Source organism: Gymnodraco acuticeps, unplaced genomic scaffold (genome assembly GCF_902827175.1).
Source record: "Gymnodraco acuticeps unplaced genomic scaffold, fGymAcu1.1, whole genome shotgun sequence".
Taxonomy (NCBI): domain Eukaryota; kingdom Metazoa; phylum Chordata; class Actinopteri; order Perciformes; family Bathydraconidae; genus Gymnodraco; species Gymnodraco acuticeps.
In genome coordinates, this window is record NW_022991189.1 from 5,461 (window position 1) to 77,549 (window position 72,089).

Below are 72,089 nucleotides of genomic sequence, written 5' to 3' on the forward strand. Positions count from 1 at the left end.
CGGGGACAGGCAGGGTCCGAACCGGGTAGGCAATCTAGTAACAAACGTGTGAAAGACTAGCATGAAGGCAAAGTACTATCAGGCAACGGGTGTGTGTCTGGTGAGGGTTTAAATACTGGCAGTGAAGCTAATGGGTGCAGAAGAGAAAGACAGTGAGCAAAAACGTGGGTGTGGTTAACAGGTGAGACAGGTGAATGGAAAACTACTGGTGAATGATGGAACAGACAAAATAAAGTTAACATTGAAAAATAAAACATTTCAGGCTTTTCACCTACTGTACAATATTAATGAACAAATCCACAATCTAATGTCAGACATGGAAAACATCATGAACATCTGTGACTACTTTAATCTGTAATTGAAAATATATTTAACATCTTAATTAAGAATATAACAATTTAAAACTATGGACAGGTGATTATTAATTATTACTTCAGTTGCCCAAAATCTTTAGCAAAACTTTTTTCTGGATTTTTGTTTCTTTTGTACAAAATTCAGCTTTCATTTAGCCGATTCCAAATCACTGGCTGGGCTGGATTTTCCCCCCACATGCCGTTTGTAAGCGGACTACTTCTACTGTGGTAGTAGTTCAAACTACAAGCCTTACCTCCCCAAATCCTGGTACCTCTGGTAAAAGTTACACAAATTCACCTCTAGCCTCTTTAGTTTGTGAGGATACACAAAACACAATACCACGGGGTATTTTCTTTGGGTATTCGTGCAGCAGTCATTCCGAGGCACTGCGTGTGAAACCATCTCCCACAAGTTTCACACTGAATCTACATGGGGACAAATACAACAAAGATATTAAGAAAATGTAAGGAATATTCATTTTATAGAGATTATACTTTTTTTTGTATATACATATATATAAATACTTCTTGTTATTCAGGTTTATCTGTACTGTGCTAAAACTTTAACAAATTATAAGAAAAACAAAAAGGAAACCTGTAATGCATACAAATATACAAAATGTCATTACTTTTATGTTATTCCTGAAATCTAACTCCAGATGATCTATATATTATCTATTATTCAGATTATCTTCTGGAGTTTCAAAACAATTCATCATTTAGTCTCACCCAAACAGCATGAACAGCAGTTGTGGGCAGGTCCTCAATTCCACAGAAGGAACAGAAGTCATCCTTTGAAACTGAAAAAATAACCGGTGTATTACTGTTCAATTTACAGGAAGCCATCCATATATTCATTTCATATTTTTGGCTAATACCTGATCCTCTGAGAATTTCTTCTGCCATGTCTCTTCGTAGATGAAGACATTGTTGTGATGACTTGATGTGAAACGTCTTTGGAATTTTGGGAAATTCCTTCACTGTCATCTTGGCCATCTGGACAGATGGTAAAATAACAAGACGTTATGACGTGTGTTTGAATTTCCCTTTAAAATAAAATGCTTTATTATCAATGAACACAACATGTTGCATTAAATCACCTGCATGACAAAGGCTCCACAACTGGTGGCATCTTTCTGAAAGGTGTGGGTTATCTTTCCAGGCTGCCATTTGATGCTAACCCAGTCCTCTTTTCCCAGTCTATTCCGGCGCATCTTGAAATACTCTCTCGAACAATAGGGAAAAAAAATGTAATTGGCGTTTACCAAATGTGCGTTTAACCAATGTATTTCCTGTAATATATTTTATATTACCCAAATTTGTAACCAGCCTTTCTGGAGTCCTCAACTTCATTTGACCCTTGCAGAGGATCAACCACATAAATGTGGTTTGAAAGGGCATGGAGGTACTGTTTTAAAAAGTAGCATACGGTATAATTAAACCAAACCTTTTTCAATATGTCAGCAGCAACAATAATGTATCAGCTTTTCTTCAAAAATGAAAACCACAGTTAACTAATAAATTCACATTATATAATCACTTCAATTGTTAAACAAAAGCTATTAAAAGTAATTCTAAAATAATAACTTCTCATTTTAAATGGGTATAATTAAGACTTAAAAGTATTGAAATAATTAAAGATGTCAGATCAGATGAAAGAAAGTTGCACAATTTGGGGTCAGAAGACACAAATGTGTAGTGGAGCAGTAGCGACCACCAATGAGAAATGTTTGAATGAGTACTTATTTTGGACTACATTTGATATTGTTTCCCTATGATATAGATGAAGAACATGAAGACATTAAAAGTAAAAGAAGAATTTTTAAATCAATCCTGAGGCAAAGATGCATTTACAAAATGGGGCTGCATGAGATACATTACATTACATTGAGTTTCAACAGTCACATTAAAACTGTTACTAAATCAGCCTACTATCACCTAACGAACATATCTAGGATTAAAAGACTAATGTCACAGCAGGATTTGGAAAAACTTGTCCATGCTTTTATCTTCAGTAGACTGGACTACTGCAATGGTGTCTTTGCAGGTCTCACTAAAAAATCTATTAGGAAGCTGCAGCTGATTCAGAACGCTGCTGCTCGAGTCCTCACTAACACTAAGAAAGTGGATCACATCACTCCTGTTCTGAAGTCTTTACACTGGCTTCCTGTGTGTCAAAGAATAGATTTCTAAATACTGCTGCTGGTTTATAAAGCACTGAATGGTTTAGGCCAAAAATACATTACTGACCTACTGCTAAATGATGAACCATCCAGATCTCTCAGGTCTTCAGGGACTGGTCAGCTTTCTGTCCCCAGAGTCAGAACTAAACATGGAGAAGCAGCGTTCAGTTATTATGCTCCAAATATCTGGAACTCCCAGAAACCTGCAGGTCCGCTGCAACTCTGACTACTTTCAAAGAAGACTGTCAGAAGACTTTCTGAAGACTTTTCTTTTTGTCGCTGCTTTTAATTGAACTATTCATATCTTAGACTGCACTGTAACTTTTATCCATGTATTTTTTCTTTTAATGTTTATTTTATTAGCTTTTCTTTTTAATGACTGATTTTAAATGCCATTTTCTTAATGTTTTTCATTTTTTGTAAAGCACTTTGAATTGCCTTGTGTTGAAAAGTGCTATATAAATAAACTTGCCTTGCATTGCATTTAGCTGACGCTTTTATCCAAAGCGACTTACAATAAGTGCGTTCGACCAACAAAATACAAACTTGAAGAAAACAGAATCATAAAGTACATCAGGTTTCATAGAGCAAAAACATTTCAAGTGCTACTCAACTGGCTTTAGATAAGTGCGGACTGGTGCGGATCCAGAAGGTTGTTCTGATGGAGATAACAGGAGAGTTGTTTAAAGACAGCGCGTTCAAGTGATTTAGACAGGAACGGGAGGAGAGAGACAGGCCTGTAGTTTATAACATCAGACGGGTTGAGAGTGGGTTTCTTTAGGAGAGGGTTTACTCTTGCCTCCTTGAGACTGTTTGGAAAGTGACCAGAAGTTAGAGAAGTGTTGATGAAATGGGTGAGAAACGGTAGAATATCAGGAGCGATAGTCTGAAGGAGGTTTGAAGGGATAGGGTCCAGAGGACAGGTGGTAGGGCGGGCAGAGGTAATGAGGGTGAGAACCTCACTTGGAGAGAGAGGGGAAAAGGAGGTTAGTGTGTGGGTGAAAGGAGGGTCTGGTGACCCAGCGGTGAGTAAAGGTGAGTCAGAAAAAGAAGAGCGAATATCATCAACCTTTTTTTCAAAGTAGTTAACAAAGTCGCTTGACAGAAGGGAGGAGGAGGGAGGGGCTTTGGGAGGGTCCAAGAGGGTGGAGAAGATGGAAAATAGTTGTTTGGGATTGGAATATGAAGATATTATATATATATATATATGGATCTTATCTTGAAAGAAAGTGCTTTTTGCCTGAGAGATCGAAGCAGAGAAAGAGGAGAGGAGAGCCTGATAGGTTAGGAGGTCGTCAGAGTGTTTGGATTTCCACCGTTTCCGCTCAGCTGCCCGAAGGACGGTTCTATTAGCACGCAGTGCGTCATTTAGCCAGGGAGCAGGAGGGGACTGACGAGCCTGCCGAGATGTGAGAGGACAGAGAGAGTCCAGAGAGGATGAGAGAGTAGAGAGGAGAGTTTCTGCAGCAGAGTTTGGAGGTAGGAGTTGGAACGAGGAAGGGAGGAAGGGAGGGCTGAGAGCACCGACGAGGCAAAGCTAGAGGGGGAGAGGGAGCGAAGGTTACGGCGGAGAGGTGCAGGATGAGAAGAGATTAGTTTGTTATGTTTGGAAAAGGATAGAGAGAATGAAATGAAGAAGTGATCGGATGTGTGGAGCGGGTTTACAGAGAGGTTAGAAGTAGTGCAGTTCCTTGAGAATATGAGATCAAGGACATTGCCAGCTTTATGAGTTGGTGGGGATGGAGACAGTGAGAAAGCAAAGGCGGTTAACAGAGATGTTAGTTCGTCTATCTTCCCTGTCTGGAGGTTGAAGTCTCCGAGAAGTACAGCGGGAGGGCCAGTTTCAGGGATGAGTGAGAGGAGATTATCTAATTCCTCCAAGAAGTCCCCCAAGGCGCCTGGTGGACGGTAGAGAACAACAATGGTTAACTGTATAGGATGGGTTACTGTGACGGCATGGAACTCAAAGGTGGAAGGAGTGAAGTTAGGTAGCTTGAAGAGGGAAAAGCTCCATTTGGGAGAGAGCAGGGGACCAGTGCCACCTCCTCTGCCAGTGGGTCTGGGTGTATGGGAGAAGGAATATCCAGTGGAGAGAGCTGCTGGGGTGGATGTGTTGGATGGAGTAATCCAGGTCTCAGTGAGAGCAAGGAAATCCAGAGACTGCAGGGAGGCGTAGCCAGAGATGAAGTCAGCCTTAGGAACAGCTGACTGGCAGTTCCACAGGCCACCTGAAACTAGATGTTGGATCTCAGTGGAGCATGTAGGATAGATGAGAGCAGGCCGGTTATAGCGATTACGAGATACACAGGGCCAGTGATAATTGCGAGAAGACACATGAACAGGAATGGAGAAAATACACATGATTATAGCATGAGGGGCTAAACAACCAAATAAAATAAAACACCAGCGATACTTAGCTCAATCAAAGTCCAGCAGGACTCTATTTTCTTCGTCTGTCTGACGTTCCAGGAAAGTGCTACCTAAAATGGACACCTGATTGCTGAGTTCTCACAGCTGTGGGGCCACGTCCCTTTAATTAGTTAACTCTCTGCAGCTGGTGGCCCTCAAAAGGAAATCTAGACTGGCTTCCTCCTGAGTTGTTATTGTGTCTTTTCAGTGGCCCAATGGTTTTACATGTACATTAAACCCTAAGTTATAAAGTTATGAGTTTAACCCTTAATACAGTTACACCTACTCAATGAAGCTCTTAGTATTCTACAAATGTTTAAATCAAAGTTAACCCTAGCAGTCAGTTAGTTCAGTTTTAAGGTTTCAGTCAAATTACTTGTCCCAAGTTTCTGCCTGACAGATACTGTAGCGGTTTTGAGATTTAAAATCACAATTTCAGTCAGATCAACTACAGAACATTTATACAGAGTACACACACTGAAACAGAGAAGTCTAAAAACAGAATGTTATTCACACAATTCTAGAAGTCACCAGTTGTTATCCTGTCAAAATCGAGTTGCACATTTTAGTCTTAAATCTGTCACAGTATATGAGTAATGTATTGCAATATGTTTTAATAGCAATGTATATTTAGTTGTATGCATTTGAATAAATGTAATCATACATCTTCAAAGTAATAGTTGATGAACTTGAAATGTGCAAACCCTAAAAGCAGCTACAGTATGACTACACGAGTAGCTGTATACTCACCACAAACTTACAGTGCACATTTCTTATATTGAAGATTTTACACTATAAATATTCACCAAAATTATTCAAAAGCACATTCTTCCAAACTCTCTGCTGTAGTCCGACCACCAGGAGACTATTGATGTGTGTAGTGAGTTTGGTAGAAATATACTGTATAATAGTGACGCTATTGAATATTTTTGAATATTATTGTATTCTCTTTTTTCGGAGTTGCACTTTGCAGACGGTCCCTGAGCACTCGTTTCTTTTCCGGCTGCAGATAGAGACTAATGTAATGTGTCCAGTTTGGAGGACGGCACGTATTGGCTTTTTTTGATCAAAATGTGATTGTAGTTCGTTGTCAACCTTACCACTGTACTTAGGAGACGTACTTTGTGTCTGCACAACGTTTTGTTCATGAGTTATTGATCCGTGAAATCTGAATCTGCCAATATCGTTCCAACTTTACTGAACTGGATCGCGGCGAAATTCTCTCTGCAGACCCATTCTCACAGCGTTTATCAACCTTTTTCTTACTCAATATCAAGCCACACTTATTGTTTTTACTTCGGCTGTGACTTTGTGTGTGCTCAGGATGAGTTTCGCTGTGTATCGCTAAACAAGGAAACCACACCTCCACGGCGCTCAGCGCGATTCACAACGTCCCGACCAATCAGAGCACACTGTGCTCACAGGGAGGGTGGGGGCTGGAGCTATTGGAGCTACAACGAGCCGTTAAAGGCAGAGAGTGAAATTCAGTGAATACACGTTGTTTACAGAGATGCTCTGAGAAACCAATGTGAGTTTGGAAAATTGCACAATATAAATCTATTCTAGTAGACCTCAACAATGGAATTATAATCAGTGGAAATGGCCATGACATGGGACCTTTAAAACCAAAATACATTACATTATATAGTAATACATGTCTTAAGTTCAATATTAAAAGTACTCAGGCTGCTTTAAATACCGTTTTCCCTCTAATAACAATATAAGCAGCTATGTCATATGAGCAGTGTAGCCGTATTATAATATTGATTAATGTGTAATGTGACGGTCATGGAGGGATCATTGGGTTGTAATGGTTTTCCATTTTACTTTATTATGATTTTACATATTAAAGTGCTGATATAAACAATGAACAGAGGCCTTTAGATTTAATGACTGCAACAATATAAAATATTAGTTTATCGTTGTTTTAGGAAATATTTATATTTTTTTCAAATAACTAACAAGCAGCTAAATGCTACAGCTAGAACAGTGACTGGCAGCAGGCAGTGAGAGGCAGCCTCAATCAATTATGTAAATACAATAAAACCCTTTGCATAAATAATCTAAGTAGTTTGCCAACTCCTTGACTCTCCGTATCCGCCCGTCTCCAGCTGAGCTAAATGAAACGTTTTCAGACCTTAACATGTTACACTGCAGACCAGTCGGACTTGTTCCCCAACATGTTTTTATAGGGCGATGCAGTTAAATGCTGGTTACCATAGTGACAAACGCTCGTTGGCTCCAACAAAAGAGACACACACTGAGCAATGATAAACTGAATTTGATTAAAGTTAGTTACAAATTAAAAGTACAATGATGTATGGAGGATGGCAATAGTGAAAACTATGAGGATACATTTACATCAATACCTCAGACATCAGTATTTACTAGCAGGGTAAGAAGTACTCTGATCATTTATTGAAGTACAATACCACAATGTGGACATTTACAAGGAAAGATAACAAATACAATCTTTTAAAAAAGTTAAATATATTATAAAATTGGATTATAATTAGTGATGGATCAATGTGTAGAACATGTTATTATACTGCTTGGTAAATTACCCTGAGGTTTATTAAATCATAATTTAGTTTATTATTTTATTTTTGTAATATCTGTAAAGTAACAAACTAACTATCAACAATTAATGTATTGGATTGAAAGTGAATTAGGTCCAGCTGTAGTTTTGGTGTAGAGGTATAAATACAAAATATAAAAGAAACTCAAGTACAGTACCTAAATACATGCACCTTTTTCCTCTCCCTCTGTCATGGTCCTGTTTTGTGTTTTCTTTCAATACATATGCTGAATTAATGTGTGTAAGTTAATCATTGTTAATGTATTAATAATCACATTTAGGTTCAACAATATAATATCATATTGTTTTCATTTATTATTGTTGTGAAAAAGATCTCTAAGTTGTCGCCTATTTTCTTGGCTTGGTGATTTCCAATAAATAACACTGAACTGCACATCGGGTTCTTCTTCACTCAGTTTCTATTTGTATGGAATTCAGGACGATTCATAGTTTGATTATTTTTAAACAAACAATTTAAACTTTATTTAATGTTTTTTCCAACATACAAGACCTGATCTGATCTGCTGTCAACACTTTCATCTCTGAGATGGCTGCTCAGTTCAGACAGTCACCAGTAGAAGTACCCTGTGACGTCTGCACTGGAACCAGACTGAAGGCCCTGAAGTCCTGCATGGTGTGTCTGGAGTCCTACTGTGAGACTCACCTGGAGCCTCACCTGACAAGAGCAGGCCTGAAGAAACATGAGCTGATCGACCCTGAGGAGAACCTGGAAAGCAGGATGTGTGTGAAGCACGATAAACTGCTGGAGCTGTTCTGTAAGACCGACCAGGTGTGTGTCTGCATGCTCTGCACTGTTTCAGACCACAAGACACATGATGTTGTTCCTCTAAAAGAAGGATATGAAGGAAAGAAGGCTGAGCTGGGGAAGACAGAGGCTGAAATTCAGCAGATGATCCAGAAGAGACGACTGAAGATTCAGGAGATGAATCGCTCAGTGGAGCTCAGTAAGGAAGGAGCAGACAGAGAGATAGCAGATGGTGTTCAGGTCTTCACCGCTCTGAAGGACTCTGTTGAGAGAAGCCAGGCCGAGCTCATGGACACCATCAAAGAGAAGCAGAGAGAGACAGAGGAACAGGCTGAAGGCTTCATCAAAGAGCTGGAACAGGAAGTCTCTGAGCTGAAGAAGAGAAGCTCTGAGGTGGAGCAGCTCTCACGCTCTGAAGACCAGCTCCACCTCCTCCAAAGCTTCACGTCCCTGAACGCTGCTCCACCCACCAAGAACTGGACAGAAGTCAGGGTCCGTCCACCTTCAGAGGGGACTGTGAGGAGAGCTGTGACTCAGCTGGAGGAGACGCTCAGGAAACAGATGAAGAAGCTGCTTGAGGTGGAGCTGAAGAGGGTCCAGCAGTCTGAGGTGGAGGTGACTCTTGATCCTGATACAGCACATCCTGCCCTCATCCTGTCTGATGATGGAAAACAAGTGAAAGACAGTGATGTGATGAAGAATCTCCCAGACAATCCAGAGAGATTTGATATTTGTGTCAATGTCTTAGCAAAGCAGAGTTTCTCTTCAGGAAGATTTTATTACGAGGTTCAGGTTAAAGGGAAGACTGACTGGACTCTAGGAGTGGCCAGAGAGTCGATCAACAGGAAAGGAAAGATCACACTGTCTCCTCAGAAAGGTTACTGGACGATATGGTTGAGGAATGAAAATGAGTACTCAGCATGTGCTAGTCCTCCAGTCTGTCTCTCTCTGAAGTCTCAGCCTCAGAAGGTGGGGGTGTTTGTGGATTATGAGGAGGGTGTGGTCTCCTTTTATGATGTTGATGCTGCAGCTCTGATCTACTCCTTCACTGGCTGCTGCTTCAAAGAGAAACTCTACCCATACTTTTGTCCCTATCTTAATGATGGTGGTAAAAACTCTGCCTCTCTGATCATCTCTGCTGTCAATCACACTGAGTAGAACAACCATTTGATTTTCAACAGAAATATTTACTATCACCAAATGTAATATAATAATAATAATCCATTTTATTTATATAGCGCTTTTCACAACTCATAGACGCTTTACAGTATGAGGGTAGACAAACAAGGACAGGCAAACAAGTAAGTAAAAAATAAAAAGGCAGTCAAGAGGAAGTTGATTGAGAGGGGGGGGGCTTATGGGTAGACAGAGTTGAAAAGATGTGTTTTGAGGCGGGACTGAAAGACTGTGAGGAACTAAGAGTCACGGAGATCTTGGGGGAGGGAATTCCAGAGCCTAGGAGCTGACACTGAGAAGGCTCTGTCCCCAAAGCTGCAGAGTGTGGATGTGGGAATGGATAGGAGTCCGGCTGCGGTGGATCTGAGGGACCGTGGAGGTTGATAAGGAGTGAGAAGGTTTGTGAGATAAGGGGGGGCCAGATGGTGGAGTGCTTTGTAGGTGAGGACCAGCATTTTGTAGTTGATGCGATGGGAGACAGGAAGCCAGTGGAGGTCTTTGAGGACTGGGGTGATGTGATGCCATGATTTGGTATGCGTGAGGAGACGTGCAGCTGCATTTTGAACCCGTTGGAGTCTGTTGAGGGATGTAGTGCTGATGCCGTAAAGAAGTGAGTTGCAGTAGTCAAGGCAGGAGGAAATGAAGGCATGGATTAGTCGTTCGGCTGCGGGGCGGGTGAGAGAGGGTAGGATTTTTGCAATATTACGGAGGTGGAAAAATGAGGTTTTGACTGTTTGGCGGATGTGAGGTTCGAGGGTGAGGGTGGGGTCAAAGATTACGCCAAGGTTGCGGGCCTGATTGGAGGGGGAAACAATGGTGCCATCGATGGTGAGAGTTATGTTAGTGACCTTGCTGAGGGTGGATTTGGAGCCGATTAGGAGGAGTTCTGTTTTGTTGCTGTTCAGTTTGAGGAGGTTATGTTGCATCCAAGTTTTAATAGCTGTTAGACAGGAATCGATGTGGGTAAGGGGTGGGTCATGGAGGGATTTGGTGCTGAGGTAGATCTGAGTGTCATCAGCATAGCAGTGGAAGTCGAGGTTGAAGTGGCGGAGTATCTGACCGAGGGGGAGGATGTAAATGATGAAAAGGAGGGGGCCAAGTACTGATCCTTGAGGAACGCCTTGGGTGACTGAAGCTGTGGTAGAGGAATGGTTTGGGAGGGAGATGAAGTGGGATCGTTCAGTGAGGTAGGACTGGAGCCATCTGAGTGCAATACCTTCAATACCAATGTCCCTGAGTCGGGTGAGCAGGATGTTGTGGCTCACGGTATCGAAGGCTGCACTCAGGTCGAGGAGGATGAGAATATTGAGGGAACCAGTGTCAGCAGAGGTGAGGAGGTCATTGAGGACTTTGACGAGTGCAGTTTCTGTACTGTGGTGAGGACGAAATCCAGACTGAAGGGGTTCATAAAGCTGGTTGGTTTGGAGATGGCAGTGAATTTGTTTGGCTACAATGCGTTCAAGAGTTTTTGAGAGGAATGGTAGGTTGGAGATAGGGCGGTAATTAGTGAGGGAGGAGGGATCAAGACCAGGTTTTTTGAGGATTGGAGTAACGGCAGCAGTTTTGAAGGCAGAGGGGACGGTTCCATGGGACAGCGAGGAGTTGAAAAGGTTAGCAAGATAGGGGCAGAGGACGGGGAGGCAGGACTTCAGAAGAGGAGTGGGTAGAGGGTCAAGGGAGCAGGTTGTGGGATTTGAGGAACCGATCAGATGGAGTATTTCAAGTGGGGTCACCAGGTTGAACTGGGAGAGGCGGCGCTGGGGAGGAGTCAGGAGGTCGAGGGAGATGGGGGGAGAAATGGTAGTGGTGGAGGTTGCGGGAGATGCTTGTATATCAGATGGAGCTGAGAAGGAGTGGTTAATGGCGTTCATTTTGTCTGCGAAAAACTGGAGGAATGAGCTGCAAGTAGCGGAAGTAGAAGTAGGGAGGTTATCAGCACGGAGTTTGAAAAGCTTGTTAACTGTGGAGAAGAGGGTCCTGGGGTTACGGGAGGGGTCAATGAAGATGTTGGAGAGGTAGGCAGATTTAGCGGCAATAAGAGCATCAATATACTGCATGTATATCATTGGGGAAGTGAATTGTATATATTTTTGATGTTTTAGCTTCTGATTCTGTAATTTTGAACCAGAATAATTAACTTAGTCCTTGAATGTATGGGTGTTAATCTCCAAACTTTGTAATAGCACCTAATCATAAATAGGAAGTGTTTCATAATGGCACAATTTACTGGGAAAACACATGCGCCCTTTACTCATTAAAAACGCCAACAATATGTTTTTTAAACAAAAGGATTATTAGTTTTAAATACTGTAATTTAGGGGAACCTGTAAGAGATTGTTATCTGGTCTATGTCATGGCAAATTTAAGAATTTTTTTTCTTGATTTATATTGGTACCCTTTTTTTGGAACAATCTGATTGTATAATATTCAGCTGCAGTGGTTTTCTGGTCTCAATCTGTTATGTTATTTTCATTTCATGTTGTCCAACTCTCTCCAGACTATTTGTATAGTTTAAACAAATCCTCAATTAAATAAAAAGCTAATTAAATTCTGTCTTCATTGTTTTGTTTAGCTCTCAAGTAATTTAAAAATACCTCAAATCAATAAAGAAAGGTGAAAACGTGAAGGAACTTTAGTCAATTTTAAATATGGGTAAAGCTAATAACATTCAAAGCTGGAAAAACTTGTAAAGAAGTCTTCAGTACAGGCAGTTTAACCCTTTAATTACTTTTTTCTAAAGTTTCTAGGTTGAAATTACCAATATATTGCCCATTTATATATTATCAAACCGATATTTCATCTATACCACCCCCATATAACACTGTTATTACACCATTAGTTCACCCACATTACATACATATAACATCAATATTACACAGCCTGTCGAATGACTGTATCCCACAAGATACAGGAACCAACCAAGAGGCCTTATTATTATATTGCATGTGCCATCCGACCTCTGCAGCTCATCCAGAATGCAGCGGCTCGTCTGGTTTTCAACCTTCCTAAATTCTCCCACACCACTCCGCTCCTCCGCTCCCTTCACTGGCTTCCGGTAACTGCTAGAATCCACTTCAAGACACTGGTACTTGCTTACCATGCTGCGAATGGATCTGGCCCTTCCTACATCCAGGACATGGTTAAACCGTACACCCCAGCGCGTGCACTACGCTCTGCATCAGCCAAACGACTCGGCGAAAACACGTGGGTTTGCTATCCTGGCTCCAAGATGGTGGAATGAGCTCCCCATTGACATCAGGACGGCAGATAGCTTGCACATCTTCCGGCGCAAACTGAAAACTCATCTCTTTCGACTCCACTTCGAGCGTTAGAACGATTAACGAAGCACTTTTATACCAATAAAGGACTGGATTACCTAAAGCCAGTTGAGTAGCACTTGAAATGTTTGGCTCTATGAAACCTGATGTACTTATATGATTCTGTTTTCTTCAAGGTTGTGTCTTCCTGGTTGAATGTACTTATTGTAAGTCGCTTTGGACAAAAGTGTCAGCTAAATGCAATGTAATGTAATGTAATGTATTATGCTTTTTGGACTTTTCCCTTTCCTGTAGTGTGTTATATCATTTGTAGTGCATGTAATAGGTCTGCAAAGTCTAAAATCCCTGTTTTCCCTCCAGAGGGAGTTTCTCTCCCACAAACTCCCCCTCATCTGAAACACCTCAATTGGACTCCTTTGATTACTTTCAGAACATAGTTACATCACTATGACATCAGGAATGACTCAAATAAAGGTCTTGCCATGATTTATCTCTGAACCCCAGATTCAAAACTGTGTTGTGCTCGGTCAAAGACCACAAAAGAGTTGGGGTTTTCTCACCTCAGACACGCTCTGCCTCGTCCTTCTTCTAGATAAATCACTGGTCCAAACTTTTGATGTCGCATCCATCTTCCTCCGGCCAGTGGACTCTGTGGTCGATCTCTGCTGATAACGCAGAATCACAGAAGGTCTTAATAAGCACAGGCGGTGATGGAGACAGCTGCTGAGTCTTCTATAGATGGACAAGACGGCAGAGAATGAGGGCTGGACACAGTTAGTTATCTTTAATACAGCATTAACAGTTTGTCATTATTACAGATAATGAAAGTTGCTGTGACAAATGAAGGACGTCCTGTAACACCTGAACCACCTCCACAACCAATCTGTTGTTTGCAGAGGTGGAAAGTTAGGGTTAGGGTTAGTACAATGTTTGAGGTTCCTGTAGTTTACTTCAGATAATACAACATGTAATCAACAAACAGTTTGTCATGTAATATTTAAGGAATAGCTCACGACAGGCCGTGGTATATGCTCATTATATCACAGCTAAGAGGCGTGGTTCGGCCCGACGCGAAGCGGAGGGTCGACAACCCCCTTAGCTGTTATATAATGAGCATATATCACGGCCTGAAGTGAGCTATTGCTTTTATAAAACGGTTACCAAGTGTGGCAATATGAAAGAAAAGTACACACTCTAATTTAAATAATTTGTATTAGTAAATAATGATGTTCAAAATAAAATAGTCCCTCCGTTGCCTTCTGCACGAAACATAGTGCGAAGTGGTTGCTATGCAACAACAGCTAGCGAACATATTAGACAGAGAGCGTTGATCCATTATTTGGCTATTTATTTACATTCATGTGTTTGTTGCCGTTTATTGTGCAGCCACTGAAAACCTGTCCAGTATCAGTAGCATGCTTACGTGGTTACTTGTAGGTTGAGGTTGTTCTAGGCTGCTGCTTGGCGTGGTCAGAATATTGCTCCACTTTCTCCGGTCCCCGAGATTGGGCTTCCACTAGCTCTGGAGAGAGCTTTCGCACCTGTGGCCACGAACGGTCATCATTTCTCTGCTTTGTTTCAAGACCCGCATCAGAAAGCTTTTGAATGGTGGCACTTCTCCAGTTGGTCTACCTGCTCTTCACGTAGCTCTGCATGTCGTCGTTTAGGTGCTTTTTTTTTTCTGGAGATAAGCACTGCTCAATCCACTCCTCCACAGTAAGACCCCCCCGGAGGTCGAAGTTAATCTTAAATGTTTCCATCTTATGCTTTGTAAGTTTGTTTCGTAACGGAAGAAATGGAAATATATAAAACTGACAAGTCAAATCAAGCAATCTGATTGGTCGATAGTGTTTTTGCGGACCTCTTTGATTACAGATTTGAAAACATCGCTGCTTGCTTTAAAAGTAGCACAATTCATTATGTCAAACCTTGGAAAGTATCTAGATATCCCTGCCCTAATGCCAAAGGAACTGCACACTGAATATGTTTTGCTGTTTGATGTCTATGTCTGGACCACTGCGTAAAAAGGAGGGTTTCTTCCCCGTTACTTCTCCGCTGCTTTCTTGTTCCAGTTTGAAAAGCAAACTGCTTGAAATGATATCCTCCCTTTATAAAGTAGAAGTCAACTGTTAAGTGACCTGGTGATATCCTTAAGGTAAATTATTATTTTCGATATATAACAACCTTGATATGTGGAAGGTTGAGTAGGAGGGATTCATCACAAAATTATAACATTTGTAAAATTATTTAAAAGATGGTCACAAAAAAAAGTATTATTATTGTTACTACTTTTCTGTTTACTGGGATAAAAAAGCATGTTGCTGTTTACTGTACCTCACAGATGTCTTGATCTGGTTCTCCTTAATTGTATGAACTAAACTGCATTGTCAATTACGATATAAGGGACAAATATTTTTTTGATTTTGACATATCACAAATGTTTCTAATCAGTCCGTGGAAACCAAAAGCGTTGTTGTCTTTTCCATACAGCCACAACTTATTATATAATGTGATTATTAAAAGCCATATTGTTTCTAAACATTAAGTAGTGTTTCAGTGTTTTCAACAGTTACCTTGTGTTTAAAACTGGAACTCTAACACGGGAGAACAGTTTACTTTAAAAAGGAATTGCAGTTTAGTTTAATAGGAAACATAATTGTACGGAAGAGAAAGGAAGCTAAAGTGAAGGAAGTAGAATATGAAATTGTTGCCCTAAAATATCTTAAATCAAAATCAAAATCAAGTTAATAATGTTTGCTTTTCTCTTTTTCTGTGAACTGTAGTATTTCAGCACCAAAACACACAACCACTAAGTCATTTAAACTCTCTGAGATTTATGGTATTTGTAGTGTTTGCAGCAGAAAGGATTATGGGAGTTGAAGTGTTGGTGGTGTCTCAACCGTTGGAGAAAGAAAGGCCTTGTTGCTCTTGTAGTTCCTCCTCCACTCCCTCTTGGTGACGGGCCACTGAGAGGTGGAGCTACACTGAAATACGAGAGCTTCAATTTCCCAGAAATGAAAGTGAAAGTTTGTCTGAGCGACACAACAGCTGCACGTGTCTCTGCTTCTCTCTAAAGAAACACTCGACTGAATTCAGCAGATTTTCTCAACAACACAGCAGAATCTCTGCCAAACACTGGTGAGTAAACTACAGAGACAATCACTAACTAAATATTTGAACACGGTTTAGTTTGATCAGAATCTGAGGCTGGTACGTCTGTTCAGACATATGAAGAATATATGCCTCCCTCAGACACTATAGTACCAAAATACATTACATTGTATAGCAAGTATACTTTGGCTGCTTTAAATAGTTTCTCTTTAATAACAATATAAGCAGTCATATGAGCAGGGTAGCCATATTATAATATTGATTAATGTGTAATGCGACAGTCATGAAGGGATCATTTCGTTTTGTAATGGTTTTCCATTGAACTTTAGTATGATTTTAAATTTGCCAATGTTGATATTAACATTCTGGCTTTGGATGAAATCACTGCAATAATACAAAAATATTAGCTTATCGTTGTTTTCGTTTAGTAATATAGGAAATAGTTTGACTTTTATTGAAATAATTGCTACAGCTATAAAAGTGACTGGCAGCAGGCAGGGATCAGGGTGAGGCAGCCTCTAGAAATTATGTAACTATTGTGTTGTCACGAGAGGTTGCATCATAGAGGGCATTCCCTCTCGGTGGATGAAACAGGGACTACAACTCCCAGAATCAGCTGGGCATTAGGGAAGATGGCTGCTGCCCAGCTGATGAGTGTTTACTGATTGCTCCTTTGAGCACAAAGGGGGGAAGGAGCAAGGGGAGAGACAATGGTTGAGGTTTTATTTACTTTCTATAGAAGCCAGAAAAAGTCCTTAGTTAGATGAATCCTTCTGTTTTGTTTATAAGTAATGATGTAAGTGTGTGATGGGTGTAAGAAGACGAAAATACACCTGATTAAGTTGGAAATCACTGCCTGCTGTCTTTTAGTCATTGCACCCACACCTCAAGCTGAAGATCCCTGCCTCTTGAGACATTACAATATAATAAAACTCAGTGTTACATGAATGACTAACGTGCTTCACTCATCATATTGATGTTATTTCTCTCAACCTTCCTGTGTCACTGACAGCAGGTGTGCAGCAGCTGTAAACATAGTGCAGAAGGGATTTACAGGAGCCACATGCAAGGTCGTTTAGGGGCAATACAAATAATAAATAGGCCTTTAACTTTATTAACGAGTTTTGGCTGTAATAATAAACACAATGATGATTGTCCATGATTATACATTTACATCAATATTCTCTTGCGGGGTAGAAATACTCTATCATTTATTGAAGGAAAAGTAGTAATACCTAAATGTGGACATTTACAAGAAAAATGACAAAATAATAAAAAGAATGTCCTTTTTAACTGTAAAATATATTATATAATTGGATTAAATAAAGGCCGGTCTGCTTTATTTACAGTGCTGTTGTCCAGAAACTCTGCCAGAAGCTGTCATAAAGTGGCTTTTTTATCTAGTTTTAAGCCACACTTTTACCATACACTTTTTAGATCTTAGTGGTTTTTAACTTTATATTTTAACCGGATGAAAGACTTAAGCCATCAGATGTATGTATTTTATAAGCTGAGCAAACGTAGTCTTTAGCTCGCAGCAGCTCCGCCCTGTGGCAGCCAGTTATTTTTGCTTTGTGTGGTATACCCCAAAAATGGTACAATTATTTGTGTATTTACTTTTATTTATTTTTGCTAAACAGTGAATGTATTGTTTTGAAAAGCTCAATATTATCTGTATTTATTTTGGTGACATTCATATCATTTTATGGTTTATCTGTACTGTTTGAGAAACAGTAATAGTAAGTAGCGCCAAGGTGGAACCTTTGGCAGGTGAGCGGTGACACCTGGGTTATTTTGGGGCGGACACTTCCGCCCCCTCCTCAGAAGCAATCCAGATGATCAATCGGTTCCTGTGTCTAATTCTAAGTGATGGTGAGATGAAGCCTTAGAATAACTCTAAACAACGAACATTAAATCATATTTTCATGTTAACAATATTGTTTTTATTCCAGTTGAATGATTGTGATTGAAAAGCCTAAGGAGGCTGGTAAACATTGCAAAGAGGGATTTGTATTCCTTAACAATATTCATAAACTTAACCATGTTGTAGCCGGAGAAAGGCTAAACCATATCAAAGAATACATTTATTAACTAAATCATCTCATTTAGCTGTAGCTTTTATAAACAACAAAAAATACTTATTCAGTCGTTGAACCAGGGACCCTGCGGTCATGAGTCAACTGCTTTCCAGCTGAGCCACAGCACACACACTAAAGCTCCCTGAAAACACTGCAACATATTTATTCCTGTATTTATTCATTTATTTGTTCATGTTTTTATTCCTACATTTATGTATGCTTGTATCTATTTATACTTATGACATGTTCCGACCTCTATATAAGTGAGGGTCTTAGCTCTCTTGATTCCATCGTGTCACCGGGCCCGGGTACAGGAGGGGTAATATGATTCTTAGTATACATCCGTGGGGATTATGAGCGTTGTGGTTCAACGGTTCAACCGATCTGAATCGCTTCGTGAAGCAGTCACGTGGTATCGACAGGCAGTGAGGCTTCGTTTGTCATCGATGATGTCACTGGCCCAAAACGATACAAGCCTCGATAGATGCTTCCAGTGGCGGCCGGCCCATAGGGGTGCTAGGGGCGCCGCCCCACCTCTTCCCACATAGAAAAAAATATATTAAACATTTTTTTTTTTTTAAATATATATATATTTTTTTTTAACGAACAAGGTAAATATCATACAATTGGTATCAGTAAAATGTATAATCTACAATAAAATCTTGTTTAAAATGGTGTTACGATGTCTAAAGTCACTGATAATTCACATGTTTCCTGCCTGGCCTTGCCCGTGGCATTAGTTTATCATTACCGGGCGGAGCCCCCGAGCCAAACAGCAGCAACCAGCACGTTGCAAAAGTCTCAATAGTAAACTGTGCCGCCGAAACATAATTTCAGCCAATCAGCGCCGTCAAATATTTTGGTCACGCGCTCACGTTGGCGCCCACGTTGCTTACGTGCGTTGACGTGAGTTGTTTTTTAGACTCGTGAGTGACCAAGGTGATGCAGTAGTTGGATGAGAATGGCTTCGTGTGCAGTGTTAGTCGCCGGACCTCGGTCCCCGCCCAATTCCGTTCAAGAGCTAATCTCTAATCCTTTCGAAAGGAGAAGTTTGGGAGATAAACTGTTGCTTAAAGACCTTGGACCGGACCAACCCGATTTGTATATATCACAGCAAGCTCGTGAAAAAGACAAAACGTATCAACGAGGCTTCTCACGTAGCTGGTACAGCAGAAAGGCATGGCTAGCTGGATGCAAACAGGTAAATGCTATCTTTTGTTTCACATGCTTGCTCTTCAAACAGCCGGGGACAGATACGATCTGTTCAGAAACTAGACAAAAGTTAAACAAGTACAAACCACAGACTGTCTGTGTCATGGAGAATACAGTCGCTGGTTTATTTATGTCTGTATAGGCCGTTGTTGTGAGTGTGGACGGTCGGAGCATATATAACGTTAGCTTAGCCAAGCTCCATTTAGATAACACGCATTTTAAAAGGTTTTTCGCCTGCCGTCTGTCTGCAGATTTGTCAAAGCATTAATTCATGGTTTTTACTAACCGGTATCAGTATGTTGTTAATTCGGTATAATTTTGAAACGTGTATTACAATTAAATCACGGTAAAATATGTTCATTTTGTTGTAGTTGTAGCTCCCGAGCGCGTCTTGTTTGAATGATGCGAGTAAACACAGCTGGCCGCCGCGGTGAAACCATATATACAGTCTATGGGTGAAACTCGAGCGACTAGAGCGATGCGATAGGAGTGTTTAGAGCGAAGCGAATATTCGCATCGAGTCCGGTCTGAACGCAGCATTAAAGCGAGCTCCGCGCTGCACTGGAAACGCGCCATTACATCACCAGAAGTCCTAATTTAAAGGGTCATTTCTCCCCAAAACATTTTTTTTACTCACTATATCAACAGCCCCACCAAAAATATTTTCCACCAGCCGCCACTGCATGCTTCACAAAAAGCTTCGGGGATTACTCGACACACGCTCCGAAGCCTCGGCGCAATACGTAACATTCTTGCTGCTGCACTTTTCTGTTTTCTACAGGTCAGTACATGATGAAAATGATCGATGTTAACTTGAGTAAATTAGATATCATGTTAGAGGTGTTTAAGAGAGTGTGTCAGAAAGTTTTGAGCATGTTTGATATAGTAACGGTATTGTAACGTCCGAGGTGTTAAGGCTTCAAAGATACTTCTGTGTAACAAAAACTCAGGAACTTAGTACTTTTTGGAGCGTCCCAGATAGCGCCTCCGTTTATTCTTGTCGAGTCACACCACACTCTCCCTCACCACTCCAGGACAGACTGCGCATGCTCACAACACATGACCTCTCAAACCAATGCTTACAGTATTTTAAAAATACTAAACTGTCGGCAACTATATATGCCGTTTTCGCGGGCTTCAGCCGCGCCGTGTGTAAATGTGACCTGAGTGAAGGCTCGCAGGCAGGTTAGCTGCTCACGGGTAATATGTTTAGTTCACCTGAGTGAAGTCTTGCAGGCACATCATCTTGTGTTTTTTTGTTTATTAACACTGACAGTGTATTTATGTGAGCTCCATAATATGTTATATTTGGTAAAGATAGATACAGTGGGGCAAAAAAGTATTTAGTCAGCCACCAATTGTGCAAGTTCTCCCACTTAAAAAGATGAGAGAGGCCTGTAATTTTCATCCAACCTGATCTCACCAGAATGCGTGACTCCACCACGACTCCTTAACACCGCATTGCGTGGTGGAGTCACGCATTCTGTTACATTTACGTGTCGGCACCACGCAAAAAACCCCAATGTAAAGTGAATGAGGCTCTTTTGTCGTGGTGCACACACGCATTTCTACAACGTCCCGCAGTGAGCTTTTATTCTATAAAACGTTTTTAAAATCTACTATATAGCTTGTAGTAACTCACGGGAGGCTTCTTTTATTTTATTTGTATTCATAATAATTTTTATTTTTCGTCAGAATGTATTATGGTGCATTAGTTACGAATTTTTGTTCTCAAAAAACAGTGCATTGTGTGTAATACAACTGTGATTTTTATTAAATTAGTTAGTTTTTTAAGGAAGGCCAGAGCTTCAGCTGTGTCAATAGATTGTTCCCTTTAGTTAACGTTATTTAAAAGATAATGATCATGTCCCCTTTATTGTATTACGAGCGTCCATTCCCATTGGATAACGGAGAATTTTACACCCGGAAGTGAGTATTCTCCTTACTGTCGATTGATTTTACAGTGATATCTGCACTACTCATCAACTAATAAACACCAGATTATCCTTGTTAATTACACAACATTGATTGGTTTAAATTGTGTACAATGCTTTTGTATTTTTCCCCTTCGATTCGGAGAAACTAATATTTGTTCGGAGTTTTTGGATGGCAGAAGACACTACACTACCCAGAATCCTCAGCTATCGTTTGTGACTACACCATGTGCTTAGCTTGACAAACCCCGTGATCAGTCCCCAAGCTCTGTGATTGGATGTTGGAGTGGCAGTGCGCAAAGTTTACACGGAGCGTCAAAAAGCACCTTGAAATGGAATGAAACCCATCGACGGCACACTATTCAAAACAGGAATCGAACGTGTCCTATCCCCCCCTTAGGTCGCAGGCTCCTCCAACAGTGCAACACAATAAAACAGATACACAGAAAAAATAGTGAAATAGTGCAATAAGAGTCTATATACAAGTGATTGGAATCTTTTTATTTTTTTTATTTAACCTTTATTTAACCAGATAAAAGCATTGAGATACAATCTCATTTTCAATGCTGACCTGGCCAAGAAGGCAGCAACGTTACACATAACACATAACACACACATATAAAAGAGAACATAACTAAGAAAACAAAAGACAAAAAAGCAGTCACTACATTGTGAATATGATATATTAGATAAATAATTTATATGTAGCAGCCAGATGAATGTTATGGATGTTGTTTCAAATATCAGGTGTTTAATAATCTTATGGCCTGTGGGATGAAGCTGTCCTTGAGTCTGGTGGTTTTAGTCCGGATGCTGCGGTACCGCCTGCCAGACGGCAGCAGACAGAACAGTTTGTGGCTGGGGTGATGGGGGTCTTTTATAAACCTGAGGGCTTTCTTTAAGGTTAACCTGGTATTTTTACTCCACTACATGTATTTTAGTTACTTTACAGATTTGGATTAATGATGTGAAATATAAACAACCCTTAAATCAGACTTTAGTTACACCTGAGTAAAATTCAGTGAAGGTGATTGTCAAGTGCCAACAATCAGGAGAGATATTTGATAGTTGGTGCTCGAGAAGACTAAACATTTATCTGCAGATCCGTATAAAGCATATTCATTACTCGTTATTCTCTAATCGTTCATTAAAGACTGTATATAATTGATATTTTCCACATCCCTTTCAAGATTTTCTAAGGTTTATTGACATATCATATACACAACTACGGTGTAGTTATGCAATGAATGCAAAACTTGGGTCACAGGTTCCTCAACAGTGCATTACAAGACATATATATCAATATGTGTATACCTCCACCATTAAACTGTCATATTCTGCACATTTATTATTCTATCTAACATCTTATAAGAATATAATAAATATGTATAATATCGGTTAAAATAAGTGCTTCAACATAGTTAACATTGCAGGAAAGTTGATTGTCAAGTTCCAAAACAAACCATGCAATATATTAGACGTTAAGTACTTTGTCAGGCTTAATAAGTATCTTTAGATAGAGATACCCCCAAAGCTTTTTTCTTATTTAAAAGAAGACCTTAGCCTAAAGTATTCTTTAATGTTTAAATAAAGCCTTATTAGTTTGTTTGTTTTGCACATCCTCCTATCAGGCACTAAACTATTTTATTGTAGATATTATTTACAGTATCTTCTTGATATTTTCTATTCTATATGTATATCATTGACCTTCTACTTTCCCACTATTTTGTATGTACTCTTAATATTTAAATGTTTTCATCAAATATAACACATTCAAAAGTGCTTTACAAAAATGAAAGACATTAAGAAAAAGGCATTTTAAACAGTCATTAAAAAGCAACATAATCTACCTGCATTGCAATTACTCCAAACGTGTAATAACGTGCTTTAACCAGTAGGTGGTTTGGGTTAAAAAGCTGCCAAGTTTACAGTGTTAACAAAATAAAATATACTGCTGTTTCCGGTTTAGTTTACGACGGATATATTTTGTTATTGTTTTGATATTTGTAACACAAAAGCGATGGAAAAACCCCACAGCAACACAGAAAAGATGGTCTTAACAGTCTGACCCAGCGGTCTAGTAGTTAATAAAAAACAATAATATCAAAACAGATGATTACTACTAACTTTATTGTGAAATTAAAACAGAACGGTAAAAGAATAGTTTCCGGTCTATTCTGATGCCCGATCTCTGTAGATAAATAAAGAACTACGATAGATGTGTAATATTTAATGCAGCCAAACCATTTATTACAATGCATTCATGTGATGACTGTCAAAGAGTAAAGCAAGCACTGCTGAATAAAGTATGATTTTATCTTTTACGAAACGTTTTTTTATATGGAGTTGGAGGTCAACCAATCACAGAGCTTGAGGACTGATCACGGGGTTTGTCAATCTAAGCACATGGTGTAGTCCCAAACGATAGCTGAGGATTCTGGGTAGTGTAGTGTCTTCTGCCATCCAAAAACTCCGAAAAAATATTCGTTTCTCCGAATCGAAGGGGGAAAATACAAAAGCATTGTAGACAATTTAAACCAATCAATGTTGTGTAATTAACAAGGATAATCTGGTGTTTATTAGTTGATGAGTAGTGCAGATATCACTGTAAAATCAATCGACAGTAAGGAGAATACTTACTTCCGGGTGTACAATTCTCCGTTATCCAATGGGAATGGACGCTCGTAATACAATAAAGGGGACATGATCATTATCTTTTGAATAACGTTAACTAAAGGGAACAATCTATTGGAGCCAGCTGAAGCTCTGGCCTTCCTTAAAAACTAACTAATTTAATAACAATCACAGTTGTATTACACACAATGCACTGTTTTTTGAGAACAAAAATTCGTAACTAATGCACCATAATACATTCTGACGAAAAATAAAAATTATTATGAATACAAATAAAATAAAAGAAGCCTCCCGTGAGTTACTACAAGCTATAAAGTAGATTTTAAAAACGTTTTATAGAATAAAAGCTCACTGCAGGACGTTGTAGAAATGCGTGTGTGCACCACGACAAAAGAGCCTCATTCACTTTACATTGGGGTTTTTTGCGTGGTGCCGACACGTAAATGTAGCAGAATGCGTGACTCCACCACGCAATGCGGTGTTAAGGAGTCGTGGTGGAGTCACGCATTCTGGTGAGATCAGGTTGTTTTCATCCTAGGTATACCTCAACTATGAGAGACAAAATGAGAAAAAAAACAGAAAATCACATTGTCTGATTTTTAAAGAATTTATTTGCAAATTATGGTGGAAAATAAGTATTTGGTCAATAACAAAAGTTCATCTCAATACTTTGTTATATACCCTTTGTTGGCAATGACAGAGGTCAAACGTTTTCTGTAAGTCTTCACAAGGTTTTCACACACTGTTGCTGGTATTTTGGCCCATTCCTCCATGCAGATCTCCTCTAGAGCAGTGATGTTTTGGTGCTGTCGCTGGGCAACACGGACTTTCAACTCCCTCCAAAGATTTTCTATGGGGTTGAGATCTGGAGACTGGCTAGGCCACTCCAGGACCTCCTTCATTGCCCGGGCGGTGTGTTTGGGATCATTGTCATGCTGAAAGACCCAGCCACGTTTCATCTTCAATGCCCTTGCTGACGGAAGGAGGTTGTCACTCAAAATCTCACGATACATGGCCCCATTCATTCTTTCCTTTACACGGATCAGTCATCCTGTTCCCTTTGCAGAAAAACAGCCCCAAAGCATGATGTTTCCACCCCCATGTTTCACAGTAGGTGTTCTTTGGATGCAACTCAGCATTCTTTCTCCTCCAAACACGTCTAGTTGAGTTTTTACCAAAAAGTTCTATTTTGGTTTCATCTGACCATATGACATTCTCCCAATCCTCTTCTGGATCATCTAAATGCTCTCTAGCAAACTTCAGACGGGCCTGGACATGTACTGGCTTAAGCAGGGGGACACGTCTGGCACTGCAGGGTTTGAGTCCCTGGCGGCGTAGTGTGTTACTGATGGTAGCCTTTGTTACTTTGGTCCCAGCTCTCTGCAGGTCCTTGACTAGGTCCCCCCGTGTGGTTCTGGGATTTTTGCTCACCGTTCTTGTGATCATTTTGACCCCACGGGGTGAGCTCTTGCGTGGAGCCCCAGATCGAGGGAGATTATCAGTGGTCTTGTATGTCTTCCATTTTCTAATAATTGCTCCCACAGTTGATTTCTTCACACCAAGCTGCTTACCTATTGCAGATTCAGTCTTCCCAGCCTGGTGCAGGTCTACAATTTTGTTTCTGGTGTCCTTTGACAGCTCTTTGGTCTTGGCCATAGTGGAGTTTGGAGTGTGACTGTTTGAGGTTGTGGACGGGTGTCTTTTATACTGATAACGAGTTGAAACAAGTGCCATTAATACAGTTAATTTTTCCCTTTAAACTGTGGATTTTCTGCAGAAGTTTTTCCTTGTACGATGTGAGGGTCTAAGGACAGAGGGTGTCATATTCTCATACTGATATTCTGTACAAACTGTGAAGTCCACTGAGACAAATGTAACATTTGTGATATTGGGCTATATAAATAAACATTGATTGAGTTAACGAGTGGAGGACAGAGGAGGCTCTTAAAGAAGAAGTTACAGGTCTGTGAGAGCCAGAAATCTTGTTTGTTTGTAGGTGACCAAATACTTATTTTACCGAGGAATTGACCAATTAATTCATTAAAAATCCTACAATGTGATTTCCTGGATTATTTCCCCCCATTCTGTCTCTCATAGTTGAAGTGTACCTAGGATGAAAATTACAGGCCTCTCTCATCTTTTTAAGTGGGAGAACTTGCAGAATTGGTGGCTGACTAAATACTTTTTTGCCCCACTGTATATTGATAGAAAGTATTATTTGATAGCGTTATGTGTTTTATATTGACTATGTTGAATTTCTCCTTGAGATACAGTAATTGACTGACATAGACGGATAACTTAAATGGATAAATGTGATATGTTTGTAAAGTACAGCTATTTGAATGTAACTGTGTACTTTGAATTTTGAATGAGAAGCAATCCAGACGATCAATCGGATCCTGTGTCTAATTCTTGCTGCTGCACTTTTCTGTTTTCTACAGATATCATTTATTGTTGCTGTGATACCCAAGCTTTTTGGGACCCGTAACATTAGCATATAACGATACAACGATCATGGTTGTGTGCGAGAACTGTGAACTTCCATATTCACAAATAAACAACAGTATCCGGTGCTTGCATACTTAATCCCGGGAAAAGCAAAAGATGATCGAAGTCTTTATATCAGTATCTGCAGACCAGGATAAACATATATCAAGTATGCAGTCGTCTTCTCTTCCCGATGGCCCTCTTTCCCTCCTTCCAAACTCCTAAAAACTGCATCTTGGACTCTGCTACCACCTTTCATTGGCTAGCATCACTAAGTGCTGGTACCTGAGCAACTTCTGCTGAAACCGTAGACCCGGATAATGCGTCGCCACCTACGACAGTTTCATCCGAGCCAGAAGCTGCATGGGTTCGCACAGGAGCTAGACCCAAGCACTCTGTTCTGAGTTCCACACCGAATCAGACCTCCCACTTCATTCACCCGACCTTGCCTGAGGTGGTTTGTGGTGGTAAGAAAGCTTTGGTAGGGGCTACATCACAACATAGCCTACCTCTCTCAAACCATTTTTCGATTATCTCCGATGAGGTAGGGGGCCCCCTACCATCCGGCCTGGACTCCTCTCGGGTCATGGCTGGTGCCGCTGTCTCCCCTTGACCTGTCGCTGGAATTGACCGGACGGCTGCTCGGAAGCCAGGCCTCCTCCTGCCGCAGGATGCTGAAGGAGGCTGTGATCAGACGGTCTGGAGGCGTCCCTCGCTCGGAACCAGCTGTGGACCATACAGCCAAGACTGGCCGCATCGCCTAAAGCCACCGGTCCGATGCCGCTGTGTCTGATGCCCGCTGTGTCCGATGCCGCTGTGTCCGATGCCGCTGTGTCCGATGCCGCTGTGTCCGATGCCGCTGTGTCCGATGCCGCTGTGTCCGATGCCACTGTTGCGTCACATCAGCCACCTGCCCGGACACCCCCTCTTCAGCCACTGTCCTCATCAAGCAGTCAGGTAACCAGCCCTCCACATTCCTCCTGTGTGAACCCACAGTCACACTTTCCTCGGAAACTTTTCCCTCCAACCACACTATTAGATGGGGATTCCATAATTAGGAATGCCTCCGTCCTCAATCAATCAATCGTGTACACTCCATATCAATCCAAATTCAGGAAACTCCACAGTACAGAAACTGCACTTACAAAAGTTGTCAATGATCAACCCCGTGCATCAGACTATGGCTCTGCGTCCATATCGGTGCTGCTTGACCTTAGTGCAGCGGTCGACACAGTTGATCACAACATTCTACTCCATCGCTTGGAAAAAACATGTAGGACTCACTGGCTCTGCTCTTTTCCTGGTTGAAATCTTAATTAACTCTGCTCTTCAGAACAAAACAAATGTGAACTATGGTGTCCCCCAAGGTTATGTGCTTGGCCCCATCCTTTTTTCAATCTACAAGCCTCCCCTTGGTTTACTAATGAATCATTATCAATTAGGTTCCCATTTTTATGCAGATGACACTCAGCTCTACATTTCCATTAAGCCGGAAAACTCTCAACTGACAACTCAAAAATGTCATGAACGAAATCAAACTATGGATGTCATCAAATTTCCTCCAATTAAACATCCCAAATCAACAACCAACAAACTACAACTGGTTCAAAACACAGCTGACAGGATATTAACCAGAACCAGAAAATCTGATCATATCACCCCTGTTCTCATTTCATTGCATTGGTTCCCGATTCACGAAAGATCAGACTTCAAGATTTTACTGTTAACCTTTAAAATCTTACATGGACTAGCATCTCCCTATTTATCATCATTAATTACCCCACACATATCTACCAGGCTCCCACGATCCCATAATGCCAGTCTCCTTTTGTTCCCCAGAATTCACAAATCATCAGTAGGTGGCCGAGCCTTTACCTTCCGAGCACCTCTCCTTTGGAATCGTCCTCCCATTCAGATCCTAGAAGCGGATTCCATCGATTCCTTCAAAAGCAAACTCAAAACCCATCTCTTCGCATCTGTCTTCCTTGTCAACTAGTTTCCATCACCATTGTTTCCATCTACATTAGCATCACTTCTGTCTGGTTTTACATACACATGCCTTTATTATATGGCACTACTTATGTTGTTGTTCATAATGTTTCAATAATTTTTGTGCTATGATATTTGTATTTTTCTTTTCTTTTTGATTTAGTTTTCTTTGTAAAGCCCTTTGAGGTAGTTTGGGTGATTTGGGGCTATAGGAAATGTTGATTTGATAATATTTATTGATGCATCAATGTGTAGAACATGTTATTGTAGTGATTGGCAAATTACCCTGAGGTTTATTAAATCATAATTATTTGATTATTTTATTTCGTAATATCTGCAAAGTAACAAAGTAACTGTCAACAATTAATTTATTTGAATGAAGAGTGCATTAGGTCCCGCTGACTTTGTTGTGGAGTTATAAATAAAAATATATAAAAGAAAACTCAAGTACAGTACCTGAATACATCCTGTTTGTGTGTTTTCTTTCAATAAATATTTTTGAATTAATGTGTGTAAGTTCATCTTTATTAATTCAATAGTAATTATATTAAGGCTCAACAATATAATATCATATTTTTTCATTTATTATTGTTGTGAAAAAGATCTCTATGTTATCACATATTTTCTTGGCTTGGTGATTTCCAATAAATAACACTGAACTGCACATCGGGCTCTTATTCACTCAGTTTCTATTTGTACGGAATTCAGGACGATTCATAGTTTGAATATTTTTAAACAAACAATTTAAACTTTATTTAATGTTTTTTCCAACATTTGTCCCCAGAGAGACATGTCTGCTGCCAGCTGTCTGCTGACTGAAGATCAGTTTCTGTGCTCCATCTGTCTGGATGTGTTCACTGATCCAGTCAGCACACCATGTGGACACAACTTCTGTAAAGCCTGCATCTCTGAACACTGGGATATAAATGTCCCGAGTCAGTGTCCCAACTGCAAAGAAGTTTTTAACATAAAGCCTGAGCTGCAGGTCAACACGTTCATCTCTGAGATGGCTGCTCAGTTCAGACAGTCAGCTCAACAGAAAGCCAGCAGCAGCAGCTCAGAGCAACAAGTTGTCAAACCAGAAGAAGTTCCCTGTGACGTCTGCACTGGAACCAGACTGAAGGCCCTGAAGTCCTGCCTGGTGTGTCTGGTCTCCTACTGTGAGACTCACCTGGAGCCTCATCTGAAAAATGCAGGTTTCAAAAGACATCAGCTGATCGACCCTGTGGAGAACCTGGAAGGCAGGATGTGTGTGAAGCACGATAAACTGCTGGAGCTGTTCTGTAAGACCGACCAGGTGTGTGTCTGCATGCTCTGCACTGTTTTAGACCACAAGACACATGATGTTGTTCCTCTGAAAGAAGGATATGAAGGAAAGAAGGCTGAGCTAGGGAAGACAGAGGCTGAAATTCAGAAGATGATCCAGAAGAGACGACTGAAGATCCAGGAGATGAATCGCTCAGTGGAGCTCAGTAAGGAAGGAGCAGACAGAGAAATAGCAGATGGTGTTCAGATCTTCACCGCTCTGAAGGAGTCTGTTGAGAGAAGCCAGGCCGAGCTCATCGACACCATCAAAGAGAAGCAGAGAGAGACAGAGGAACAGGCTGAAGGCTTCATCAAAGAGCTGGAACAGGAAATCTCTGAGCTGAAGAAGAGAAGCTCTGAGGTGGAGCAGCTCTCACGCTCTGAAGACCAGCTCCACCTCCTCCAAAGCTTCACGTCCCTGAACGCTGCTCCACCCACCAAGAACTGGACAGAAGTCAGGGTCCGTCCACCTTCATATGAGGGGACTGTGAGGAGAGCTGTGACTCAGCTGGAGGAGACGCTCAGGAAACAGATGAAGAAGCTGCTCTCTGAGGTGGAGCTGAAGAGGGTCCAGCAGTCTGAGGTGGAGGTGACTCTTGATTCTGATACAGCACATCCCAACCTCATCCTGTCTGATGATGGAAAACAAGTTAAACTTGGTGATGTGATGAAGAATCTCCAAACAATCCAGAGAGATTTGATCGTTGGGTCAATGTCTTAGCAAAGCAGAGTTTCTCTTCAGGAAGATTTTATTACGAGGTTCAGGTTAAAGGAAACACTGAGTGGGAGTTAGGAGTGGCCAGAGAGTCGATCAACAGGAAGGGAGACATCACACTGTCTCCTCAGAAAGGTTACTGGATGATAGTGTTGAGGAATGGAAATCAGTACTCAGCATGTGCTAGTCCTCCAGTCCGTCTCTCTCTGAAGTCTCAGCCTCAGAAGGTGGGGGTGTTTGTGGATTATGAGGAGGGTGTGGTCTCCTTTTATGATGTTGATGCTGCAGCTCTGATCTACTCCTTCACTGGCTGCTGCTTCACTGAGAAACTCTACCCATTCTTTGGTCCCAGTCTTAATGATGGTGGTAAAAACTCTGCTCCTCTGATCATCTCTGCTGTCAATCACACTGAGTAGAACAACCATTTGATTTTCAACAGAAATATTCACTATCACCAAATGTAATATACTGCATGTATATCATTGGGGAAGTGAATTGTATATATTTTTGATGTTTTAGCTTCTGATTCTGTACGTTTGAATAAGAATAATTAACTTAGCCCTTGAATGTATGGCCGTTAATCTCCAAACGTTGTAATAGCACCTAATCATAAATAGGAAGTGTTTCATAATGGCACAATTTACTGGGAAAACACATGCGCCCTTTACTCATTAAAAACGCCAACAATATGTTTTTTTAAAGGATTATTAGTTTTAAATACTGTAATTTAGGGGAACCTGTAAGAGATTGTTATCTGGTCTATGTCATGGCAAATTTAAGATTTCTTTTTCTTGATTTATATTATAACAATATGATTGTATAATATTCAGCTGCAGTGGTTTTCTGGTCTCAATCTGTTATGTTATTTTCATTTCATGTTGTCCAACTCTCTACAGACTATTTGTATAGTTTAAACAAATCCTCAATTAATAAAAAGCTAATTAAATTCTGTCTTCATTGTTTTGTTTAGCTCTCAAGTAATTTAAAAATACCTCAAATCAATAAAGAAAGGTGAGAACGTGAAGGAACTTTAGTCAATTTTAAATATGGGTAAAGCTAATAACATTCAAAGCTGGAAAAACCTGTAAAGAAGTCTTCAGTACAGGCAGTTTAACCCTTTAATTACTTTTTTCTAAAGTTTCTAGGTTGAAATGACCAATACATTGCCCATGTATATATTATCAAACCGATATTTCATCTATACCACCCCCATATAACACTGTTATTATACCATTAGTTCACCCACATTACATACATATAACATCAATATTACACAGCCTGTCGAATGACTGTATCCCACAAGATACAGGAACCAACCAAGAGGCCTTATTATGCTTTTTGGACTTTTCCCTTTCCTGTAGTGTGTTATATCGTTTTTTGTGCATGTAAATGGTCTGCAAAGTCTAAAATCCCTGTGTTCCCTCCAGAGGGAGTTTCTCTCCCACAAACTCCCCCTCATCTGAAACACCTCAATTGGACTCCTTTGATTACTTTCAGAACATAGTTACATCACTATGACATCAGGAATGACTCAAATAAAGGTCTTGCCATGATTTATCTCTGAACCCCAGATTCAAAACTGTGTTGTGCTCGGTCAAAGACCACAAAAGAGTTGGGGTTTTCTCACCTCAGACACGCTCTGCCTCGTCCTTCTTCTAGATAAATCACTGGTCCAAACTTTTGATGTCGCATCCATCTTCCTCCGGCCAGTGGACGCTGTGGTCGATCTCTGCTGATAACGCCGAATCACAGAAGGTCTTAATAAGCGCAGGCGGTGATGGAGACAGCTGCTGAGTCTTCTATAGATGGACAAGACGGCAGAGAATGAGGGCTGGACACAGTTAGTTATCTTTAATACAGCATTAACAGTTTGTCATTATTACAGATAATGAAAGTTGCTGTGACAAATGAAGGACGTCCTGTAACACCTGAACCACCTCCACAACCAATCTGTTGTTTGCAGAGGTGGAAAGTTAGGGTTAGGGTTAGTACAATGTTTGAGGTTCCTGTAGTTTACTTCAGATAATACAACATGTAATCAACAAACAGTTTGTCATGTAATATTTAAGGAATAGCTCACTTCAGGCCGTGGTATATGCTCATTATATCACAGCTAAGAGGCGTGGTTCGGCCCGACGCGAAGCGGAGGGTCGACAACCCCTTTAGCTGTGATATAATGAGCATATATCACGGCCTGAAGTGAGCTATTGCTTTTATAAAACAGTTACCAAGTGTGGCAATATGAAAGAAAAGTACACACTCTAATTTAAATAATTTGTATTAGTAAATAATGATGTTCAAAATAAAATAGTCCCTCCGTTGCCTTCTGCACGAAACATAGTGCGAAGTGGTTGCTATGCAACAACAGCTAGCGAACATATTAGACAGAGAGCGTTGATCCATTATTTGGCTATTTATTTACATTCATGTGTTTGTTGCCGTTTATTGTGCAGCCACTGAAAACCTGTCCAGCATCAGTAGCATGCTTACGAGGTCACTTGTAGGTTGAGGTTGTTCTAGGCTGCTGCTTGGCGTGGTCAGAATATTGCTCCACTTTCTCCGGTCCCCGAGATTGGGCTTCCAGCAGCTCTGGAGAGAGCTTTCGCACCTGTGGCCACTAACGCTCATCATGTCTCTGCTTTGTTTCAAGACCCGCATCAGAAAGCTTTTGAATGGTGGTACTTCTCCAGTTGGTCTACCTGCTCTTCACGTAGCTCTGCATGTCGTCGTTTAGGTGCTTTTATTTTCTGGAGATAGGCACTGCTCAATCCACTCCTCCACAGTAAGACCCCCCCGGAGGTCGAAGTTAATCTTACATGTTTCCATCTTATGCTTTGTAAGTTTGTTTCGTAACGGAAGAAATGGAAATATATAAAACTGACAAGTCAAATCAAGCAATCTGATTGGTCGATAGTGTTTTTGCGGACCTCTTTGATTACAGATTTGAAAACATTGTTGCTTGCTTTAAAAGTAGCACAATTCATGATGTCAAACCTTGGAAAGTATCTAGATATCCCTGCCATAATGCCAAAGGAACTGCACACTGAATATGTTTTGCTGTTTGATGTCTATGTCTGGACCACTGCGTAAAAAGGAGGGTTTCTGCCCCGTTACTTCTCCGCTGCTTTCTTGTTCCAGTTTGAAAAGCAAACTGCTTGCAGTTGTTTTACTCAGACGCGGAGGGATACTGACTTGTTGTGAAAAGTAACTTACAATTCTACCCGTGGTATACGCTCAGTATATCACGGCTAAGAACCAATCAGATTGCTTGATTTGACTTGTCTGTTTTATAATTTAGGTTAAGACAACTTTTTATTGATATCTTTGTGAAATTCACAAGATACATGGTGGTATATTTAACAAAGAAAATGACCATTCGGCTGCTGTTGGTAAGAGCTGCCAGGTAAGAGGGTTTGAATCCCGAGCACAAAAACATTTTAGGCAATGCTATCCCCTCTTTCTCCTCTTTTCAACCCTGCATCTCTAATGAAGTCACTCTCTGGCCCAAAATATATCTTTACAATAAATAAATCAGCACTACCTTTACCTGCTGTAATTTTAAAGTAATACATAATATGAATCAATAATTATAATAAATAAATATAAGGTGTCTGCCGCCTGAACACACTGAGAACACAGTTGAGAATAAACCCAAGTCCAACATGCCTTCTGTGTAACTGAAAAACAATAGTTTTTTATGTATACATAATTTACGAGAAAAAAAATGATATCCTCCCTTTATAAAGTATAAGTCAACTGTTAAGTGACCTGGTGATATCCTTAAGGTAAATTATTATTTTCGATATATAACAACCTTGATATGTGGAAGGTTGAGTAGGAGGGATTCATCGCAAAATTATAACATTTGTAAAATTATTTAAAAGATGGTCACAAAGATCTGGTTCTCCTTAATTGTATGAACTAAACTGCAATTAGTCAATTACGATATAAGGGAAACATATTTTTTTGATTTTGACATATCACAAATGTTTCTAATCAGTCCGTGGAAACCAAAAGCTTTGTTGTCTTTTCCATACAGCCACAACTTATTATATAATGTGATTATTAAAAGCCATATTGTTTCTAAACATTAGCAAGTAGTGTTGCAGTGTTTTCAACAGTTACCTTGTGTTTAAAACTGGAACTCTAACACGGGAGAACAGTTTACTTTAAAAAGGAATTGCAGTTTAGTTTAATAGAAAACATAATTGTACGGAAGAGAAAGGAAGCTAAAGTGAAGGAAGTAGAATATGAGATTGTTGCCCCTAAAATATCTTAAATACAAATCAAAATCAAGTTGATAATGTTTGCTTTTCTCTTTTTCTGTCACCTGTAGTATTTCAGCTCCAAAACACAAAACCACTAAATCATTTAAACCCTCTAACATTGATGGTATTTGTAGTGTTTGCAGCAGAAAGGATTATGGGAGTTGAAGTGTTGGTGGGGTCTCACCCAACCCCCCAGGAAGTGCGCCGGACTCAGATGAAAATATTCGTGGTGGCCAAACGGTGGTACTACACTTCCGTTTGTTTGCCAGGCCCGGAAACACTTTTTCCCATTGACTTACATGGGGAAAGAGTGGTCTGTAAATCGTTGGATAATTTTTTTTAAACTAAATAAACTACCCAGTATGAACACTTGTTTTGCCCTTATTCAAAACATTCGTTCCTCAAGTTGTAAAAATGTGCTAATAACTTTATTCTGAGAGTTATTTCTGTTGCATTATGAAATGTAATATATGAATTTGTTTATTTAATACTCTTATACTAATCACTTCCTGTATTCCCGTGATAAAAGGGACATGCGCAATAAAACATGTCACTTCCGGTTGAAGCAAAGCCGATGGTGTATGTGTGTATTTATTCCTCTGTCACGTTAAACTATGTTCACGGTATTCCTGCCCTAAGATCATCATGGCATCGTTAACAGGTTATGGTCCCAGGAGGGAGCATGGAAGCCGGTGGAACCGTTTGTGTTTCGACGGAGATAAGAAGAACTACGAGTTATGGGAGACAACGTTTTTGGGTTACCTGCGACTGCTAGGATTGAAGGCTGTCATCCTAGAGGAGCCAGGTGAGGATGATGAGGCTGATGATCAGAAAAACGAAGAATTGATCCAGGTACTGGACGATAAAAGCCTTTCACTGATCATGAGAGAAGCAGCGGACAACGGAAGAAAAGCGTTACAAATATTGAGGGACCACTACGCTGGGAAAGGGAAACCACGGGTGAGCAGCCTCTACACTGAACTAACGTCGCTGCAGAAAGCCGCTAATGAGAGCGTCACTGACTATATTATTCGTGCCGAAACGGCAATTACAGCACTGAAAAATGCCGAAGAAACTCTTAGCGACGGGCTGCTGATAGCCATGATTTTAAAGGGACTGCCAATCTGTTTTAGGCTGTTTGCCATCCACATTACACAAGGGGATGAGAAGCTAACTTTTGGTGAGTTCAAAACAAAGTTGAGGAGCTATGAAAGAACGGAAAAATACAATGCCAACTTGAGTGAGGAATCTGATAATATTATGAAAGCGAGTGGCTGGGTGAAGTGGAGAGATGGCCCCGATATCACCTGCTACAACTGCGGTCAGAAAGGGCACCGGGCTCGTGAGTGTCGAAGTGCGCGTAGCAGCAACAGCAAAGACCAGAGACAGTGGTGCAGTTTTTGCAAAAATTCCACACATATAGATGCAAACTGCAGACGCAAAAAGAGAGACAATGCTAAACAAGCAACTGACGTTGAGGACCACTCATTTGTTTTTAAAGTACGTGACAGTCCAGTAACCGGAGTTACACATAAAGGGCTGATGGTCGACACCGAAGCAACGTCACACATAATAACGAACATCGACAAGTTTAAAAGGTTCATGAGACTTTTCAACCGAAAGACCACTTTGTTGAATTGGCTGACGGGACAAGAACAAGTGGTGTCGCTTTGAAGAAAGGGGAGGCGGAGGTCTGCCTGCAAGACACGGAGGGACGACGAGTGACAGCGACGCTGAAGGACGCGCTCTACATACCGTCCTATCCACAACACATGTTCTCTGTTAAAGCAGCGACAGCCAACGGAGCATCGGTGAACTTTCGTCAGGGTTGTAACCAGCTGATTCACCAGAGAGGTAAAATATTTGACATCAAGGAATACTTTTTAAACACTGTGGACTGTGAAGCTGAGGACGATGCATGTTATGGATGTTATGACATTCAAACATGGCACGAAATACTTGGTCACTGTAACTATGATGATGTGTCACAACTGGAAAAAGTCACTGAGGGGATGAAAATGAAGGGTGGGATTGATAAATCTAACCTTAACTGTGAAGTGTGTACTCGAGGTACATTTGCTCAGAGTAGGAACAGACAACCAGATGCAAGAGCTAACGCAGTGCTCAATCTTGTGCACACTGATTTAGCAGGTCCCATTGAGCCAGAGGCTAAGGAGGGATTCAGATACACATTGGCTTTTACAGATAACTTTTCAGGGGCAGTATTTGTGTATTTCCTAAAAGCTAAAAGTGATACTTTCAAAGCCACAGAGAAATTCATTGCTGATGTCGCACCTTACGGTAAAATCAAATGTATAAGGTCCGATAGCGGTACAGAATTCACCGGGACAAACTTTCAACCGCTCCTTATACAACATGCAATACGACATGAAACTTCAGCACCTTACTCACCCCATCAAAATGGGACAGCTGAGAGAAACTGGAGAACACTTTTTTAAATGGCAATATGCATGCTTCTTGAGAGCAATTTACCAAAGAAGCTATGGACATATGCCGTCATGACTGCAGCTGTAATACGTAACAGATGCTACAACAGACGTGTAGGACAGACGCCTTATTATATGCTGACAGGACGTAAGCCTCTCGAAAATGAATGTATTTGGATCTGTATGCTATGCATACGAGCAGGAAAATAAAAAGTTAGACTCGAGGTGTGAGAAGGGTATTTTTGTAGGGTATGATAAAAACAGCCCAGCATACTGTAGTGTCCCGTCAATTATGTTACATGTTGTCATGTTTGTGTTCGTCATGTTCATGTTAGTTTAATTTATGTTCCATTTCCTGTTTTATTTTGTACTCGCCTCATTCCTGGTCCCTTTACTTCCTGCTCTGGTTCCTTTTCCCGCCATCGTTAGCGTCTGCCTCGCCCCTGATTGTTTCCACCTGTGCCCACTTACCTCATGTATATATTGTCCTGTCTCCCCTTGTTAGTTGTCGGTTCTTCTTGTTCATTGTCCCAAGAAGCCAGATCCAAGCCATTGCTTAAAAAGATTCAGCGTTTTGCCTTTTTCCTTCCATGAGAGCGCTTTACTTTTGTCAGTTTGTTATTTCCTCTAAAAGAGTGATTTTGTTTTTTGCAAGTAAAGATTATTTTTCTTCAAACCTTTTTTTGTCTCTGGGTTGTGCATTTGAGTCCTCCAAGCTATTGAGTCAAGGTTCCTAACACATACCTCGTCTACAACCCAGACACAGGTAGTGTTCAAAAACACAGGCAAGTGAAGTTTGTCACAAAAAGTGTAGTCGAGCGACACACAGACTGATTTTGAGGCAAGTGATGACGATTTTTATGAGAAAAGGTTTGTATCCACCAAGCCAGAACCCCAGGGGACTGACTCGTGTCCAAAAGAGACACAGGAGGCTCCAACTGAGACAGATGACACAAACACTCAGACAGGAAAGGGAGCAGAAGGTCAAAATAGATGCTATCCCCAAAGAGAAAGGAAGAGACCTCAGTATTTAGAGGACTACGAATGTAGAGTACAGTGTGACGACCAGAAGTATGTAAATATTGACTACTGCTACAGAGTAATGTGTAATGTACCAAACACCTTTAAAGAGGCCATGAATTCAGCAGAGTCAAAACTCTGGACTGATGCTTTGCAGGAGGAAATTAATTCTCTTAAGGAAAATGACACATTCACATTGACCACACTACCAGAGGGCAAAAATGCAGTGGGGGGTAGATGGGTCTATACAATCAAAGAAAACACAGACAAGACTGAGATATATAAAGCCAGATATGTTGCAAAGGGATATAGTCAAGTGGCAGGAATAGACTATAAGGAGACATTTTCCCCGACTGCGAACATGACATCAGTAAGAAGCTTGATGCAACTGGCAGCTCAACATGACTTACACCTACATCAGATGGATGTTAAAACTGCGTATTTACATGCTCCAATTGATTGTGAGCTGTATGTACAGCAACCTGAAGGTTTTGAGGTCAAGTCAGACACAGATGAAAAGCTAGTCTGTATGGGTTCAAACTATCTGGAAGAAACTGAAATAAAATGTTGCATGATCATCTCTGTGAGAACGGTTTTGCACAAACCCCAGCTGATCACTGTGTCTACAGTAAAGGAATAGAAAATGAGAGGATCATTCTGATTATTTGGGTGGATGACTTAGTTATCGCAGCTAATGATATTCACACAATTAATACTGTGAAAGAAATGTTGAGCACAATATTCAAAATGAAGGATCTTGGGAAACTTAAACATTTCCTAGGCATTGACTTCACTCAGGAAAAAGGAGAAATAAAGATGGGTCAAAAGAAATTCATTACAAAAATACTGGAAAAGTTTGGTATGAATGACTGTAAGCCAACGTCCACCCCGTGTGAACAGAAACAACACTTTGATGATGATGATGGTGAAGCTGTTGATGCAACACAATATCGTGAAGTGGTAGGCAGCTTCATATATTTAATGACATCTACACGGCCTGATCTAAGTTGGATAGTCAGTAAACTGTCACAGTATTTTTCAGAGCCAAAAGAACAACACTGGTTAACTGCTAAACATGTATTGAGGTACTTAAAGGGCACAATTAATCAGGAGCTATGTTTTAAACAACAAGATGAAAAACTGAAACTTGTTGCATACTGTGATGCGGATTGGGCAACAGACCAAAATGACAGACGGAGTATAACAGGGTACTGTTTTAGTCTAACTAGCAATGGGCCTGTTATTTCGTGGAGATCAAAGAAACAGCAAACAGTAGCTTTGTCGACATGTGAGGCAGAGTACATGGCACTGGCTGCCACAGCACAAGAGAGTGTGTATCTTGTGCTGCTAATAGAGAGCATGGACAGTGAGGGTCGATATACTCCTGTGAACATCTTTGAAGATAACCAGGGTGCAATTGCTCTATCCAAGAAGCCAGTATGTCGTCAACGATGTAGACATGTGGATATCAAGTATCCTTTTGTTCGAACTGTACTGAGTGATAACATGATAACCATTGACTATTGCCCTGCAGCTGATATGGTTGCTGATATTTTCACTAAGCCTGCAACAAAGGTCAAAAGTGAGACATTTGTTTGGAATGTAAATAACACCAGAAATGTAAAACACTGTTATTGTGCAAGTGTATAAGATATAAGATGTAAGATGTATAACATTTGAATTCATGTTGAGACATTGTGCAGTATAAGAGTAAGTGGGGGTGTTGAATTATGAAATGTAATATATGAATTTGTTTATTTAATACTCTTATACTAATCACTTCCTGTATTCCCGTGATAAAAGGGACATGCGCAATAAAACGTGTCACTTCCGGTTGAAGCAAAGCCGATGGTGTATGTGTGTATTTATTCCTCTGTCACGTTAAACTATGTTCACGGTATTCCTGCCCTAAGATCATGGCATCGTTAACAATTTCCCTCGGCATTATGAACGTGCATCTAACCCACGGGACCGCGCTGCCCGGCACGTTCATGTTACGTGTTCAGTACTACACTTCAGTTTTACCTTTACCCATGGATGCACAATAAGAACGGACCCATATCGCCTTACTGCCATCCCACGGAGCTGTAATAATGGATATATTGCACATGTTTCCTGTAATTTATCATTTGTAAAATGTTATACTGCATGGGCTGTATTATGTAAATCTTGTATTAAATAAAGTTAATATTACCCACGTAGATTAACGTCCCTGTAGCTTCTTTTTGCACTTGCAATATACCATTAAAGGAGTTGAATGTTGCTGTTTGCTATCACTATAGCAAACACGTTTTGACCCAGATTAATTAGCTATACCATATGATATCGCTCGAAGTCTTCATACTTATACATATATAAATAAAGATGTGTCAAAGCTCTAATCAAATTAACAGTTGTATTAATTATACTTGTATATGTATATAATATATATATATATATATTAGGGCTGTCAAACGATTACAATTGTTAATCAGATTAATCACAGCTTAAAAATTAATTAATCATGATTAATCACCATTCAAACTATGTCCAAAATATACCATTTATTTATGTATTGTTGTGGGAATGGAGAGATAAATGAAAGAAGGCGGATAAATCCATTTAACATACAGTATCTATGTTTATTATAACATATTTCTGTGTGTCAAAATGAAAGACAGCCCACACACCTATCAATCATCAAACCGTGGGTAATTCATTACGTGTTGATTTCTATCAACGTGGGAGTACTTCAGGAAAGTCGACTGGGTGGCGCTAGTGGAGTACTTCGTGACCACAGAGTGTGAACGTTGTGATCAGCTGTTTTAGCGCAGTTCTCCAGTGAAGGGGGGGGAGTCTCCCTCCGCAGCCGGTTGGCGTAGTTTTGGCACAATTCCGTTGTACAGACCGACGTTAACAGCAGCCCTGTCTGTGCACACGGAGACCGACTCTGTCGTCCGGTGATCTAACCGCCTTCTGGAAAAGCTTCACAAGTAGCTACGTCGGTACGCAAATGCGCTTTGTGACACAAGTGACGGTACGCATTTCAGATTACGCACATAACCTGCGTACCAGTTATGTGCACCCCTGTACTACAGCAAAAGTATTCTCCGTCGGGACTTCCTGCAACAACACCACGCCGTTATCTTGATTCTGATTGGCCAGAAGACATTATCAAAGATGTTCTATTGAGAAGACGATCTAGCCTACGTGACAAAAGTTTTCAAAACCGTTTCTGGTCTTCGGTATTTCCAGACAAGTGGCTGCTGAAATCAATCTGGTGGGATGTATGGGGCGGGCCATCCTGCACATGCGTTAAATGCGTTAAATATTTTAACGCAATTAATTAAAAAAATTAATTACCGCCGTTAACGCGATCATTTTGACAGCATTAATATATATATATATAATGGCTCGGACGTTACACTAGCTAGCCGCTAGCTTTAATCCATCATAACTATCCAGAATGCGCGGTGATGTTACGTGTAGGCAAATTGATGTGAACGAGCCTTTGGGGGGGGCGTGGTTAAAGTTGCGCATGCTCTATGAGCGCACATACGGGTACTTCTCAGGCATGCTGGGCAATCTGTGACGTTTCACTCTCTAAAAAATTGGGCTATTTTGTCATCATCCGCCAATGAGCAACATCTCAACCGTTGGAGAAATAAAGGCCTTGTTGCTCCTGTAGTTCCTCCTCCACTCCCTCTTGGTGACGGGTCACTGAGAGGTGGAGATACACTGAAAGAGAAGAGCTTCAACTTCCCAGAAAGGAAAGTGAAAGCTTGTCTGAGCGACACAACAGCTGCACGTCTCTCTATTTCTCTCTAAAGAAACACTCGACTGAATCCAGCAGCTTTTCTCGACAACACAGCAGAATCTCTGCTAAAAACTGGTGAGTAAACTACAGACACAATCACTAACTAAATATTTGAACACGGTTTAGTTTAATCAGAATCTGAGGCTGGTACGTCTGTTTTTACATATACTGAATATTAGGCCATATACATGTCTTTTAAGATAAAAACGTTTACATTTATACTTGAGTAAAAAACTGCGGTCAAGCCAGCCTCCACTTCGGAAAACACCGTCAAGCCAGCCCGCATGTTGTATTGCGTTGCGCGAATATCCTATGCATTATGGAAGAGGCCTGTAAAAACTGCCTTCAAAAATAAAAGCGCTTACTCGGTCAATAACAAATAAATACTTTAATGTAAATTAAAATGTAAATGTGAAGGCATGTCTGTAATGTGGTGATTGACATTATTCACCCACGGATCTATGGGTTGGGGTATTGTTCCGCACGGACATTTTAGTTAACCGGACTGCCTGTTGATTTGAAATCCGAAAACATGTTTTTAAAATAATACTTTATTCCGAGCGTGCTTGCTTTTCTCTTTGAAGGTCATCACATAACGGCATTGTAATACACGGTTCGGCGGAATTAAATATTACATATCTGCTGTAGTTATTTATTTATAGAGCCCTGCTGAGAAGACTTCTAGACAAACAGGAAGAACTGCCGCCGAAACTGAATATGTGACGTGGATCATAAATATATCAACTAAACAAAATCTTCAATTTCTCTTCACAATATAAGTCTCCTTGCCGTATCAATACTAATTTGGCTGACTTTTATATTTGATCCAATCAGTATATTGGTTAATCTACACCAGGGCTGGCCAACCAGTCAGAGGTTAAGAGCCACATTTTTTCTATGTTTCTGCAAAGAGCCACATCAAACACACAGTCACTGATACCGCTTGTTTCAGTTTTTTGTTTTCTGGAGACAAGATTTCAACCACGTCACTGATGTGATCTTTGTGGCATTGGGATATATATTTTTTAAATCCTCTGGAGCAGAGAGAGGAGCTGTGGATTATTGTTATTGATTAATGCATCAGTGTTTCTTAGGGTCAAAAACACTAAACTCACAACTTAAAATGAAAGCGTTTAGTTTATTTAATAAAAGAGCACATGTTCAATGTGAAAAGTGACAGTAGTTATAGATTATTTGGAATTTGGTGCTATATATATATTTTAAAAAAAAAATTATATATATTTTTTAAACACCTTGAATTTCAGGGGGGGGGCGCGGGGCTCCGTTGGTGGGGCGCAGCGCCCCTCCAAGACAATGGTAGGGGAAACACTGGATAGTGTTTAATCAACGATAGGTTTCCCCCCCCTCAAATTGGTTCACTGCATCGCAGGTATTATTGTGATTGGCTCTTGGGCCACATCAAAATTAGACGCGCTGTCATCCTCTCATACTGACACCTGACACCACACATACACAAGTAGGGAGAGCCGGGACGAAAGTAACACGGGACGAAAGTAACACGGAACGAAAGTAACACGGGACGAAAGTAACACGGGACGAAAGTAACACGGGACGAAAGTAACACGGGACGAAAGTAACACGGGACGAAAGTAACACGGGACGAAAGTAACACGGGACGAAAGTAACACGGGACGAAAGTAACACGGGACGAAAGTAACACGGGACGAAAGTAACACGGGACGAAAGTAACACGGGACGAAAGTAACGGAGCGATTTTATCCGAGCCCAAACAACTTTGACCGGCCAAATTACGTCAGAATTATCAGCATTCAATACTTAACAGACCTACTAAATATCAGGTTTAACTGTCAGGAGTAGCTAGTGTTGTCACGATACCAACATTTTGGTTTCGATACCAAGTCAAGAATTGCGATTCCGATTCTTTTTCGATACTTTTCTTAAAAAAAGGGAAACAGTATTAAATGTAATTTATTGTGCTTTATTTCACACCAGAACCAGAACAAAAACGTTTAAACAATGAGAACAATAAATAAAATAAATGACAATAATTTGTATTAAATACAAATAATACATGTCTTACAGACAGGCCTCGTGGTGTCCGTAGGCTTGCCCTCACTGTCAGAGATATAGCTAAAATACTTCCAAATTTCGCTTCTGGCGTCTTTTTTGTCAACAAGCCGAGGCGCAGCGGCAGTTGCACTCCCACTTGCAGCCATGCTTCTCGTTGTCTCACATGCTCTGGTAGCTAGCGCGTGCACGAGAGAGGGGAGGCACTTGAGTGTGCTTGAGAGGGGCGGGACTGCAGGCACGGCTGCAGTGCAGGGAGTGGAAGCAGAGCGGTTGAGGGTGACGTGCAACAACATTAACATTAACCTTTCTGTTGGTCGCTTGTTAGCAGACTCTTCACGCGATGGCAGAGCGAACAGGTACAGGCAGGGCCCATAATGATAGCCCTATAGTGTAAATCTACTACCCACACATGAACATATGGAATGGGTTACTATTTAAAAAAATGTATGTATTTATTAATGTATTTAGGAACCTATCCATGTGATTTTTAGTGGGGGTGGACCTCAAATCCTCTAGGGGGGTCCAGGGGCATGCCCCCCCGGTAAGATTTAATTTTTTATTTTGGAGTTAAATGCATCAATCAGGTGCATTTTGAGGGGAAAATAAAGAGACTAGATCTATGGAAACACCTATATTAAACAGAACTGTATACATTTCAATAATCATAAAATCAAGGCCATTTATTTTTGGTTAATTTGTGTCTGTGCTCCTGAATCAGCCTCTCCGGTCTCCCTCCTCTCCCCCCTCTCCATCCTCTCCCCCCTGCTCCTCTTTGAGGCAGCAGCAAAGACTAGTCTTCTCTCAACAAGTTTTAAAAGTGTATCTTACCTTTTTTCACCTAGTTAACTTTTTATTTATTTATTCATGCATATTTTACTAATCACATTACATTTCATTTAGCTGACGCTTTTATCCAAAGCGACTTATAATGACCGATTACAGGGACATTCTCCCTGGAGTAACTAAGGGCTAAGTGCCTTACTCAAGGGCACACTAGTGGTGGTGTTCCTGGCGGGATTTGAACTCACAGCCTTCCGATCTTCAGCCCACCTCACTATCCATTAGACCAATCACTACCCTCTCAAATGGAAATATGTGTTTACATAAATGGTGACCAAACCATTTGAGACCCACTGAGAACTTAGACTAAGTTAACTATCTAAACACTCAGAGAGTCCTTTACCTCACCTGAGCTGAGGTTATCCCGAGCTTGAATGACACACAGAGACCAATCAAGGGCTTTGATTTATGATCTGTATGACAGTGGCCATGTCGGCATCATGTGGACAGCCAGTCACCCTGTGTGAGGCAGGCCACTTAACAGGCCAGAAGGAGGCGAGATCAGAGCAAGGGAGCGAGGGATCATTGTCTACAAGTTAATCGATCGCAGATGGCGTGGACGAATAAAAAAAATATATATTAAAAAAAAAATTATAAAAAAAAACAAAACAAAAAAAACACCTAAATGGGTCGCGAAATATACTTGGGCGGCCGTTAATATACCTGGGCGGCCCGCCCAAGTATAGTCTATGTGTGGGAAACCCTGAAGGATAATTATGTGTTATTGTTGAGTAAATAACAGTGTGTGGTTTAGAAAATAATACAAAATTAGAAGGAAAAAACGATGAACAAATACAGATTTCAGTATTCTGAGCCCCTACTCTCCCCATAACTGACGGCAACAAATGTCCTACATTACTCGTTGGCTCCAACAAAAGAGACGCACACCAAACTGAGCAATGATAAACTGAATTTGATTAAAGTTAGTTACAAATTTAAAGTACAATGATGTATAGAGGATGGAATTAGTGATAACTATGAGGATACATTTACATCAATACCTCATCAGTATTTACTAGCAGGGTAGAAAGTACTCTGATCATTTATTGAAGTAAAATACCAGAATGTGGAAATTTATAAGCAACAGTCAAACAAAGAAAAGAATATCCTTTTAAAACATTTAAATATATTATATATTTGGATTATAATTAGTGATGGATCAATGTGTAGAACATTGTATTGCACTGCTTGGTAAATTACCCTGAGGTTTATTAAATCATAATTTAGTTGATTATTTTATTTGTGTAATATCTGTAAAGTAACAAACTAACTATCAATAATGAAGTATTGGATTGAAAAGTGAATTAGCACCAGCTGTAGTTTTGGTGGAGAGGTATAAATACAAAATATAAAAGCACTCAAGTATAGTACTTGAATACATGCATACATTGGCTTGGTGAATTCACACTGAACTGCACATCGGGTTCTTCTTCACTCAGTTACTATTTGTACGGAATTCAGGACGATTCATAGTTTGATTCTTTTTAAACAACTAATTAAACTATAACTATATTTAATGTTTTTTCCAACATTTTGTCCCCACAGAGACATGTCTGCTGCCAGCTGTCTGCTGACTGAAGATCAGTTTCTGTGCTCCATCTGTCTGGATGTGTTCACTGATCCAGTCAGCACACCATGTGGACACAACTTCTGTAAAGCCTGCATCTCTGAACACTGGGATATAAATATCCAGAGTCAGTGTCCCAACTGTAATAAGCTCTTCTTCCCAATACCTGAGCTACAGGTCAACACTTTCATCTCTGAGATGGCTGCTCAGTTCAGACAGTCAGCTCAACAGAAAGCCAGCAGCAGCAGTTCAGAGCAACACGTTGTCAAACCAGGAGAAGTTCCCTGTGACGTCTGCACTGGAACCAGACTGAAGGCCCTGAAGTCCTGCCTAGTGTGTCTGGAGTCCTACTGTGAGACTCACCTGGAGCCTCACCTGACAAGAGCAGGCCTGAAGAAACATCAGCTGATCGACCCTGAGGAGAACCTGGAAAGCAGGATGTGTGTGAAGCACGATAAACTGCTGGAGCTGTTCTGTAAGGCCGACCAGGTGTGTGTCTGCATGCTCTGCACTGTTTTAGACCACAAGACACATGATGTTGTTCCTCTGAAAGAAGGATATGAAGGAAAGAAGGCTGAGCTGGGGAAGACAGAGGCTGAAATTCAGCAGATGATCCAGAAGAGACGACTGAAGATTCAGGAGATGAATCGCTCAGTGGAGCTCAGTAAGGAAGGAGCAGACAGAGAGATAGCAGATGGTGTTCAGGTCTTCACCGCTCTGAAGGAGTCTGTTGAGAGAAGCCAGGCCGAGCTCATCGACACCATCAAAGAGAAGCAGAGAGAGACAGAGGAACAGGCTGAAGGCTTCATCAAAGAGCTGGAACAGGAAATCTCTGAGCTGAAGAAGAGAAGCTCTGAGGTGGAGCAGCTCTCACGCTCTAAAGACCAGCTCCACCTCCTCCAAAGCTTCAGGTCCCTGAACGCTGCTCCACCCACCAAGAACTGGACAGAAGTCAGGGTCCGTCCACCTTCATATGAGGGGACTGTGAGGAGAGCTGTGACTCAGCTGGAGGAGACGCTCAGGAAACAGATGAAGAAGCTGCTCTCTGAGGTGGAGCTGAAGAGGGTCCAGCAGTATGAGGTGGATGTGACTCTTGATCCTGATACAGCACAACCCAAACTCATTCTGTCTGATGATGGAAAACAAGTGAAACCAGGTGATGTGAGGAAGAATCTCCCAAACAATCCAGAGAGATTTGATTCTTCTGCTTGTGTCTTAGCAAAGCAGAGTTTCTCTTCAGGAAGATTTTATTACGAGGTTCAGGTTAAAGGAAACACTGAGTGGGATCTAGGAGTGGCCAGAGAGTCGATCAACAGGAAGGGAAATATCACACTGTCTCCTCAGAAAGGTTACTCTATGATAGTGTTGAGGAATGAAAATGAGTACTCAGCTTGTGCTGGTCCTTCAGTCCGTCTCTCTCTGAAGTCTCAGCCTCAGAAGGTGGGGGTGTTTGTGGATTATGAGGAGGGTCTGGTCTCCTTTTATGATGTTGATGCTGCAGCTCTGATCTACTCCTTCACTGGCTGCTGCTTCAAAGAGAAACTCTACCCATGCTTTGGTCCCAGTCTTAATCATGGTGGTAAAAACTCTGCCCCTCTGATCATCTCTCCTGTCAATCACACTGAGTAGAACAACCATTTGATTTTCTACAGAAAAATTCACCCTCACTAAATGTAATATACTCTTTGTATATGATTGGGTGGGTGCAGTGTACACATATTTGATGTTTCTAAACAAAGCAATATTGTTTTCTGCTTTTTCTATCAAAGATAATGTACTTGTGATTAAGAAATATTTGCACAGACCTGACATTTCTGGGTGTTAAATTCATAACATTTTATTTCCTTATCATTGTATATATACGAAGTGTTTAATACAGGTAAAGATAACTGTGAGAAGAAATGCACCCCTTATTTTATTTTTTAATAATTAAAGTACAGGTTTCTTTTAGGGTTATAGTTTTAAATGTATCTGGTGAGTTTTCCTTGGTACATTAAGGGTCAATGCTTTATTCATATTAGACAAATACATTGTGTCTCAATCCTTTGAGTTATTTTGATTTTATTTGTGTCCAACTCTCTGGAGAATGTTTGTATAGCTTAAAAAAGTCCTCAACAAATAAAAAAACAAGTTTCAACTGTTTTTCACTCAATATATTTTCTCAATATTTACCTAAATCTTTTGTTCAAGTAGAAAAACAAATAACACACAATAACTTGAGTATTTCAATATTACACAAATGTATTGTTCTTGTTCACTTGATTTTTGAGATCTACATTTGTTTATTGTCTATAATTAATTTTCAAGTTAGATTTTAGAAACAATATATGAGTTCCATTTATGAAATACAATACATATTTACAGATGAAACCACAAAAGCAGATGCAGTTAAATGTCTCTAAAATCCCAGATGACAATATCAAAGTACAGTTTACATATTACAATTATAAAGTAGTACAACAATGGCAGTATATACTCTAGTCTACATTATCAATACTTTTACTTTTAATTCAAGTAAATTGTGTTTAAAAACATGCACAGCCCGGACTCATACCACGACTCAGGACCACAATGACAGGCACAGCCACAACTCCTGACCCAGGTGAAGCCTTTAATGCTGACAACCTGCCAGGTGACAGACACACAACACTAGGTAGTCTAAGCCTATAGCAGCAAAACTAAGGGCTGATTCTAGGCAGCCCTAACTTTGAGCTTTATCAAAAAACAAAGTCTTAATCCTAGTCTTAAAAAAGGATAAGGTGTCTGCCGCCCGAACACACACTGAGAAAACAGATGAGAATTAACCCAAGTCAAACTTGCCTTCTGTGTATCTTAAAAAACAACAGTTTTTTATGTATACATAATTTACGAGAAAGAAAAGGCAACACAGTCTCACTCCCTGATAGTCCAATAGCGACGCTTGGTCAGGGTCCCGTGGCGTGCAGTTGTGACACGCCGAGTCTCCTTCAGCTTCATAAACGGACGCAAAGAGCTTTCAACTGATTGCAATGCATTCCCATCGGCGGCGGTATTTGGCGCTCATGGAAGCACCGCACCCGTCCATGTCGGCGGCAGTTAAAGGGAATGTGAGCGTCCATTCCCATTGGATAACGGAGGATTTTGCACCCGGAAGTAAGCATTCTCCTTACTGTCGATTGATTTGACAGTGATATCTGCACTACTCATCAACTCAAAAACACCAGATTATCCTTGTTAATTACACAACATTGATTGGTTTAAATTGTGTACAATGCTTTTGTGTTCCACTGGATAACTCTCTTCATTGTTTTATTTTGCTTTCAAGGAACATACAAATACCTCAAATGAAAGGTGAAAACGGGAGAAAGCTATAAAACAAAAAAAATGCGGGTAAAGCAAATTAAATGCAAAGCAGTATAATATAATAAATGAGTCTTGCCATGATTTATCTCTGAACCACAGAATTAAAACCGTCTTGTGCTCGGTCAAACTTCTGAGCGACTCGTGAACTTTCTTTAAAGACAACAAAGGAGTTGGGTTTTCTCACCTCAGATGATGCAGATGAATCACTGGTCCAAACTGTTGATGTCACATCCATCTTCCTCCGGTCAGTGGACACTCTGGTCGATCTCTGCTGATAACGCCAAATCACAGAAGGTCTTAATAAGCGCAGGCGGTGATGGAGACAGCTGCTGAGTCTTCTATAGATGGACAAGACGGCAGAGAATGAGGGCTGGACACAGTTAGTTATCTTTAATACAGCATTAACAGTTTGTCATTATTACAGATAATGAAAGTTGCTGTGACAAATGAAGGACGTCCTGTAACTCCTGAACCACCTCCACAACCAATCTGTTGTTTGCAGAGGTGGAAAGTTAGGGTTAGGGTTAGTACAATGTTTGAGGTTCCTGTAGTTTACTTCAGATAATACAAAAAGTAATCAACAAATAGTTTGTCATGTATTATTCATCACTGTATGCGTTAAGACAACACCTGTCCCGTGCCTCTATGCGCTAGCCGGCATCTCTCCCCCGCACATCAGACGACTATGTATCGCTCAAGATGAACGGAGAACACAGGAGACATACATCAGACACCCCTTGCATGGCCACGTAGCACCCCCACGCAGGCTCCGATCCAGAGCCAGTTTTGTGCAGACAGTCCTGCCCCTCCAGACAACCAAACAAGCAGCAAGGACCAACATCTAGGAAGATGAATGGCAAAGAATTGACAAACGAGCTCTTGAATGGCTGGACAGAGGAATCACACCAACGGAAGGCCTCGCTAGTGGCCACGACCTTGGCTGGACAACCTGGAAGTCACTTAATAGACTGCGTGTGGAACAGGGGAGGTGCAAAGCACTGATGAAAGTGTGGAACGACACCACAGAAGACACGTGGATCAGTGCAGACAATGTCCCACCTACTGGAATGTGCCGATGCCCCCCGGTGCAGTCCAGAAGACCTGGCAGAACCTACCCCATCAGCTGTGGCCTGTGCCCGATACTGGCAGAACGACATCTGAGATTGCTACAGACTCGAAGAAGATGTATTATTTTAATTTAAGACAACCTTTTATTGATCTTTTTTGTGAAATTCACAAGATACATGGTGGTATATTTAACAACAAATCTACCATCGGGCTGCTGGTGGTAAGAGCTGCCAGGTAAGAGGGTTTGAATCCCGAGCACAAAAACAATTGTAGGCAATGCCATCCCCTCTTTCTCCTCTTTTCAACCCTGCATCTCTAATGAAGTCACTCTCTGGCACAAAACATATCTTTACAAATAAATAAATCAGCACTAAGTAATACAAAATATGAATCAATAATTATAATCCAACATGATTTGGAAATGGGCCATTGTGAAAGGGTACTTCTAGTTTAAATGAAAAAGTAGAAAGACATAGAAATACTGTATGTTTGAGATCTGAATACTGAGCTGTAAATAAATGGTAAATTGACTACATGTAAACAGCACCTTTTAAGTCTTTGCAGTTGAACACTTTGAAAACATTGATCGCAGGGGCTGGGCAGGAAACTGCAACCTATCTGATTGCCTTATCAATACAGCGTCAAGCTTCAGGGCAAAGTTCGCTTTCTCGTCAAAACACAAACTTTTTGTAAGCATGGTTTGGTATCAGCATCCCTTGGAAAAGGCAATCTAATCACATGGAGAAAAATGACTTCCAAGAGTGGCTTGGCCGTCGTTTTACCCTGATATGTATGGGCTGCTTAGTTTTTGAAAATACCTCGGGTGTAACCAAAACCAAATCTGTTTTTTAAATAAACTAAAATATGCAATGTTATAAAGAGAATAACGAGAAGTCACATGAGGAGGGATAATAACTTGAGCCATGTTTCCATAAAGCACATTTTAAAAAGGGTAGACACAACTTATATCTCCTTTTATCTATAAATGTGGACCCACTTCTCAAAGGTTTACTGCGGCATTATCTGATCTGAGTTAGTATGGTTTGAACCTTGATCCCGAACAGTTTTATAATCTTGTAGCCTCACACACCCTACGTCTTTAAACAAACAGATAAAGCTCACGTCCAACAGCTTTAAACTAGTTTACCAACAGTATTATAGCAGTGTATATACATTTGTTGTGCAACCTTCTGATTCTAAGTCAAGATTAAACATTTTGAGACTTTCATTGCATGTCTTCTCTCTCTCGCTTCATTTTCTGTCATCTCTTGACTGGCAAACTTAATTAAAAAATGAAAAGACCTTCATCCCCCCCGTTTTACTCAAAGTTTGTCATTTTCTCATTGAATCAGCAGCTTTGCATGTTACCTGCTAAGACTGCAGTTTAAAATACACAGCCTGTAACCTTGTACAAAGATTTATTTTTGCAAGCTCAGTAGCAGATTGTGTCGGAGCTAATTGCAGGCGTGAAATATGCTAATGGTTGTGTGCAGGCTGACAGATATTCAATGTTCATTCCATCATGCAAACGTGGAACAGCTGAATATTTGCCTGCTGTGTTTATGAATCAGCTGATCGATAAGTCATCTCACTGTGTGTGTGTGTGATTGACAGCTGTGTTAACAGATAACTTTGGCTTTGACACAAACTGACCTAACCTGTACAGGTAGAGAGACTGAAACCTGATTGGATCGTTTTTTTTTGGAAGGTTAATTTAAGTCTTTACTACCTGTACACTGAAAACACATTTGTTAAAGGGGCCCTATTCTGCTCTTCTTCAGGTGTATATCAGTATGTAGTGTCTCTACTTTAAAGAGTCCTCTCCTGTTGATGTTCAGGTGTATATCAGTATGTAGTGTCTCTACTTTAAAGAGTCCTCTCCTGTTGATGTTCAGGTGTATAAACAAGCTCAACCTTGACAAGACTGAGCTGCTCTTCCTTCCGGGAAAAGATTGTTCCACTCTTGACCTAACAATCAACATCGGCACCTCAGTTGTTTCCCCGACTCAGACTGCAAGGAATCTGGGTGTGACCCTAGATAACAACCTGTCCTTCACTGCAAACATCGCTGCTACAACCCGTTGCTGCAGATACACGCTTTACAACATCAGGAAGATACGTCCCCAGCTGACACAGAAAGCGACTCAGGTTCTGGTCCAGGCTCTCGTCATCTCACGCCTAGACTACTGCAACTTCCTCCTGGCTGGTCTACCTGCATGTGCCATCCGACCTCTGCAGCTCATCCAGAATGCAGCGGCTCGTCTGGTCTTCAACCTTCCTAAATTCTCCTACACCACTCCGCTCCTCCGCTGCCTTCACTGGCTTCCGGTAACTGCTAGAATCCACTTCAAGACACTGGTACTTGCTTACCATGCTGCGAATGGATCTGGCCCTTCCTACATCCAGGACATGGTTAAACCATACACCCCAGCGCGTGCACTACGCTCTGCATCAGCCAAACGACTCGTTGCGCCCTCGCTGCGAGGGGGACCCAAGTTCCCATCGGCGAAAACACGTGGGTTTGCTGTCCTGGCTCCAGGATGGTGGAATGAGCTCCCCATTGACATCAGGACGGCAGATAGCTTGCACATCTTCCGGCGCAAACTGAAAACTCATCTCTTTCGACTCCACTTCGAGCGTTAGAACGATTAACGAAGCACTTTTATACTAATAAAGGACTGGCTTATCTATAGCCAGTTGAGTAGCACTTGAAATGTTTGGCTCTATGAAACCTGATGTACTTATATGATTCTGTTTTCTTCAAGGTTGTGTCTTCCTGGTCGAATGTACTTATTGTAAGTCGCTTTGGATAAAAGCGTCAGCTAAATGCAATGTAATGTATATCAGTATGTAGTGTCTCTACTTTAAAGAGTCCTCTCCTGCTGATGTTCAGGTGTATATCAGTATGTAGTGTCTCTACTTTAAAGAGTCCTCTCCTGCTGAAGTTCAGGTGTATCTCAGTATGTAGTGTCTCTACTTTAAAGAGTCCTCTCCTGCTGATGTTCAGGTGTATATCAGTATGTAGTGTCTCTACTTTAAAGAGTCCTCTCCTGCTGATGTTCAGGTGTATCTCAGTATGTAGTGTCTCTATTTTAAAGAGTCCTCTCCTGCTGATGTTCAGGTGTATATCAGTATGTAGTGTCTCTACTTTAAAGAGTCCTCTCCTGCTGATGTTCAGGTATATATCAGTAGTGTCTCTACTTTAAAGAGTCCTCTCCTGCTGATGTTCAGGTGTATATCAGTATGTAGTGTCTCTACTTTAAAGAGTCCTCTCCTGCTGATGTTCAGGTGTATCTCAGTATGTAGTGTCTCTACTTTAAAGAGTCCTCTCCTGCTGATGTTCAGGTGTATATCAGTATGCAGTGTCTCTACTTTAAAGAGTCCTCTCCTGCTGATGTTCAGGTGTATATCAGTATGTAGTGTCTCTACTTTAAAGAGTCCTCTCCTGCTGATGTTCAGGTGTATATCAGTATGTAGTGTCTCTATTTTAAGAGTCCTCTCCTGCTGATGTTCAGGTGTATATCAGTATGTAGTGTCTCTACTTTAAAGAGTCCTCTCCTGCTGATGTTCAGGTATATATCAGTAGTGTCTCTACTTTAAAGAGTCCTCTCCTGCTGATGTTCAGGTGTATATCAGTATGTAGTGTCTCTACTTTAAAGAGTCCTCTCCTGCTGATGTTCAGGTGTATCTCAGTATGTAGTGTCTCTACTTTAAAGAGTCCTCTCCTGCTGATGTTCAGGGTGTATATCAGTATGCAGTGTCTCTACTTTAAAGAGTCCTCTCCTGCTGATGTTCAGGTGTATATCAGTATGTAGTGTCTCTACTTAAAGAGTCCTTTCCTGCTGATGTTCAGGTGTATATCAGTATGTAGTGTCTCTACTTTAAAGAGTCCTCTCCTGCTGATGTTCAGGTGTATATCAGTATGTAGTGTCTCTACTTTAAAGAGTCCTCTCCTGCTGATGTTCAGGTGTATATCAGTATGTAGTGTCTCTACTTTAAAGAGTCCTCTCCTGCTGATGTTCAGGTGTATATCAGTATGTAGTGTCTCTACTTTAAAGAGTCCTCTCCTGCTGATGTTCAGGTGTATATCAGTATGTAGTGTCTCTACTTTAAAGAGTCCTCTCCTGCTGATGTTCAGGTGTATATCAGTATGTAGTGTCTCTACTTTAAAGAGTCCTCTCCTGCTGATGTTCAGGTGTATATCAGTATGTAGTGTCTCTACTTTAAAGAGTCCTCTCCTGCTGAGGTTCAGGTGTATATCAGTATGTAGTGTCTCTACTTTAAAGAGTCCTCTCCAGCTCATGTCCAGGTGTATATCAGTATGTAGTGTCTCTACTTTAAAGAGTCCTCTCCTGTTGATGTTCAGGTGTATATCAGTATGTAGTGTCTCTACTTTAAAGAGTCCTCTCCTGCTGATGTTCAGGTGTATATCAGTATGTAGTGTCTCTACTTTAAAGAGTCCTCTCCTGCTGATGTTCAGGTGTATATCAGTATGTAGTGTCTCTACATATCTCCATGCTTTAATGTTCAAAAAGCTCTTTATTTTTCTCATACTGCCTGTGCTGGAGCACCGCTTTTCACCCGCTGTCTGAAACCAGAGCCCAGTCTGCTCTGATTGGTTAGCTGGCCGGCTCTGTTGTGATTAGTCATCCGCTTAGAGATGTCCCGCTCAACGTACAATGTGTTGGAGCACTAGCCAATGGAAGCGTGAGTGTTGAATAGTGATGTCACTATGTTCAGGCAGTAAACAACGCTCTCTGGAGGGAACACAGGGAATTGATCCTTTGCAGACCATTTACATGCACAAAAGCCGAACCCGCTACAGGGTAGAAAACCCCCAATGCCTCAATGAAAAGTTGATAATGCATCATTTTACGTTTTTTTTCCTTTAAAGCCTTTGAAGAACAAAAGTTAACCTCCATTTGTCTTCGAGGTCAGAACACAATCTCCCGGCGAGGCCGTCAGCCGTCACTGACACGATTGCTTGCCGCTGTCATCTCATTCAATATTCAATCTGTGACCTGCTCACTTCATGTGCTTTCATATTTTTCCTCCTCTGTAATGAAATGAAGAGCAAACAGTCCGCCTGTCCTCCATAATCAAACAGTTCATTTTCAATGTGTCTGTTATTTCATTATTCAAAAAGGCGCCGCTGCTCAGCCTCAGAATGACCTTCACTGATCATTATTTGTGCACCACTTTCTCTGTCGATTCTCCATCCTCCTCCTCCTCCTCCCTTCATCATCTCCTTTCAGCCACCTGTCAAACCTTAATATGGCCTCCATAAACTGAAGAGTAAATAACCACCACCCCATAAATCTGTTCATCACTTCATATTGTAATATAAGTTGGCAGAGGGATTCATATTGTCATCGCAACAACACTATCTGAAATAGAGGACTAGAACTTTGTTTATTATGAGTTAAGAGTAACGCAGCTACTTAATAAAAACTCTGCAAACAAATAATCTTTGTTTTTCAATCTCTGCTGAAACTCCTGTATAAGGAAGCTACAGGAAGTATAGCTGAATCTTCTGGTTCTGAACGTCTGTAGGTGTTTTGAATAACCTGCAAGTCTTACAATTTATAATTGTGTTACATTCCAGAATGAAAAACGATTAAAATTGGGAGAGGAGGGAGTTGATTGCCAATTTCAATCGATTGTCAACAACCAAGCGTACATAAGCAACAAACCTTTCTCGAAGACGCAAATGTACCCAAACAACCGAACGTAACCCAGATACCAAACGTACTGAAACAAGTTGTCCCCAAACAACCAAACCTTGTGCATCTCATCATCCAAATGAACCCAGAAAATGTACCAAAACAACCAAATGCACCTAAACATACCTCAGTAACCCAAAATGCACCAAATGTAGCCCAACAACAAAACCTGCAAAGAAGAAAAAAACACTGTTTATTTGCAGAAAGGACACAGGCTTACAGAGGTGGATTCTATTAGTGATCTGTTCCAGTGATGAAGGGAAGGGAGGGAGTTCCCAATTTAAATCGAATGTCAACAACCCCAAAAAAAAAATATACCCAAACGTAATCCAGATACCAAACATACCTAAACAACTTCAACCCAATCAACCCAACTCAAAAAGGTTTTTTAGATCTCATCATCCAAAAGAACCCAGACAATTTACAAAACCAACCAAATGCACCTAAACATACCTCAGTAAACCAACATTGACCAAATCAACGCAACACCCAAACACACCGACAGAACAAAATGCCCTAAGAAAACCAACAAATCCCCCCAAAAATGCCCCAAAACGACCAAAAGTAACCCAAAAACCAAACACATGGTTTATTTGCATAAATGACTTCTGAAATTAATCTTACAGCGGTGGTTTGTATTAGTAATCTTTTCCATTGATTAACTGGGTCCCTTTAATCTGCTCTCATCCTGCCTAAAGTCTGGCGTTTTGTAGTTCTGCTGTCAGTGATGTTTCAGGAGGAATCATTCACATTGTATTTCAGATGTTGAAGCTGCAGGACAGTCGGAGTCTGCAGCCCCGAGTACTGACTGACAGATAAATGCTTTTATAACCTCCACCTATTCCACACACGGCAAGTGGTGATTGAGTGGGGCGGCTAAAGAGATCAGAGGTCAAGTGATGGAGGGATACAGTCCATCACCTCCAACAGTCTGAGCAAGAGGCATCAGAGTCAAACACACCACGGAGACACATCTACTAAAAGTAGGAGGAGATACTTCCACTGTGGAAGCAAAGAAAGACCATTGGAAATGTCATTGCAATAACAAAGCAATACAAACTGATTTTATGTACAAGTTGAGACGGATAATTTAAATGTCCAATAAATAGGCTATAATATAAACTTGGTTTGTATGCATGCATACACTAAACAAACCCAAAAAATACACCCAACAACTTAACATTCCCCAACAACCAAACATACACTAACAAAACAAAACATACCCCAAAAAAACAAAATTACCCAACAACCAAAGGTAATCCAACACAACTAAACAAAGCACTAAAATAAAACGCACCTAAACGAACCTCAATAAAACAAGATGGACCCCATCAACCAAACAACCAACAACACCCCGACAACCAAACGAACACTAAAACACCAAGGGCCTTTCTCATTTCTCTAACTCCCCTCCTCGACTCCCCTCCTCGACTCCTATCCTCGATACTTAGTCCCGCCCACAGGAGATGCCAGCCGAGGAGCCGAACCGAGGAGAGAGGAGGGGAAGCAGCAGGCGGTTAGAGAAATGAGAACTCCTCTCCTCTGAGCAGTCATTTTAAACAGACGTCCATTAATGATGACAGGAGGCACAGCAACCCTCTGTCTGATGGACAGATGTGTTCATGACCACTTCTATAGTTACTTTTAATTCATTCACAGTGCGGTATAATGAGACAATAACAGGCTACAGATGCGGACACACACACACACACACACACACACACACACACACACACACACACACACACACACACCACACACACACACACACACACACACACACACACACACCACCCCCTCTCCCCTCTCTGGTCGCTACAATGAGGAATATAAATTACGGGCCAAATGTTTTATTTACAAGTATTAAAAGTAAGCAGAGGACACCAAACCAACTGAGACCTGTCTGTCCGCTGCATCTACGCACACACTGTACCACACACACACACGCACACACAGTTCCTAACACAGGCTACAGCCGTTGTGTATTTTATTATGTGAAGCACTAAATGGTTTTAGAAAAATATCGACTCTTTGTAGAGGCCTGTTATACTGAGTGATATATATTATACACACTGCTCTGCTTTCTGCACGGACCTCACAGCTCTTCTCTCTGTAAACATCGCGTCGCGATGAAAGCAGTTAATAAAATAATATCCAGGGGATGCATGCAGAGCTGTCATTGGCTGAGATAAGTCCGGCCGTGCGTCACGACTCTTTGAAACATCTCTGTTGCCGGAAATGCATCCACGAAGGAGCCACGGAGGAGCCGTGGAGGACCTATCAGTGTATCCTCGGTTATAGCTCCTTCAGAGAGCTTCCTCGACGCTTGATCCTCGGTCCTCGAAGTGCATTTAGAGAAATGAGATGTCTTTCAACATGGCGCGCTGAAATTCATTTCCGGGTCACTACCGGAGGACCGAGGAGTCGAGGAGGGGGATTTGATGAAATGAGAAAGGGCCCAAATGTACCTCATCAACTAAAGGAACCCAAACCTTACCCCACACCACCAAACGTTCTCCAAATACCAAACGTACCCAAACAAACGGACACACAAACACATAAAAGGCCAACCAGATTTACCAAAACAATCAAATGCACCCCAACAACAAAACGCACCCCAACAACTTAACATTTCCCAACAATATCATGCACCACTACAACCAAACATACACTAAAAAACATAATCCCAAAAACCAAAAGTACCCAACAAGAGGTGCATAGCAATAAAATAAAATGCACCTAAACGTACCCCAATAACCAATCAATCAAACACACCCTACCAGCAAGAACATACCCAAACAACCAACAACACCCCAACAAATAAACGTACACTAAAAACCAAATGTACCTCATAAACCGAAAGAACCCAAACCACCAAATGTACTCAAACAACCTGACACCCAAACAAATAAAAGCCCATAATTAACCAGATTTACCAAAGTAAACCAAATGCACCCTAACAACCAAACGCACCCCAACAATTTAACATTTCCCAACAACATCATGCACCACAACAACCAAACGTACCCAACAACCAAAAGTACTCCAACACAACCAAACAGAGCAATACAATAAAATGCACCTAAACGAACCCCAATAACCAAAATGGACCCCATCAACCAAACAACCAACAACACCACGACAACCAAACGCACAATAAAAAACAAATGTACCTCATAAACCAAAATAACCCAAACTGTACCCCAACATGACCAAACGTACCCAAAATACCTGACACCTCAAACAAATCAAAGCTCATAGTTAACGAGATTTACGAAAGCAATCAAATGCACTCCAACAACCAAACATACACTAAAAACCAAAAGTACCCAACGACCAAAGGTAATCCAACACAACCAAACATACACTAAAATAAAATGCAGCTAAACGAACCCCAATAACCAAAATGGACACCATCAACCAATCATCCAAACACACCCCAAAAGCAAGGACATACCCAAACAACCAACAACACCCCAACAACTAAATGTACCCTATAAACCGAAAGAACCCAAACCACCAAATGTACTCAAACAGGACCAAACGTTCTCCAAATATCAAACGTACCCAAAAATCCATCAGAAAGCTGCAGCTGATTCAGAACGCTGCTGCTCGAGTCCTCACTAGCATTAAAAGAGTGGATCACATCAGTCCGGTTCTGAAATCTTTACACTGGCTTCCAGTCGGCCAAATAACTGATTTTAAAGTATTATTGCTAGTTTTTAAATCACAAAATGGTTTAGGACCAAAGTATATTAATGATCTCCTGCATAATTATGAACCATCAAGGTGTCTTCTGGGACGGGACTGCTCTCGGTTCCGAGAGTAAGAACAAAACATGGAAAAGCAGCGTTTAGCTATTATGCCCCGACAATCTGGAACAAACTGCCCGAATCAGACTCTTAGTATTTTCAAATCGAGACTGAAAACATTTATTTTTTCCGCTGCTTTTAATTGAGATGATCATATGCGCACTGCAGTATGCATTTTATTCATGTATTGTATAACTGCTGTGTTTAATTTATTACATTATTATTACATTACATGTCATTTGTTCCTTTTATCCATTATCTTTGCTTTTTAAATGCCTGTTGTAAAATGCCATTATATAATGTGTTTCTGCTGTATTTATTCTTAAATGTCTTTTAATTTATTTTGTAAAGCACTTTGAATTGTCGCGTGCTGAAAGGTGCTATATAAAGAACGATAGTTACGGCTGTAACTACGGTTCTATGAGTCCCGGATGACCGCCAGAGGCGGTGCTTTAGCACTGGATGTGTCCATCGCGCGCATGCGCAGCTCGAGTACCAGTACCAACAAAGTCACCTGTGACCCACGTGACACCGGCTATATCAGCCGGTGTCGTCAGTGGATCTGTTCCCAGAATCTTCTCGCGAGCACACAAGAATTCTGAGTGACAGGATACTCTGGCGGTCATCCGGGACTCAGAGAACCGTAGTTACAGCCGTAACTATCGTTCTATTTCGTCCCTACTGACCGCCAGAGGCGGTGCTTTAGCACTGGATGACCTATACCAACCATGTCATGAAGAATCCAAGCACTTACTCACCTAGCTGGAAGCAGCGGAGCTTGGCAACAGGACCACACCCAGAGGGTGAGGAGTGGCGACATTGACTCGGTAGAACCTGGAGAATGTGCCAGAAGACGCCCATGATGCCGCGGCACAGATGGTCTCCAGGGGCACCCCTCTTAGGGCAGCCCACGATGTTGAGATGCTTCTTATAGAGTGGCATCTCACCCCTGATGGCAGGGGGTGGCCACTGGCCCCATAGGCATGTGTGATGGTATCAACCACCCAGTGGGACAGCCGTTGCTTAGAGAGAGCACCACCCTTCTTAGTGCCGCCATGGCAAACGAAGAGCTGCTCTGACTGCCGTATACAGACCGTAGCATCAATATACGCCCTCAGGGCACGCACAGGGCACAGCAACTCAGGTGTGCCGCTCTCCTGTGGAATGTTAAAGCGTGCCAGCTGGATAGGCCGATTGGAGTGGGCTAGTGGAAGCACCTTGGGCAGGAACGCCACATTCGGCCAGAGGATAACGCCCGAGTCATCGGAGTTCCACCTCAGGCATGTACTGCTTACGGAGAGGGCATGAAGCTCTCCGACTCGCTTCCCTGAGGTTACGGCAAGCAGAAATGCTGCCTTCAGGGACAGCCACTTAAGCCCGACCTGGGCCAGGGGCTCGAAGGGCGGAGATGATAGGGCATTCAGCACTAGGGGCAGGTCCCAAGCCGGGGCCCTTGGGGTGCTAGGGGGACGCTGCCGTAGAGCCCCTCTTAGAAAGAGGGACACCAACCTGTGGTGTCCCACTGTGGCGCCATCGACTCCGACATGTCGGGCAGAGATCGCAGCCATATACACCTTCAAAGTGGAGTGAGAACGTCCACTCTCCAGAAGGGACTGCAGGAACTCCAAAATGGTGGCCACGGAGCAATGCCCCGGATTCTCAGCCTTACTCACACACCAGTGGGAGAAGAGCTCCCATTTGCACTCATACTGTGCCCGAGTGGATGGAGCTCTGGCATTCAGGATAGTTTCCCTGACTGATGCCGTGACGCCGCTCAACAGTGGGTTGGGCCCTGCAGAGGCCAAACCCAGAGCTAAAGGCGGTGAGAGTCGGGACGCCAGATCTGACCCTTGAGCTGTGACAGAAGGTCCTTCCTGTCGGGGAGACGCCAAGGTGGGCTGCAGCAGAGACTGCGCAGCAGTGGGAACCAGACTCTCCCCGGCCAGCGGGGGGCGACCAGAAGGAGCCTGTGCCCCTGAGTAAGGACCCTCTGAAGCGTCTGCCGTATCAGAGGCAGCGGCGGGAAGGCATACAGGAGAGTGTCCGGCCAGTCGTGCGCCAGGGCATCCTGACCCAACGGGCTGGTCACCTCCGTCCAGGAGAACCAGAGGGGGCAGTGCCTCGACTCTTCTGAGGCAAAGAGGTCCACCTCGGCCCTGCCGAAAAGGCTCCAAATTGTCTCCACCACCTCTGGGTGAAGCCTCCACTCCCCCGGTGGAGGCTTGCGCCGTGAGAGGAAATCTGCGACCTGATTCAGGTCTCCTGGCAGAAAGACTGCCTGCAGACTGGCGAGGCGGGGGAGCGCCCAAGGCAAGAGGCTCTGTGAAACACGGAGCAGCTGTGTGGACCTGGTGCCCCCCTGGTGGTAGATTTGGGCAACGGCGGACATGTTGTCCGAACGAATGAGCACATGCCTGCCCGCCAGTTGGGGTAAAAAGTGCATGAGTGCGAGCAACACAGCCCGCAGCTCCAGCACATTGATATGGTGTGCACCTTCCTGGGCAGACCACTGCCCCTGCACAGTCCTGCCCTGCCACACCGCACCCCACCCCGAGAGACATGCATCCACAGTGACCGTCTCCCGGCGGGATGGCATGGCGCCCATAGGCACACCCATCAGAAGATAGGCCCTGTCCCTCCAGCGGGACAGAGAGTGGAGGCAACGCTGAGACACCCTGACTCTCTTGTGCCTGTGCCGCTTGGCGTCCAAGCGAAAGTTGTTCAGCCACATCTGCATGGGGCGCAGTAATAGCATGCCCAAGGGCACAACGGCTGAGGCAGCTGTCAGTCTGCCTAAGAGCCGGAGGAACTGGATGTAAGGCACCCTCTTGCCCAGTCTGAAGATGCGAAGATGGTGGAAATGTCGTCCACACGACGAGGTGTCAAGTAGGCCCTCATGGCGACCGAGTCTAGGACCATCCCCAGGTAAGTGACCTGTTGGGAAGGGTCCAGGCAACTCTTCCCGGCGTTCACTGTTAGGCCCAACCGGGCTACATGGGATGAGAGGCGCGCCGTATCCTGGGCCACTTGGGCCCGGGACGGCGCGCAAACCAGCCAGTCGTCCAGATATGGCAGGACCTTCATGCCCTGTGCCTGCAGGGGAGCGAGCGCTGCCGCTACAACCCTGGTGAACACCCTTGGAGAGAGGGAGAGACCAAAGGGAAGCACCCGGAACTGATAATGTCGGCCCTGAAAGGCGAACCTCAAGAACTTCCGGTGATGGGATGCAATTGGCACGTGGAAGTAGGCGTCCTTCAAGTCCACGGTTGTGAACCACTCCCCCTGTGTGACAACACGAAGGGTGTCTGCTGTGGTTAGCATATGGAAGGGCAGTACCCTCAAGAATCTGTTGATTCCTCTGAGGTCCAGAACTGGACGGAATTCGCCAACTTTCTTGCTCACAAGAAAGTACGCCGAGTAGAACCCCCCGCCCTGAAGCAGGGGGTCCACTGGCTCGATTGCGCCCTTGGCCAAGAGGACGGACAACTCTTGGGCCAGAGCTAAGGCCTTCGCCGGGTCGTTGACAACTGTCATACTGACCCGGCCGAAGGCTAGGGGCCGGCGTCGGAACTGCAATTCGTAGCCCTGGGCTAGGGTGGAAATCACCCAAGGGTCGGAAGTACAGGCAGCCCAGTAGCTGAGCTGCTGCTGGGAAAAACAGCCGACGACCGGCCTCGGGACTTCAGGGCCTAGCCCCCCGGCCCCTGGGGCCCCCTGGGGGGCGCCGGTAAGGCTCTAAAGCACGAGGCCGCCTGGAAGCCAGGCGACCTGGGGCATGAAAGCCATCGGCCGGTTGAGTGGACCGCTGGGACCTCTGCAGACCACCCCTGTAAGCCGGTGGCTGAGTGCGGCTGCTAGAGCGGCCCCTGGGCCTGCTGGGAGTGGCCACGGGTCTGCGAAGACCCGAGAGCTGCTGCCTGGTCTGCCTAGCTTGGGCAGCGCGCTCCAGCGCCTCCAGGGCAGCTGACCCAAACAGCTCCCCTGGCACGACTGGCACGCTACGGAGGACTCTCCTACATGTGTCCGTCAGTGGTGACTGAGCCAGCCAAACCTGGCGACGAGTCTGTACCAGAAAGGACATAACTCGTCCCAATTCCCTAGTCATTAGGGCAAAGGCCTGCAGTGATGTCCATGTCGGTAGCCAGCTGATCCACTTTAGAGGACAGCCTGTTTCTAGTCCTCCTATTGGGGGGTGCACTTATGGCCATCGCTCCCTCAAGTCGCCGGGGACGGCCGAACTGATCAGGAGGAGGATGTGACCAAGAGAGGTGTCCGTTGGCTGCCGCCAGCTGTTCCACCTCAGTGAGTCTAGCCATTCTGAGTGCCCGGGGCATGCAGCTACAGTTCATGCAGGCCCCTACCGTGAGAGCCTCCCTTAGATGCTCGAGGCCGAGGCAAGAGGGGCAGCGGTCATGGCCGTCCTCCGGCTCAAGAGAAGCCATACAGGCGCTACATGCATGAGCCATTCTGTAGGTAGCCAGACGCAGCGTAGCCGGGAGCGGGTGCGGGAACACAGCCTTCACCAGCTACCTGCTTCACAGAAAGAGTAGAGCCGCGCCGCTACTCGCCAAACAGAAAGAGGGATGTAAGTATACCCACGTTACAGGCAGAGGGAGCGGGAGCGAGAGCACTGCCTTCACCTAGCTGGGTTAATAAATAAGGCAGTTTACCAGGAGCGGGGAGGAGAACACTGCCTTCACTGGTTGAGCTAGAGGCGAGTGCCAGATGCAGCGTAACCGGGAGCGGGTGCGGGAACACAGCCTTCACCAGCTACCTGCTTAACGGGAACCGGGCAATTTAGCGTCTACCAGGAGCGGGGGCGAGAACACTGCCTTCACTGGTGAATTTAAGACAAATGCCAGATGCAGCGTAACCGGGAGCGGGTGCGGGAACACAGCCTTCACCAGCTACCTGCTCAACGGAATAAACGAGGCAGTTTAGCGTCTACCAGGAGCGGAGGCGAGAACACTGCCTTCACTGGTTAAATTAAACACGAATGCCAGATGCAGCGTAACCGGGAGCGGGTGCGAGAGCACAGCCTTCACCAGCTACCTGCTTAAAGGAATAAACAAGGTAGTTTGGCGTCTACCAGGAGCGGGGGCGAGAGCACTACCTTCACTGGTTAAATTAAAGACGAATGCCTACCTGCTGAACGGGAAGAGTAGAGCGGTGCTGCTACTCGCCGAACAAACAAAGGGGATGTAGCTACACCCCAATCAAGAAGCTTTACACAAGCTAAGACCGGAAACTGGCTTCTAAAGAAAAAACAGCACGGGAAACTCCGGTGCTTAACACGGCGTCAGCCGAGTGGCTGCAGCGCTACTGCTAACTAGCTCAATGCTAATGAAGTTTGCAGAATAAGTACAAAAGCACAGCAAGGGCAACTCCTGGGAGAGGGAGCGGAAACACCTCCGTCACCATAAAAGTTGAAGCCCAAAAAGCAAAACAGACAGTAACGGGACAACTAGGCTGGGAGAGGGAGCGAAAACACTGCCATCACCAACCAAGCCGACACCAACCTGTCCGAACGAAGTCTCTGCGCAGCCAGTCACAGCTCCTGGAGGACGGGTAAACCCGCGGCCCCGACTGGATGAGTCCCGAAGCTGCACGCAGCCAGCTGTTTGCAGAGAATCCTTAACAAATATTCCAACCGAACGAACGCTGTAGGCTACAAAAAATGTAGCCAAGGTACTCTCGCGCAGCGAGAAGATGAAAGGAACAGATCCACTGACGACACCGGCTGATATAGCCGGTGTCACGTGGGTCACAGGTGACTTTGTTGGTATTGGTACTCGAGCTGCGCATGCGCGCGATGGACACATCCAGTGCTAAAGCACCGCCTCTGGCGGTCAGTAGGGACGAAATAGAACTTGCCTTGCCCAAACAACCAGACATGCCAACAAATAAAACCTCATAATTAACCAGATTTACCAAAACAACCAAACGTAACCTAATAACATATTCCACACTGTGATTTCAGGACTTTGACTTGTATGTATATGTTTAGGTTTTATACTTTTACTTAATTAATGGATCTGAGTACTTCTTGCAAGACTGTTGTCCTGTTATTAAGAACTCACAACACCTGAACACACCTGAGTTAGATAAGATGGTTTATCACCTGCTTCATGACACCGATTATCAGGATAAGTGAAGCCAGACGACCCAAGAAAGAGACTCAGTTCTTCCCCCATCTCTTCATATCCTCATGCCCACGTTTTTGAATCCTCCTCCATGCTTCCCTACTCTGCTCCCTGACAAATATATGAATCAAAGGATTATAAATTAATATCCAGCAGGCTTGTCTGAAACAGTTTGTGCAGTAATTTATCTTCTGAGCTCATGGTCTGGTTATGTAAGTAAATATGGGAGCAATCCATAACTGCGACCTTGATAGTCGCCCCTCAGAGGTCAGCACTAATTGGCGGTGGGAACGAGCGATTAAACGAGTCGTACGTCTGCAGGAGTCAATACAAAGATTTCCTGCTCCCACACAGTGCAGAGTTTACATTACATAGAGGAAACCAGTCACAGGGGTCAAAGGTTAAGATGTATGGATAAAACCCTTACAATATTTACTTTTCTCTTGTTCTTTAGCTAGTTTTCCTTGAGTTGCATTGAGTCAGTAATGAGCAAATGAGTTAGTATTTATTTACTTAATACAGGAACTTAACATGGGGAATGCTCTAAAAATGTGAATTAAATGTTGGTTTTAAAATTATACATTATGTGTGATACATAAGACATAGTTATCTCTGCAAAATAAATACTATATTTCTATCCAAAACAACCTTAGAGTTCATTTTGAGTTCATAATATTCATATTTAATCCATCAATCAATGTTTATTTATACAGCCCAATATCACAAATGTTACATTTGTCTCCGTGGACTTCACAGTTTGTACAGAATATCAGTATTGTGAGTGAAACTTCTTTGCAGCAATGCAGAGCCAAGGCTCAGGAAAGGATGGAAGCTGGAGCGGCTTTAGTCAAACACTGTTATTTATTGAGAGTAGAATACGGCCGGAGAGATCACAAAAAGTATATCACACTTTCATGTGAGCCACCTAGCAACACTCTGAAGACAAAGGGTAGAAACACAGATAGATATATCCTTAAAGGAGTGTCCTAAAAAGCCCACCTTTCCTATCTTAATCATTACCAGACATTGGAACAAAGACCCGTTTGTATTACAAACCCACATGTGCCAAACCCCTCACCCACAGGAAGACAGAGGACCTCTTGACCTGTGTCCTCCTTAACATTCCAGGCAGGAGTATATGCGATTTAACGAAAAGCATATCTCTGTGATTAACAGTTTCTCAGAATAGCTGAGAAACTCAAGACACAAAGAGATCGGATTAAAATATTCTCTGACAAGTATGACAATACACCCTCTGTCCTTAGACCCTCTGTCCTTAGACCCTCTGTCCTTAGACCCTCACATCGTACAAGGAAAACATTTTAAGTGCAAGTTATTATTTTTTTCATTGATTTATTGCCTTGACAATTGGCCAAGACCTAAATTGAAAAAGCCCTACATGCATCATATTTTACAATTTCCATGTCTACGGTAACTTTTACAAGGATTTTCAACTTGTTATGGCCACCTGTATAATTTCACTTGGATTTGATGATACTGTCAGCTTTATAATTTATTAAAATTAAGCTCAAGCTAAGTTTCGTATATGACAAAATAAGGACACCATGCATGCATGTGTTAGAAAGGTGTTCAAGGAGTCCCATTACGCTCATTTTCAGTTTCATGTTGTGTTTTTGTGCTTAAAGTTTGACTGACTGATGCATTGAGCTGAATTTAAAATAGCAAACAAAAAGAAATACACTATATGAATATCTTTTAGTTTGAAATGCAGTTAACCAGAAATTAAGCTTAATTTATTGACAGTTTATTTTCCTGCATTTGAGACACACTACTGTTACATTCAAATATACACTTTGCAATTATAGGTCACCCCTCACTCACACACACACACACACACACACACACACACACACACACACACACACACACACACACACACACACACACACACACGCAAATACCATGTATACATCACTTCAGGGGACATTACATTGACTTATATGTATTTCCTGGAGACTTATCCTAACCTTAACCATAACCAACACATGCCTAACCCTAACCCTTACCCTAATCCTAAACCTTACCCTTACCCTAATCCTAAACCTAACCAAGTCTTCACCCTAAAATTAATGATTCCCCTCATGGGGGAGGCGAGTCCCCACACGTGACTGTATAAACAGATGTAGGTCCCCACAAGTATAGTAATGAAAGGCCACACACACACACACACACACACACACACACACACACACACACACACACACCACTGCAGGAAAGTAATGGTTTATTCAATCACTCTCAGAAACAGTCTGCCATGTTATGACAACCCATTAAACACTAAATTAAATGTGTTGCCCCCCCCTCCTCCCCTTGAGGACGTTTTATTTTTTTTGCTGGATGTTTGATGTTTGATTTTAAGAAGCTGTTTGTTCACCTCCTCTTCCTGCCGTCAGAGCGCCGAAGAGGCTTGACACATTTTTTCTAAAAGGGAGATAAATGACCCGTCAGCGCGGATGTACACAGTGCGACTCGGACATCCCAGAATGTGAAGGGGCCGGCTGATTGGCTGTGAAAAATGAGATGTCACTTAAATTGTAAAACCACGCTCCGGCTGTCAGCCACAGACACTTTCATATCACTACATGACAGAGGGAGGGAGAGTTCTGAATAATAATATCATGAACATGGTATCATAACACTTTCATTGTGATTAAAGCAACTGCAGGCCTCCTGAATGTGAATCAAACAAATACTTTAAAATAAAACCAATGGTTGAGACATTTCTTGGGAGTAAAGATATTACGGTGGCAGATCAGTGCAAACGTGCTACAACAGCGCAACATATGTGCTGCAGTCATCTTCACCATCTTGATGAAACATGCGCTGTGTTTAATAAAAGCGCCGCAAATAGTAAATGCAGCAAGAAGCTCGGTGACATTCAGGATTATAAAGCTGGACATTTGTCTCTGTTGGCTAAGTTAGTCTGTCTCATAACTGTAAGTGTTTGTCAGTATATTTGAAATGACTAGGTTAGCCACGTTAGCTAGCTAGCTTACAGCAGATCTGCATACAACGTAAGGAATCATGTGATCACATTGTTAAAATAAGACTATGAAACTTATATTTTAGTTTCCAAAGACAGTTGGACAATTTTATAATCCTGAACGTCAACAAGCGCTCCGGTCCCAGCTGTGTGCGTCACTTTTAAAGTGTCTGTTGTGTTTTCAGCTTCTTGAAGCAGACATATTCTTATTTATTTTTTAATTAGGACTGTTTGGTCAAGAGGGATTGTTTCCGGAAAATGTTGTCACTCTCTGAAGTCGAAGATAATTGGGGAAGGTTTGAAGGGCTTTTTGCATGCTCAAATTTGTTTTCCAAAGTAGGGACATTGTGATTGGTAAAGACCAGTGGCGAGTTGTAACAGCGTATACTTCAGCGGAATATCAAAACAACGGCCCGTGGTGCAAAACGCATCAATGAAAGCGACCCTCTACCACACAAAACAACACCTGTAAATAACACAATTTGTGTTCTTTGAAATTGAAAAGGATATTGCTTTGTGTCGTTCCAGCTGTATATATGATCTTAAGTGTAATTTGGCTTGGCTTTGTATGGACATGCTTGTATTTTGAAGGCGAGTTTACGCAGTTGACAGGAAGTTGTTGTTGCTATGGAAACAAGAAAAGCTTCACAACGGGCGGAACTTGTCATAAAGTCCGCGATAATAAAACCCACCCATTTAGAGGGAAGATATGATTGGTCAATTGTACTGTCATTTGACATTACTCTCTCGTTCAGGTACTATAGCGGGCACTCTGTGAATTCATAGCTGGATCACCTAGCTCCTCTCTTCACAGGAACTCACAGAGACGAGCTTCTTTCATTTAACCCTTCACATTCAAGCAGAAACTGAATAGGCAGATTCAAAGGTTTTATTTCTTTGGAAATGTTATTTTAAATACAATAAATCAAGTTATTTTGGTAAAACTAATGAAAAATATAACTAAACACATTTTTTTTTTTTAATGTTTTTAAATATTATTTTGTAGAATATCTTAGGCCCTCAGAGGGCCTAGAGGGCCCTGACGGCTCGCCACTGGTAAAGACATTTTGCCAAAGCGAAGGTCAGCGTCTCTGGAATGCAGTATGTCCACGAGTGTCCTCACAAGTACAGTGTGCAGTTGTGTGAAGCATCTGTTCTCAGCTGGCGTCCCTTTGCTCTTTCTTATTAATCACAGATTAGTGACCTTTCCCTCTGGTTTAGTACATTGTCTCAGGATTGTCCTGTGAGGAGGAGGAGGAGGAGGAGGAGGAGGAGGAGGAGGAGGAGGAGGAGGAGGAGGAGGAGGAGGAGGAGGAGGAGGAGGAGGAGGAGGAGGAGGAGGAGGAGGAGGAGGAGGAGGAGGACAAAGACAAAGGGAGTTTCATGTCAGCATACCTGGACAGAGTACCAACCGATGTCCACCGTGACCCCCTCCACCTCTACACCCTCGCTCTACTGCTCCGTGACACCAACATCCATCACCTCTGGATGCAGGTCGACATCCATCAGAGGCGGAGACTCAGCATCACGGAAAGAAGTCGCCCCCCCCCCATGGGTTTTGGAAAGTGTGTGTGTGTGTGTGTGTGTGTGTGTGTGTGTGTGTGTGTGTGTGTGTGTGTGTGTGTGTGTGTGTGTGTGTGTGTGTGGTGTGTGTGTGTGTGTGTGATATTGACCTGTCATCTGAATATCTAATAGGGACCATGACAGTGTGTTTCCATTACAGATTAAGTTCACATTTTAACTGGACAGAAAATGTGACCACTAAAGAAATAATGGATTTATTTTACGACATTTTGAAAAGGCAGGAAACTTTGCGTTTTTTAGTGCAAGGACAGTTTGTAAATGTGGGGACATTATTTTAAGTCAAGGTCGTTTATATGCATTTTTGTTTAGTGGAGTTTAGAAAAATAAGAAAAGGTACTAATAGGTGTCCTTGGCTGACTTCCACTGGACCTCCATATTTTAGAAAAAGGCGAGACAGTCCGTCCCTTTGCTCCAGAACAACTTTCAAGCGTTAAATCAAAAGTGGGAAATTAATGACAGTGAACAAGCATACCTGAGTCCCCCCTTCTGCTACCTGCTCGATGTAATACAGAAGAAAGAAAGAAAAGTAAAGTTTATTTAGGTCGGAGCGTCCCCTCTGGTTACAGAGATCTTCTGGCTGCTGTTTCTGTAACAGATTGTGTGGGGATTTCAAACGGGATGCCTCCACAGCAATAGAGATTAGGCAATTAACCTCCATGTCACTGTAATTATTGAGACACTTTAGCAAAAAATGAATTAATTTCCCAAAAGGTGCCAGTAGAAAAAAATGAAAACAGAATGAACTGCTGCCCGGCCACAGAGAAACAGAGAGCGATACAATGCCGGCGGGTAATTAGAGGAAATTAAAGAATCATCTCGTGAAGTAATATCAAGGTTTGTGAGTGAAGTCTGAGGCCAAACAGAGCCAGGCTGCGTTCAAAAGCCACACAATATCAGTCATGTTGGCGAAGGATGCTTTAAAGAGGACTTATTATTGTTTTTGGGGGTTTCCCTTTTCATGTAGTTATATGGGTTATTGCTGTGTTCCCTCCTGATTACACCTCCATTGGACTCCTTTGTTTACTTCCTGAACATATTGACATCACTCTTGAACACTCATGCTCCTATTGGCTAGCACTCCAACACATTGTACGTGATAGGCTAAGGGGCGGGACATCTCTAAGCGGTTGACCAATGACAACAGAGCCGGCCAGCTAACCAATCAGAGCAGACTGGGCTCTGGTTTCAGACAGAGGGTGAAAAGCGGTGCTCCAG

The 72,089-nt window shown here is 42.1% G+C and overlaps 3 protein-coding genes and 1 pseudogene across 3 annotated transcripts; 3 read left to right on the forward strand and 1 right to left on the reverse strand.

The window, feature by feature from the left end:
* Window positions 1-693: 693 nt before the first annotated feature.
* Window positions 694-1,567, reverse strand: LOC117561225 (PHD finger protein ALFIN-LIKE 5-like; the record flags this gene model as incomplete). The annotated part of the gene is made up of 4 exons (XM_034238518.1): window positions 1,454-1,567; window positions 1,232-1,349; window positions 1,083-1,153; window positions 694-779 (listed from the first exon to the last, which is right to left on the reverse strand). Coding segments are annotated over exons 1-4 (389 nt in total), but the record flags the coding sequence as incomplete, so codon positions are not given.
* Window positions 1,568-8,070: 6,503 nt separating this feature from the next.
* On the forward strand, window positions 8,071-9,447 carry LOC117561206 (nuclear factor 7, ovary-like). Its single transcript, XM_034238504.1, has one exon. The coding sequence runs from the start codon at window positions 8,071-8,073 to the stop codon at window positions 9,445-9,447; it is 1,377 nt and encodes a 458-aa protein (XP_034094395.1).
* Window positions 9,448-15,746: 6,299 nt separating this feature from the next.
* On the forward strand, window positions 15,747-31,154 carry LOC117561224 (annotated as a pseudogene).
* A 10,405-nt stretch (window positions 31,155-41,559) lies between these two features.
* Window positions 41,560-48,335, forward strand: LOC117561218 (probable E3 ubiquitin-protein ligase TRIML1). Its single transcript, XM_034238511.1, has 2 exons — window positions 41,560-41,814; window positions 46,177-48,335. Exon 2 carries the CDS (start codon window positions 46,181-46,183, stop codon window positions 47,825-47,827), a length of 1,647 nt encoding a protein of 548 aa, XP_034094402.1. The 5' UTR covers window positions 41,560-41,814; window positions 46,177-46,180; the 3' UTR covers window positions 47,828-48,335.
* Window positions 48,336-72,089: the final 23,754 nt, after the last annotated feature.

Bases quoted from the DNA above. Each gene is read 5' to 3' on its own strand.
- LOC117561206 (XM_034238504.1), top strand. From the start codon at position 8,071: ATGGCTGCTCAGTTCAGACAGTCACCAGTAGAAGTACCCTGTGACGTC.
- LOC117561218 (XM_034238511.1), top strand. From the start codon at position 46,181: ATGTCTGCTGCCAGCTGTCTGCTGACTGAAGATCAGTTTCTGTGCTCC.